The 64,967-nt window shown below is 34.3% G+C and overlaps 1 protein-coding gene and 1 long non-coding RNA gene across 2 annotated transcripts; both read left to right on the plus strand.

Moving 5' to 3' along the window:
* Positions 1 to 5,512: 5,512 nt before the first annotated feature.
* On the plus strand, positions 5,513 to 6,239 carry LOC115449610. Its single transcript, XR_003939179.2, has 2 exons — positions 5,513 to 5,675; positions 6,037 to 6,239. It is a non-coding gene; the product is annotated as an uncharacterized LOC115449610 (long non-coding RNA).
* Positions 6,240 to 22,292: 16,053 nt separating this feature from the next.
* Positions 22,293 to 57,768, plus strand: LOC115449620 (basic proline-rich protein). The gene is made up of 4 exons (XM_030177482.2): positions 22,293 to 22,396; positions 54,200 to 54,735; positions 55,035 to 55,277; positions 55,598 to 57,768. The coding sequence occupies exons 1-4, from the start codon at positions 22,394 to 22,396 to the stop codon at positions 57,105 to 57,107; spliced, it is 2,292 nt and encodes a 763-aa protein (XP_030033342.2). The 5' UTR covers positions 22,293 to 22,393; the 3' UTR covers positions 57,108 to 57,768.
* Positions 57,769 to 64,967: the final 7,199 nt, after the last annotated feature.

Here is a 64,967-nt window from a genome sequence, read left to right on the forward strand (position 1 = left end):
TTAGTTAGGACGTTTATTTCTTCATTACTATATTAACATTTTATTTGACAAGCTGCGTTTGTATTTTAATAAATTATTGGTAATTCTAATAATAAATCATCCCAAATAATACTTAAGTTTTTTTTATTTTATTTATTGCAAATATCAAGTGGCTGCATCATCGCAATTTTTATATTTTAAAATAGAATATATTTGATATCCGCCCTGATAGCGACTGTCGTACACAAGGTCTAAAAACCCACCATAGTGGCACGCGTATGTGTGTATTGTTCCGGGATCACCCTGTGTATACTGAATATCCGGTTCCTACAGGCCGGCATAATTGTGTGGACTGTCGAGAGGTAATCATCTCTCGTTCGACCCCACGCGACTACCGTACACAAGGTGTTAACCTACCATATTGATACGTGTTGGTGTGTCGAGTTCCGGGATCAGTCTGTGTATATCCGTTTCCAACAGGCCGGCATAATTGTGTCGACTGCCGAGGGGTAATCATCTCTCGTTCGACCCCACTTCACTTACCATTGGGTGTAGCGGGGTCACTTTGCCGGGCTCATAAAAAAAGTAGGTAATAAGTATCTCAAGTCATAACCAGCTATTATTATAATTAACCAGCATTAAAGACGTCAGGATAATTATCGAAGTCATTGTTTTCAGAGCGTTAAAGGCGACTTTACCTGGTCAACAAATTTAGTGTCAATAATAAAAAACCTGAAAATTAAATCGACTCCGAAAAGACACTGAATAACACAAATTGAAGCTGGTGCACGAGACAAAGTTTTCTTATGGAAATTTGAATTTTCGCTTTCAAAATTAGTTCTCAGTGATGGCATATAGATAGAGAAGCAACTGATAATATTTATAACTGGGATTCTAAGACTAAAATTAGGTGGTATATAACATTCAATTTTCTTACTAAATGTATACAGAGATATAAATACACAACATCACGCCTTTTTTCCTTATAGATATGTTATATAAATATATATATATATCTATAAATGTTGTGATATCTGTGCATGTATAAAGCCTTGACACAAATGTTTCAGGAATCTAATTCCATCACCCTTGTAAAAATTGTTCGGAATTCAAATAAATAAGGTAAACAAAAACAATACCTAAACTCAATGATGTAACATTGGCTATGTGTTCACACGTGTATACAAAGTGAATTAAATGTCAACCATTTTGTGTGTTTGTGCTAATCTATATAAATAAAAATTGGTTGCCACATGTCTGTAAGGGCATCGCTTGGGAACGACTTGTCCCGCTTGACTGATTCCTTTTTGTTGTGTTACTAATTATCAGGACAAGGTTTGTATTAAAGAATAATTATGAAAAATCAATGGGAAAAGTGGGCAATATCGGTCATGTTTTTCTATGAAAATATCTCTTCATATAGGCTTATCTCCAAAAACATCCGATTTCAATGAAATTTTTTGTAAGAGTTTAGTTTATTCCAGTATGAGTCACAGAATAATTTTGGACTTGGTAGGTAGCGTTGCTGTCGAAACCTAAAAGATGAAAGGTAGTTTAAGTAAAATTCGGTCCACGTAGAACGTGGTTTGGGCAACTTCTGCTAAGCCCACAAGGTTTAAATATACAATTGAATGACGAAATGAGCAAATTGGTCATCTCATAAACCGAAGCATTACCATCAGAAACTATTCAAGTATGACAATTTGGTCGTCATTCAGAAATGTTTGTTAAACCTCATTATGGTCAGAACATATTTTAAACACCGCAATTTTTTATCGAACTGGCACATTCCTATACATTAAAAAATATGATGTTCCCTACATAGACGATTCGAAAATTAAAATAAATTGTTTTCTCTTGAACTCGGATGACGATTGCGCGACTGAGTAATCGTACTCAGCGTTCGGTTTGCAGTTATACTCGTCATCCAGCACGATTACGTAAAAACAATTTGAATAAATTAAAAACATAAATATTTGTCTCATATAGGATTTGAACACGCGACCTCGGATTCCAAACGTTAATTACACGGACAGAATGCCGATTGTAAAAATGATGAACGGTTCAGATGACATGTTGTTCGGAGGCAATAAACAGAAGTACATAAATCATTAAACATTTGTATAATACAATGCTACCTGTGTTTAAACAGTTACTATTTCAACTCGATTGCGGCATATTGGTGACGTGTGACATGATTTCTTTGAGCCATTATTTAATACTACATATCGTTTAGTGCTTCAATACTTCATTTTTTTTAATCAGGCGTGGTAAAGTAACACCTCTCACCTGATGGTAAGTGAAGTAGGGTCCAATAGAATGCCCACTGACAAGAGATGATTACCCCTCGACAGTCGACATAATTATGCCGGCCTGTTGGAACCGGATATACACAGGCCAGTTCCATATAAACATATATTTACATTTTGTGAAAACTGTATTGTACTTCGTTGAAGGTATCTATAAACATCAAATAATCCTGCGTATTCGAAACTAAATTATTTTCGTACGAATGATAAATATATTAAGCAAATAAAATGTTTTTAAAGAGAGCAAAATCTACTTTATTAATTTTGTAATGCCGTTTCGTAGAGACAACGTCACCAAATTCTTTCAAACAAGACATTTTAAACAAGCATTAACGTAGCTGAGCGCCATAAAGTATATTTTGAAAATTTTATTTTTGAAGGTGTCAATGTTCTTCGGTCGGTGAATTACCATTAATTTTTCTTTACTTATATATAAAGCATTGGCGAAGCGTCTATACAACCCGATTCCTACCGGCTTCCCTTTTAGGTTTATTTTCGTCTGTCTTAGTTTTTGTTTTCTGTTAAAATGGCAGCGATGTGTTAAATAAATCTTGCTTTTTTGCATCGGGTTACCTTTTGAAATATGTCACCCTGCGCCACTGATATAAAGTGATATTGCATCGAGTAGGACACTTGGTAGAAAACAACGCTTAAAGTAAAGTCGTATGGCCTCGTGTACTGTTTGTCTAAAATCTAGACATGCTTGATGACATGTAGTTGTGTTATTACAACTATTTTTAACTATTATAAGTACTTTGGTTTTCTTGTGTTTTATTTGTCGTTCTTTATCATTTATATATTAATGTGGGAGACTATTAGCCAATATCTATACTAATATTTTAAAGCTGACGAGTTGGTTTGTTTCTTTAATCGTGCTAATCTCGGGAACTACTATACCGACTTTGATTTTTTCCAGTAATAGGAAGCTAAATTACCCCTGAGTGCTATATGTAGGGTACTTTTTATTCCGGAATTCAATTCAATTCAATTTATTGCACTTCACAATTATTAAAATATAGGAAAGATATTTATACTGGAAAAGGTTTTTTTACGCGGGCGGAACCGCAGGCAAGACCAGTATTATAATAAAGTAATTTTTACATCAAATATTATTAAATTGTAATATATTTTTTTTACATTTTAATTTCTGACACAGCCAAATTTAACATACTATGTCTTGCAGTTACCAAACATTAATACCAGCATTTTAAGACGTAAACACAATATTTATCACGGAAAAAAATTCACGCAGGCGGAGCGGTGGTCAATATTAATTGAAAAAATATAGTGAACAAAAGCCTCATAAAGACTTCCCGGCCGACCTGTCGGAAGCAATCTAGTCTTCCTACAACATTTATGACAATAATTATAATTATAATCGAGATTATTATAAATAATTTTTCAATATTATGTACACTTTTCACGATATCTCAAGAATCCGTACTTATAATAAATACTATATAACAATAGGATATTTTCCATGACGCAACAAACGCTGGGGTCTTACTCTCTATGACAGTGTAAACCAGGGTCTCTCGACCTTTTTTAGGCCATGCACTACCTTAACATTTCAAAATTTTTTAAATCCTCCATACATAATTTTTAACCTTTAAGAATTGTTTTGTTCCTTTAAGAAAAATAAATGATAAGTTTTAGGAAGAAATCACTAAGAAATTGTTATCAAAACATCGTAGGTAAATTTCAAAACATATAATGAAAAACGGAAAATTCTGTTTCAATTACCCCTTTTAACTATCAAATTGCCCCCCTGTGGGGCGTGGGCCCCACGTTGAGAAACACTGGTGTAAACTTAACAGGGCTGTGTTATGATATCTTTGTGAAATTAGCGTGGAATGATATTCTGTATGTCAATTTCTATTGTCTTAAACGCGACGTGATGCGTTATGTGTTTGTACGCGCTGTCAAAATAGCGTGCATAGAGAATAAGGCCCTGGGCCCTTATTCTGCATGATAGTGTAAACGCGTAACGCGGCTGTGTCATGTTATCTTCGAGAAATGTGCGTGGAATAGTATTCTGTAAGCCAAATTTCTATAGTCCTAAACATGATGCGTTGTGTTACGTGCTTGTTACACACTGTCAAAATAACGTGCGGGTAAGAGAATAAGGCCCCTGGAATATCGTCGGTAAGTAATTTGCACCAGCACGCGGCCCTGTCACCTATTGTCATCTTGATATTTACACCAACAGCTTTTGTGGGATTGTATTTTGTTTTGTATTTAATATTACCTACAGTTGAAGAGTCTGTTTATTTTTCCTATGCTAATTTCCGTATGTAGATACGATTATGATTCTTAGAAACGGACCGAGAAATAACAAAGCGATAGGAGCCAGCAACTATCAATTATAAAATAGATATTGAAATACAACTATTTATAGGATTTTATCACAATTTTGATATTATAATTTTCTCCCGAAGTTTCGAAGAATTTGCACTCTTCATGGTTACTGGGGACTGAGTCTTGGTCGTCCTTAAAGTCAAACTCGCAATATCTACTATTCTAAAATACTACTACTACTACTACTTACTCAAAATTTAAAAAGTTTTTAGCTGTAGACAGTCCGATATACGCGGAATGAGCTCACAGTGCCACAAATACATAAAATAATACAAAAAACCGCTTCAGCATCGGTAAAATAGTTTTATGCCAATGTCTAACATTTGCTTAAACATAAGAAATCATATAAAATAGATTTTGTTCCACTCGAACACAATTAATTCGCGATTTACCTAATCCTGATTATATCGAACCATTCTTAATTTCAATATGCGACTTAAGTAGTGTTGCCAAACTACAACAATGTTTCAATGAATCACAATATTATGTTGCATTATAAATTCCATAAACATCTGACCATCATACGTTGAATAAGATTATCTGATTTACCTTGCAAAGGCGAAAGAATAACATATATTATGTGCCGTACAGTTTATATCAACATTGTAATGCGTACATTATTTATAAAAAGATATCGTGAGAATAAAGTTGTAAATTGTCAATCTTTTAACTCTTGGTCTCTCGTGGCTCGCCGGCGAGCCAAGACAGCTACATGACATTTGCGTGTGTCACGGGATTATAACCTTATATACTACATAATAAGGTTATTTTTCCGTCACACGCGTAGCTGTTTGACAAGTCATGACGGGTTAATGGAAAACCGCATGATATATTTTGACATGTTTTTAATCTATATAATAAAAGAGGTTATTCATTCATGTTGACATTGCGTTGATAAATGAAACTACAGACTCGTATTTACCTCTGCTAAAATTGTACACAAAACCATCCTTTTATAGCTAATATTTTCACCAAAAATTCCTGTTATAGTTTATTCATTTTGTAGTTTAGTGCGAATATGGCGTGTAGGTGAGTACATTTCTGACTGAAAGTGTAATGTTGCAGCTACGTCACATTTTATCAGAATAGTATTCATTAGGGAGTGTAAAATTATAATTACATTTTATTGATATTTATTTTGTTCGAATATAACACTTTTTTAACATCTATGTTGCTGGTAACTAATATTGCAAAGTATTATTTCTAAGAAGATAAGTATACAATATTTTAAAGTGAAAAAATGTGTAATGAATAACAAAAATTCGTAATAATATTTCGTAAAAACCATTTACTACACTTATTTTGAGAAATTCTCACACATTTCTCGTCGTGACACCTAAGTCTCCTCCCTTCAGGTCAATCAATACTCTGTCTGAGATTTCTTTTACAGGTTTTACCCGGGCCTGGAACCTCCAAATAGAATCAACCCCAGACACAAGGCTCAGACTGACATCAACGTCTCCTTAGCCAAAGCTAAATGGTTTCTGTAGGGGGGACGAATTACCCTGTGAGACACAATTTTCATATGTTGAATATTATAAAGCCTATTTCGAAAAACTAAAAATTAAATGGTTTCTGTAACATTTTTGGAAACGTGTGTTATAATTTCCGTCAACCCCACATACGTATCTCAAGATTCGAATTTCAAGAATGAAACGGAATGTCATTATTCTCCATATGGTTGCTAGAGCTGGTGCATGATTATAAACGAGATATCCAACATATTCTCAAAACCACTTATTATTTTGTAATTTGTTTTATTTTAAAATAAGTATATAGTTACACATGTTCACTTACATTATCACTATTTTAAACCATATTATCTATAAAACGGCTGATTTAAAAATCTGATATCGACATAAAATAATTTGATCTATTTACGTTTCATAATAAAAATCATATTAAAAGAACATATTTTTACAACAGAAGGCAGGTTGGAACCTAATTAACTTGTCGACGACGCCTACGCATGACCTATACATGACAATATGATTGTATTGTTCAAAGGATACCAAATTAGTCCATGTATATCGACATTGAGAAGCTCCTCCAAACAAAACAGCGCGCTAGCCATATGTTTTCAAGCAATGTATTCAAAATTTATAAAAAATTTGCCTGCGGCTCCGACTGCGTGAAAAAGTTCTTCCAGGATAAAAGTAGTCCATAGCACTCAGAAGTAATATAGCTTCATATTAGGGAAAAAATATAAATTGGTTTTAGTTATTCCTGAGTTTTTTTAAACAAATAAACTCTTTAGTTCTATATATATTAGAATACGGATAGAAGAAAAATGAAACATAATATTTCAGCAATTTGTTATCTTTACTTTGATCCGTTTATTTTTTATAATGTAGACATTGTTTCATTCATTTCATAATGGTAATGATACTAAAATTGTTGACACCGTGCATCGCTTCCGAAAGTACACATTGTTTTAATTTTCAATCAACACTATTAGACAATTTAATGAGACATTTTGGTAATTCAAAATTTAAATAAAGAATAAAAAAAAATAATTAAGTAAATTATTCGTAATTTTTTGCATATTATTCTAGCCGTACCTCGTGCGTCGTTTTTGAATGGAATAAATGCTCTGGGAGATGCCTTAAGTTAATTGAAAATATTATGTTATTAGTTATTATTGAGCTTTATAGCTGTAAAATACTCTGTGCATAATATCGAAGCGATCGAAGACATCTAGCGCCTATTTAGCATATAGAATGAAAAAGGATATTGTCATTTCATAATAGACTTTATTTAAATAACGACAAAGAATGCCAATAAAATGTTAATATAGTGCACTCTTTCGAAACACATTGTGGTCGTTTTAAAAGGCGAATAGTTTGCAATCTCTTGTTTTTTTCCTCTGGACAAGATTCTTTATAATTCTAAACTGATCTTAATAACATTGCTTCAGAGACGAGGAAAACTAATTTCGTATTGTAACTTTAAGGATTTGTTGCACGAAGCAGTATTTATGATTTATTAATAATCTGAGATTTTCGTCTAGGCAACTAGGGTATTAATAATGTTTTTTTTTTATGTGAGCAGAGAACATAACTCGCAGAATTGATGACCGATGGGGCACGAAAATGGAGTGGTAGAAAGGTACGAGGTAGAAAATCGCTTCCAATACGTCGATCTGGAAATCTTTAGGGGAGGCCTATGTTCAGCAGTGGAAATCCTGCGGCTGATGATACTATATTTGAATAACGAGAATATTATTTAAATATAGAGAGCATGATATCAACTCTACCCAAACTATAAACTTAGTAATTCATGGTACCGCATCGTCATGAGACATTATTTGTTATGATAGAACATGTGGCTACCTATAAGTACAAATACGCATGGACGTTCAACGCTGTACTTGCTAGTACGTGGTCTCCAGTCATGGACTTTTATGCTACATCTGTCAAAAATAAATAAAAGTATTATGGTAGTACAAACAAGTACCTACAGTGATAAATAGTCATATTATAATTTATGGGTAAGATTCAGTAGGCGCAGAAGATGAAATTTATATTACATCTGTCAAAAATAAAATTAAAGTATTATGGTGGTACAGACAAGTACAGCTATATAATATAGTCATAAAAGTAAGATTAAGTAGACAAAGAAGATGAGCTTTTGTAGCCAAAAAAAATCATATAGAAAATGTACCTTAGAGTACAAGTATAGCGATAAATAGTGAAGATTCAGTAGGCGAAAAAGACGATTTCAAAAAACTTAACTATTTATTTCCTTTTATATACACAGTCAGGCATAAAAGTAGCCCAACAAATTCAAAATTTTAAATCGCCCTTCAATTTATATCTTATTAACAATCGTTTTTTCTTCACTTAACACATAAACTTCAAACTCATGTCTCAAGATGGCGAGCGCATTGGAATATCAAACAATACTTTGCAATTCAAGGTGTTGGATGGTGTTTCTACTGTTTATGGGCAGTCGTATTTTTTATCATCAGGTGAACGACAAGCTCGTCTCGTCATTGAAAGCACTAAAAAAAATTAAGGTTTGGAAGCGTTTTAATTTTTTTAAATGCGTTCAACTACTTTTGTCGCTGACTGTACATACATAACTCAGATACACTTGTTTCTATATATAACCTTGAACCTTCTTACGCCCATAATATATCGGATGTTATAATTGATATAAACGTGCACCTTATAAGGCGTGCTATTAAAACATCTCGTATGCGTTGCGCCACATAAATTATTTAACACTAAATAAACAAATAATTATGGATTCCATAATTGATTACTTCCAAATAAATCGATGAAGCTGTGAATAAAAAATAGTTTTATAAGGTGCGAATTTTTTGTATAGAATTAAAGGAATGGGCGTTTCGATATTGTACAGTTTCTTTATATGTTTAATTGGATATCTCGTGTTGGACTTCGTCATGTTTAAGCATTGTCGTATATTCTATAGAGATGAACGACCATATAAACTATTTGTTTAACATCTGAACTAAAATGGCAACCAAAACGTCACTGTTATAACCTATTTATTCAATTTAACCACAAATAATTTTACTTATTTGACTAATATTTTTTATTCACATCCACGTTTACTTAGACTCGAGTTCTTATATTACGAGCGTCACTCGTACATAACCACACGCTGTCAGTGTTGAAATCGTACTAAAGTCAGGTGTACGGATTGCAGTACAGTTGAGTCGAACACAATAAGTGTACAGAAAGCCAGGCGCAGTACGTAGTACATATATGTTTAAGACTGGTAATTGGTCACAGGTGATGTGAAAGGTGCTATAGTTAAACCGAAGTGTTCAAACATAATAATTCTTGAAACCGAAACACAGTGGTTTGGTATGAATGGTAATGAAAGAATAAACGTGTTCTAGTATGTCAAAGTCAAAATATCGGATGTTTTTATTTTTTGAGTTGTGGCGCCTATGTTGTATCTATAGGAAGTTTACTTCATATAGAACACCGAGGATGAAAATAAAGCCAAATAGTTCTTAAAAAGGGTGTTGCGCCGACCTTGGATTGAAACATGATAAGGATAGGAGTATGATACGACATTTGTGATCAAGCAAGATATTTATTTGCATGTCTCGCATTCTCAAGCAACAATAAAATAAACACTATAGGCATTTCAAATAAAATGTGCTTTAAATCATAATGTTTAAAAAATAAGACTTATTATTGTATAAATCATTATAGTTCCAAATGCTGGCTGTTCCGTCTCATCATTTCCTGACTCTCCAAGGTGTTCATAATAACATTAATGCCTTCCCATAATGTATTCCGTACAATTGTATTGATGCGCCCGAAATATCGCCTTTTAATTATACAATCAACATTTAAACACCGGACGGCCATGATAGACAGGTTATAGGATGGCATTTAGTGTTAACGATAAAATGTTGGCAGATATTGGACGGAACCTAGTTTGTATACCAGGAAATGTTTGATCAAATATTTGATCATAGATCCGGATGACGATGTTTGAAGATGCTGGTTTTGCCTAGATTAAGTCGTTGAGGTTTGGTTTTTATGTGTATATGTTAACGATTTGAATAGCGAACACCAAATACACAGTAATCTGTGAAGGATTTGTGATAAAATAAACAGTAGTTAATTACATAATGCAGCTACGTTTTTTACCGTAAATAAGATTTTACAAACATAACAAGGTCAGCAAATCTATACTAATATATAAAGCTGAAGAGTTTGTTTGTTTGAACGCGCTAATCTCAGAAACTACCAAACTGGTTTTAAATTATTTCACTAATATGAAGTAACATTACTCCTGACTTTTACGCGCTATTTTTATCTTTTATATACTGAAAAAAATTGGAATTGAATAATCGGACGTAGCTACGATCTGAATCGTGTCGAAATCGTTACGTGGGAATAAAATACGCCTTGACAAGCTGTGTGGGCGATTGCTTTAGAAATGTAAAAATTTTAGAGTACTATGTACATCATAGTTTTAAGTGTAAAATATTTATCCGTAGCCTTTAATATTGACCTACAGTCATGGAGTATGTGCCAATACCTCGTTTTAAGTGTTAATAAGTTACATTAAGCGTTGACTATTGCAGGTATGTAACTTGATTGCACTAGAGTTCTGGTGGTAGAATATATTTTATATCCGCCCGGATAGCAACCACTGTACAGAAGCTGTTAATATTCGCCATAGTGGCCCACGTAAGTGTGTCGTGGTCCGGGATCAGCCTGCGTGTATACAGTTTTGACACGCCGGCATAATTGTGTCGACTGTCGAGGGGTAATCATTCTTTGTCAGTCAACATTCTATTGGACTCCACTTCACTTGCCATCAGGTGCAGTGGGGTCACTTGATTAAGGATAATTTAAAAAAAAAACAGTCACTTTATCTCCATTTTAGTGTTTTAAAAAGTTTTAAATAACATCAAAGAAGAATTTAAAGCTAAATACAATGGAAGGTTTTGCAAGTGTCAGTGCCAAAATTAAAACTCGAGCAATATACCAGCGAAGAGACAGATCGATTGGTCGCACTGCGCATACATTTTTGTGCATTTAACTTGCAATTACGGAGTGACTTTTCCGCATGTGAATATCATATGGCTAATATTTTAATCAAATGCAATATTAACATAATATAAATATTTCGGTCACGTAACAATAGTCCAAATATTCAATTTTACTTTAAATGCATATCAAATACAAAGCATTCTATTGGACCCCACTCCACTTACCATTAGGTGCAGAAGTCACTTAGCAGTGACCTTATAAAAAAGTCTGAAGAGGAAAGTCTTCCTTTCAATTTGAATCTAATGTATTTTTTTAAACAGTAATTTGCAACTTCAACAACTTAGTATTGAGAATTATATAATATAAAGCAAGCTTCGTAAGAGTACGTATAGCATCTCCCCGAGTTGATTTTGAGTATGGTATCCCAAGTATAGAAGTATAAATAACAATTAAGCTACTACTAAAACGATTATTCAATAGATTCTACGAAATATTAATTTGCCTACAACGTAAAAACCTGTAAAGCCATCTACTTTTTCAAACATAAAAAAATATGTTGAAGCAGATACATCCGGTTTATGTTATTAATCTTCTGGCGGTTCATTATCATTGATTTAATTAATAAATTTGCAATTATATAGCCTACGTGTATTTTCATAAGATTTATTAGAAATATAGACATGTGCCTGATGGCATTTTACCCCTTAGAAAAACAAATTTTCCAAAATTCTCTTTTGACCTTACGAAAAGAATTAACATGTGGTTTCATGTTCTATATAGTGATTTAAAATCTAAATTAAGTTCTATTATAGATAAAGGGTTTGTGGCACGGCACGGAAGATTTCTTTAAGAATAGATTATTATTTCTAAGAACAGTAAATACTTCAATGTCACGGACGAATCGCGGGATGTAACCGGTCCAGAATTCATGACTCCACATAATCAGCACGAGCAGTCTTCAAATATCACGCTGTTTGTTTGATTGATGACGCTCCAAACGATTGCATAAAACGTTTATTTTATGCATAAATATTTGTTAGATTATGAATATTGTGAAACCATAGTGGGTCCTTGACGCGTGCCGGAGACTAATGTATCAATGAGAAATTCGGTGAATGTCAGACGTGCTAAATCGTAATGATCACTGTATAAATATTGAGAGTCGGTTGTTCTGCGGGCGGATTGCGAATTTTGATGGACCGGATGGGGTTGAGGATGTATGGAGTTGTGGAGCAAGCAAGTGCAGTTGTCTTCTAGTGTGTCTAAATCTGATGTAATAGTTTACACATTTTTATGCACTATGATTTTGTCTATGCTTCTGTCTATATTGTATCCTATAGTTTATGTTACTTTATTTGTAAGAAAACATTTTAGTTAGTTCGTTTAATTATCAAAGTATAGTCAATCAATCTTATTTTATTATATATTAATTTTTTTTTATATTATGTTACTAAAACCAAATAAAATATTGCTTTCTTTCTTTCAATAGTTTATGAACGTTCTCTAAATGCACGCGTGCAAATTTGTACACTGGGCTATGCTTATTTAACTTGTATAAGCTAATTTTTATGTATCGACACATTAAAATCAATCTTATGATAGGGACATAACGACCAAATTAAATACATGGAGTGCGCACAGCGCGCGAGCTACATGTGAGGCATCATATAAAATGCGCTTGAGCGGCGCAAAAGTCCTCCCTAATCGGAGATGTCTTGTCCTCACCCAGTGGCTGTCCTGAGGTGAGGTTCGTAACCCGTAAGTAGATTACCCTGATCACTTAAGCATAGTTACTTAATTTTTCAAGGTTTGCGAGCGCCTCAACCGCTCTCCCAAAAGATAGGTGTGTTTGTATAAGCCGACCCTTGTCAGGCTAACAAACGTATGTCAAAAAACCACGAGCCATGCATTCGCGACGTATTCGCATTATTTGAATCCACACTAAAATTGTTACTACAATATTCCCACGCTGAATACACCAACAACGCTCTGTTGCATTTCTCTACTGGCGCTAAAGAAATATTTTTAAATATTTAGATTCTTTTCACGATGCAAATGTATGCATATTGTGTTAGAAAGATATCCCAAATATCCAAAATCTCACAATGAACATCGAATTACATATTCAGCAGCAGGAAAAAGCTACAAAGAGAATGGAACCTCTTCTACCCCAGGTACATGTCGTGATGTTATATTTACATGCATTTATTTGTTTTATTTATTTCGTGTGTACGTGTGAATATAATTGTCCCCATGAAGCGCACAAAGGACAAGTGAAAGGACGATCTGTGCAACGATTTCATGAAAATTATGATCGAACGCAAAAACAGTGTAACCTTTTCCAAATCACACGTTATTACTGGGCTTTATGACGACTTTGATTTATTCCGTTTGGGGATGGATTGCAAAATGTTGCAAATCGCTACATTAGTATAAATATTTTATTGTATTTCCAACTTCAATTTCAAAATGTTCGTGTGGAATTCTGAGAGTGTAAACAGTTTAGCTCGATTATAAAGTATGTGACCACAGATGTTTTTATGGACAATCAAACACAGTAAGACATATCGAAGTCACTGTTTAAATGAGTACAGTTCAGTACTAAGTTGCTTTATGGGACAAATTTTATTGTTGTCTATAAAATATATAGCGCAAAAAGAGCGCAATCATTAAGCATTAAAATATGCAATTCTCTTGGCAACAAGGATGCTGAAGCAGTAACCGGATTTCATCAAATTTATATTTGAATTTAACATTTTTTAATGCATTAGTTTTGCGGTTTGGATGTTAAACATTACGATTTTCTGATTTAATCGCAGTCGTGACGATCTCAACCGGATCTTTCAAAGATATTAGCTATTAAAGGAAATTAAGAGGAGATTCATAGCGGCGATAGCCTAGTTGGATGTGGAACGGACTGCCGTGACGGATGTCCGCAGGTTCGAATCCCAAGGGCACGTACCTCTGACTTTACAAAAGGATGTGTGTATTCTTTGTGAATTATCGTTTACTTTAACGGTGAAGGAAAACATCGTGAGGAAACCTGCATACCTGAGAAATTCTCTATAGGAATTTTATGGGTGTGTGAAGTTTACTAATCAGCACTGGGCTAGCCTGGTGGACTAAGTAGTAGAGGAGGCCCTCGGCCAGCAGTGGGAGAGTATATAATATAGGGCTGATATCATTATAAGAGGAGATTCTAAAAATAATACGAAAATCAAAATTTGCTATGAAAGAGACGCAGGAAGACTCCTAAAATATAAATATTACATTAAAGTATGTAAGGTTATTCGAGGTTCGATTCTTGTCGTAATTATATATAAAATATATGACCTTATATTTTACCCGAATTTTAGCACCTAGGTAATTTTGGCTGTCCTAAAGGTTTGAAGTATGAAGGCGAAATGGATCATGCTTAAAGGTTAGGTTCATACGCAATAGCCGATATGATAGGTCACACAATTAGCTAGAATAACTACATAGTCCGACCAAATTTATAGTGTAACTACACGTTGGGCGACTACGAATTTTTTGCCTAACTTCCTCCTCCTCGATTAAAAATACATACTCTATTATCGTTTATACGATCATTGCACTTTAATATATCCCTTTCGCAACTATACCTTTATGTTGCTAACCTGAAATCACCTTTGAGTTCAATATTGTCCATCTTATTACCAGTATTTAAATTTAAATACTCTTACAATTCCTCTAAAGGCTAATCGAAGTTTAAGTAAAACACAAACACTTGGACAATGCGTCCATATATGTTAATCTAGGATTAAGGATCCTTGATTGTTGATAAAATTGTGACGTCATATTTGTTTAGTGGTGATGAATGTTGTCATCGGGTAATGGATTAATCAAAACACTTCAGTTCAAAAGCATATTCATACGTGCGGCCTTTGCGACCCCATCCGAGATGTCAAATTGTAACAGATGCCCCCGTGATTAATGAGTACATACACTTTGAACTTAGCTCCTTTAACCTGTTCGTTTATTGTATTATCTGTGGTGTGATGATAGATTTGAATGACTACAAAATTGTATTGAAGGACATAATGCTTTTGTTTGATGTTAGTGATCGTCTCGTAGATGAAGGATGTTTAGGTATTTGGAATTACAAAACGACTGCAATGAAAAAAGATTTTGTGTCGTCGGGTTTATTATATAGATTTTTGTTGACGGCATCTGAGAAAATATTGTTGGGTACTTTAAAATATTAGAACAAAATAAGTAAAGTGGAAATAAAACTAGTATAAAGTATCAACTATATCTAAATAACGGGATAATTTTGGCTATCAAGCCGAAGAACAAGTTCTTGAAACTCCAACACTGCATAAAACCGTACTTCCATCGGCGCTGTCGAGGACCTCGCCGTCCTTTCCGTCTTCCTAACACTTCTAATAGCCCGCAATAAATACGGCAATGAATAGATAGTTTTCAACATCGTCCCCTAATCGCTGAAGTCCCCATCCTCTCCCAGTAACCGTCCTGAGCCGGGTTTCGTGACCGGTTAGTGGGTTAGACTCAGCATGGTCACTTTATCAAAAGGTTGCGAGCGCCTAAAGTACTTCCTTAAAAGACCAGTGCGGCCAGAAAAGCCGACTTGTATAGAAACAAGTAAAAAAAGTAAGGAACATCCTTAAGTTGATAAAACCAGAGTTCACAATGGGGCAAGGTAATTTACTTAGACAGTCGATATATGGTAGTACCGTACTATCTTTTATGCGGTCACTATGTAAGTCCTGGATCTCGCAATCTGCATTGCCTGTTACATTAGTTTTATTTTTGGCTTAATTAAAATAGTCGCTGTTTTATAATAACACGAAATTATAGTTTCTAAAACAGATAATCCTGTGTAAACTTCATAATTATCTAGTTGCAATCGATTAATTGGGATGTTTATAGACATTCATTACATGTGTTATTGGAATCGTCCACGCTTAGGTAGATCTTTCGCCAATATATAACATCACTGCTCTTAAAATTAGTGTCATATCTTAGTTCTTAAGTTACGTGTATCGTCTTATTAATGTTTTTCCGAGTTTAATCAATCACTCTGTTGTCACTTCCTTCGTGCGTCTAATATAATATTAAAAATGTTTGTTGACAAGACTCTATTAACGTTGTGGCAAATAGATGTCAGTTTAAATTAAAATACACTAGTTTTCCTGCAGTTTGGTCCTTGATAGATCTGTAATGGAATAAAAGTCTCTCAGTGCCCTTTTATATGGTCAAAAGTAACTTATACATTAATGCTGGACCTGGTGTGTTTATGTTCCAGCATCATCCACATTAGTTTCAGCGGTTCTAGATTTTACACATTTATATATTGATTTTTATGTTTACGCGAATGGTAATTATTAAAATATTTTTTTCAGATTTTATGACGGTCTTTTCATTATAATTTTCTCGCGAAGTTTCGAAGACTTTACAGCGTTCATGGTCAGTCAGTCAGTTCAGTCCCTCCCTTGGCTTATTTTATTAGTAGGGGCATTTGGTAATATTATTGTCTGATGTTTTTGATTTCAGTGTTAACATTTTTTTTTACTTTCTTGTGTTATGTTTCGATGATCACCAAACTTCCTTTTTGCTTCCCAGCACGGGTCATTAGATACCCAATGAGCCGTCGACAATATTTTATGTGGTTTTTACGGCACTATTTATTACACTAATTGACTTACCCATTACATAAGCCTCAGTTTAGTTATTAATTTTTCAGTATATCGTACTCCCGTTATCCTTATGTTTTTAAATACATATTGTCGTTTATTCGTGACGGAGATCATTCATAACCTGCAATTCTCTTCCTGAATTAAAATTATAAATAAAAATTATATTCATTATAAAAATATGCCACAATTTCATAATATGAGGTTACTTACGCATGCCCTCACGAATTCCGTTTTATTTAGATTTCATTCAAAATTCAAATGCCTATGTGTTTGAACTTTGTTACGCCACAAGCTTGTTAGGCACGCCGTGTTTTGTCACGTTAGGTCATATTGCTAGAAATTTTGTATAATTATACAATAAACATTCACTATTACATATTTTCCCCTTTTCAGGGATAGACAGAAGTATCGCTACACCCCTATTTCGCCAACTATACTAGGTTAGAATAGGTGGGGGGTACACGTGTTGAGAAGTGAATACACTAGATGCGCCTCTATCCACCCCCTTAAAGAGGTGACTAGTGTTACTTTTACGGGTATGGGAAAGTGACTTCATTCGATTTTTATGGTAAGCAAAGTGGGTTTCAGATAGAATCTCGACTGGCGAGAGATGATTACCCCTTACCAATCAACACAGTTATACAATCTATTTGAACTGGATATATACAGGCTGATCCTGGAACCAGAGGAAGCTGGTTCCAGGATCAGCCTGTATATAAACCTGCGGTATACTGGAACTGTTTGCCCAAGCACATAGTTAATTGGCGTCGTGTGTTGTCAGCCCGTGCATTCGGTGTGGAGACCGAGCTAACAAGAATTGCCTCGGGAGGAAAGTGACATATTTACATTGGCTTCTTTGGCGGGCTGTAGTAGTGCACGATGGTCGCTATTTAGATAAATACAAAATATATACCACAAGTAATCGCTCTATGTACTTTAAAGAACGTGTCGTGAATATGCACAGAATGCAGTAATCTATAGCGTTTCAACTTATGTCGTTTAATGAATATTAATAAACATTTTTATTACAATAAACATAAAAATAAACGACTTGAACGACTTTATATTATTCTAACTAATTCAATGTATTGAAGATGTTTGTTTCGTAACGGAAAATGTTACAGAAATATATGTTAAAATTAGGACAAGTCCAAGGTTTGTGTGTTTTCTTACGTTATAAAATAAACATTTTTAATTTTACACTGGAGTGTCGCATATTTTTATTGTATTATTAAAATATTTTTATTGTATTATTCCAATAAAAATGAATACACGATATCAGGGCGGTGTTAAGAATGTTTGGGAATAGTGTCACTTCAGCATTTCAAAATTAAAACTTGAACCGTCTTATTACAAAAAGCGAAATAAACCTTAGATTAAACCTGTACTAACAAAACCAGGCTTATCTGGGAAACCACGGTTTAAATTTGTTCGTATTACAAAACTCATAAAAACCGTAGACTTCTTAGTACCGCCATTTGAACCATGGCCTATATATAAACCACAAATAATTACAAACAACATTCGTTCAATACGACATCATTCAATCGCAACGTTCAATATACTCAAAAAAGAAAACCTTTTCATACAATGTTAATCATTAAATAAAATTTAGGAGTATAAAAAATATTCAGACTTGGTTATTTTGCTCCAAGATCAATAATAGTTGTAACTTCGATTGCAATTTTGTTTAGGTTTCAAGTTTTGACTAATGTTGTATTAGCTGGTAATACATCAAAATGCGTGTTACGAAACGTAAGCTTCCCGCACATTATATGAAACCTTAACATTAAAAGAAAACTATTGCGGTGACTATTGCAAATACCTTTGAAATTTATTATCAGTGTCTTATTGTATAGAACAATTGACTCTTTGTATTATAGTGATGGATCAACGAAAGAAAAAAAGATCTGAAAATTGGAGTACTGAGTCGAGTCTATTGAGTAGGCGTGGCGTTTCCAGTAGCTCAACGGCTTCAATATCCTCAATATCGACGGAATCTACCACGTTAATATCCATTTTCGATAAAAAAATAACACGAGACAACGAAACAGACGCCAATTTAAGAGATAATCTGCCAAATGATTTGAAATTTGATTTGACATTTACGATTTAGACCATCGTCAAACTAGGGGCCGCCGAGGTTTAGGATTAGACCATCAAATAGTCCATGGTTTATCGTTAAACCACTTTTTGTAATACCATTTTTATATAAACCGTAATTTGCATAGGTTTAAACCAGAGTTTTTAGTTAAACCTCGTTTTGTAATAAGGCGGGAAGTGTTTTCTTTACGTAAATCACATACTTGGTAATTTCTAAATTAGCTTCTAAATAAATGAAAAAAAATCAGTGATGATTTATATTTACGTAGATAATTAAAAACATATATAAATATTCCTTTTTATTTCTCACGCCCTGGTACAATGATAATATTGTTACTATAAATAAAATATTACATGATGACATTCTGGTTTGTCATCAGAAATTACGAAACATATCCAATTAATGAAACTTGTTTTTCAAAGTTAATTGACTATAATTAAAGCTTAGTATGTTGATATATGTATATGGGATCCGTGACGGTACAAGTACGACTACAGCGCTGAGGTGCTGGGTTCGAAAGACGGTTTGGACCAAAAAATATGAGTGAGGTTTTCCATCTTAAAATATTAGTTGCAGCTCGGAGTCTGGAAGTTGCCGGTCTGATACCCTTATGTCTTGGAAAGCACGTAAAGCCGTTGGTCGTGCGCCTGATCGCTCTACAGTCATATAGGGTTGCCATCTCATGGGACTATGAGGGTGAAGGAAAAGTGATTGCACCTATCTATTGCGCACACTTTTACACTATAACATGTCCTGCGTACCTGGCTGATCTTCGTTGAGACTGGCCGCCGCGCCGTGGCGGACATTTGGCTAGGAGGGTTTCATGAGAGCAGTACCAACAATAATAATAGTATAGATAAATCGTTTGTGTTAGTCTTTTTATTATACTGCTCTTAATTATATTGAATACAATGCATTACATAACTACTCATATACTAGATACACACACTATACAGTACACGATTTTTAAGTGCAATATTTCCAGCTAACAACCACCAATACATTTCTGCACCAATATCCATACCTTTACATCGGGACGTTCCAATTCAAAATGTAATTAATGCTATTTTTTTTGTTTACATATTTGATTTAAACAACGACTACTTATAGATTTGGATGATATAATTAAAAAGATAGGATAAAGCTTAGATTAATAAATGAGTTACTTTGTAGCCAGTGTAAGTGGACAGTGAACCTTTCCCAAAAAGCATCAAGTGCGTAGAGTCGCTACCAAGATCTAGTTCTTATAATACATTTGGATCATATAATTAAATAGATAGGACAAGGCTTAGATTAACAAGTGGGTTACTTTTTATCCAGTGTAAGTGGATAGTGGAACTTTCCGAAAAAGTACCAAGTGCGTACAACCACAACCAAGTTCTAGTCCTTACCAAACAAAGTCCCGTGTCTGTGTTAACGCGATAAACTTAAAAAATACTGAACGGAATACCATGAAATTTGGTATGGAGATAGTTAAAATCAGTGAAGATTTAATTTTGGTATAGATAATAAAAAATATAATATGTATTCCTTTTTATTTCTCACGCACTGGTACGACGAAGTTACTATAATATAAATAATAAAGAGTTGACATGATGCCATTCTGGTGTATGATCAGAAATTACTAAACGACAAACACATGGATTCCTTTTTATCCCGTTAAATGTGTAGCGGGACTTAATTCCGGAAAAACTTTTTCACGCGGGCACATTGGCGAGCAAAAGATAATACTTCATTAAAATCGATAATAGATCTACTTGCTATTAGTCCTAAAGAGAAGAGAATTTAGAAGATATTAAGGAATTGATTAATGAAATATACGTGTTACCTATAATAAAAAATAATATCAGCCCTGTATTATATACTTGCCCACTGCTGAGCACGGGCCTCTTCTACTACTGAGAGGGATTAGGCCTTAGTCCACCACGCTGGCCTAGTGCGGATTGGTAGACTTCACACACCTTCGAAATTCCTATAGAGAACTTCTCAGATGTGCAGGTTTCCTCACGATGTTTTCCTTCACCGTTAAAGCGAACGATAAATTCACAAAGAATATACACATGATTTTTAGAAAAGTCAGAGGTGTGTGCCCTTGGGATTTGAACCTGCGGACATACGTCTCGGCAGTCCGTTCCACTACCAACTAGGCTATCGCCGCTTACGTGTTACCTACTAGATCAATATTTTCTTTACTTCTTACTTAAAGTTATTTCAAAATAATATTTACCGCCAACCGTTACTGAGGTGTTAAATAATAATTATAATACACATAAAAGGAATATTACTAACTAGGCCGCGGTGTCAAATTCGAGGTGAATCCATATTAAAATGTGTTCTAAAGACATAAAATTCTATTTTATATGTAAATATTATTGTTGAATAATAAGTATTATGTAAAACTTAATTTGATTAAAGGCTACTATAAAATAAAGCCGGCACTTATTTCGTCCAAATTGAATTCAAGTAGCTGCCTCGATACACCTTGTAAATAGTATAAAAATAGAGTATATAAAAATATGTTTTATATAACAAAAGGTCGCAATTTTTATTAAATGATATATCTCTTTCCGTGTTTTGACATGCATTTATTGTCACATCATAATTAATTTTAAATTCATATTATGAAAACACATTAAATTATATTGTTGAATATAAGATGCGCTAAATTTAACAATAAGTAGTTGTTAGTCGCGTCCTTTTTTTGTTGTGAATGACGAGACGAGCTTGCCGTTCGCCTGATGGTGAGCGATACGATCGCCCATAAACAGTAGAAACACCATCCAACACCTTGAATAACAAAGTATTGTTTAGTATTCCACTGCGCTCGCCATCCTGATACATGAGATGTTAAGTTTTATTATGTCCACTAGTTACACTGGCTACAATTTCCTTCAAACCGGAACACAACAGTGACTACACACTGGTGCTTGGCGGCAGAAATACACTACGGTGGTACCTACCCAAGCGGACTCTAACATATGAGAGATTACACACCACCAGTGCCATTTATAATACCTGGCCTTACTTTACGATACTTAACGAAACTCCCTTTATTTTGAAAGTTATGTTTTATTTATATTTTAAAAACAACAATGCATATAAAAATATTAAAAAAATCACCCTCCGATGGCAAGTCTCAAGACCCAAGCCATCAGTGGTTAGGGATTCGAAGTGAGGCATCTCCTCATCATGCATGCCTTGACCAGTAATAACTGGTCCAAGGTAAGTTTTACTTTGACATTCCTGCCCTAATAATCTACGCTAAGAATCAAACCCGGCGCCTAACATTGTCAACTATTCAATGTCGGAAAGCTTTCAGGATTACAAAGCGCCGTGTCAACGTTATGTATGAAGCTATATATTGAATGTGGGATGCGCACGCGCAGTCATAAAGTGGAGGCTCGCGCGTCAGGTGCGCGCCAGTGTTGTGAACTACGGAACATTATGTGTATGTGTTAGTCTTCGATCGTTGGAATCATGGTGAGTGACATTTAAATATAGAACCAATTTTGTTGTTTTTTTTTTTTATTATCTAGACTAAAAAAGGTTTGTTCATTAAAAAGTATGTAGTTTGAAGAGCTACTTGATTATGCAATATAGTTTGCCTTTAAAAAATAGTTAATGCTATTGTTTTAGATATACACATTATATGACACCCTATGGATTTTTAATTAATCGCAACAGGGTTATTAATAAGTAACTAGATTTCTAATAAATCAACTATAATAATTTGTGATATTTTGTAGTGGAAAAACATCATATTTACATAGATAATATCTAAATATATTTTAGCGCATATTTTCCTAACACGTAGTTATAACAACCTGATATTTTAAAATAATATCATCTTTATTAATAATAATTAAGCAAATTTTATTTGCAAAACGTCTAATATTTAACTGCTTTTAAGCAAATGTCATATAAATATTAAAAGGTTTACAGATTGGCAAAGTAGCATATTAATATTCTTTATTCACAAAACAGATGAAACCGTCGTAAATAAATTAAAAAAACAATGTCTTCGAATAGCATTGTCGATGATATAAAATACGTTTCGTTGGGTATTTTACGATAATGCAATGTGTTTACTAAGGGTATTGCACAATGAGACCGATGTACAGAGGTTATTGCGGGTTATATGTTTGAATCGACACAATTTATCGTAAAATTATTTTTTTAAAAAATATACTTCACTATATTTTGCTCGCCGCTTCGCCTGCGTGAAGGAGTTTTCCGGGAAAAGCCCCGCTGTATATTTTCCGGAATAGTAGCCTTTAACCTTCCCAGAGTCTTAAACTATCTTCACACCAAATTTCATAAAAATCTGTTTAGTAGATTTTAACAAAATCGATAATATAGACAGAAAAACTGACTTTGTTTTATAATATGTATACATTTAAAAACCATTATTCGGTAAAACAGTAATTATGAGGAAGATCAGTCATAAATAATCCTTTAATACGCGCAGGCAAATTTAATAATATTAACCTTGTGCTATGATATCAAGATGTACAAGTTGTTTTTCCATAAAACCTGAACTATACTTATTTTTGAAGCACAGAATTCGATTCGATTTAAACAAATGACTTAAAAAAAAAACATAAAATATTTATCCAAAATGGCCAGTATTACGTTTACTTAAGGAATGTTTGACTTAAGAACCATTAGTAGAGCTCTTTTTTATATAAAAATGATATGGGTAATTATAATTATTTCATAAGACTATCATTTGTCAAAAAATATTTATGCGTTAATTTAACTGATCAAGAATTTGAAATCCGGTTTATTTATTGTTTTAAAATAATAAACCATGGAGGTTGTAAGCAATTTATTCTTTTAGTTGGAGACAAATGTCACATACAAACATGCCCTCCGCAATAGAGACTAGTGAAGTAATTTGAAAAAATAAATATCTATGAAATAAATTTGGAGGTATAATTCTTTCGAATAAAATATTTCCTAATCGGTTCATAAATGACCGAGTTCTGATGTAACAAACATTAAAGAAAAATACACGTTGAAATGATAATCTCCTTTTTTTAAGTTAGTCAAATGAATGTAAATTCAAAAAAATACAATTAAATCAATAAACAAAAAGTCATCACCATAATTCCTTATTCGTGCATAAAATGTTTTAAATTTCGAACACCGCTTTAAATTTCGAAAAACCAAAGCTGTTCATTTAAGACCTCTTTGTAATGATGCACATGTGATTTTTATCGTGAATATAGTAAAACATCGTACTGGAGGACATTGCGCAATGAAGGCCGCTGCGTAAAGGTCACAGCGAAACCGCTGTTTTGACCGGTGTTAATGGCATATACTCCTTTATTTTTGCCAACGTATTGACTTTGCCATAAAATACAAATGTCGTTAGTACTAATGTCACAACCTCAAAGGCATTTCGTGTATTTGTAATATTTTTATGATTCTAATTATTAAGTATGCAAGGAAAAGCCATTTTATTGAGAACTCCGTATATTTTGAACATCTATATCTTTAATTTGTTTTAAGAACAAAACACAAAAAAGTTTATAATATAAGAAACACAAACTTCTTAGTAAATAAATATCATAATATTATTATTTTATCCGAAAATTTATACAAGACGAAATCTGCAAGTCTGGTATTTTAAATAAAAAAACTAAATTTCATACCAAGTAGATAATTTTTATGCATATCATTTTCCTCAATAAATAGGAGGCAATAAGAAACTGATTATCCGACTAATTGAATGTACCGATAATAAAAATTTCATTAACATTTGCCCCCTATTTCCTCCGCATTCGCCCACACTAAATCACAACTCGTTCAGGCCAACATCATCCGTAAATGAAGTCCATAAATAACAATTTAATTAACGTAGCTCGTAATTTGTTTGCGGCCTATTCGATTTTAGTAGTCTATGATTTATAATATTATTGTTGTAAATGTTATTATTAATGCTAGTCATCAGCACGTCATTTCTGTTTCTCATAGAATCTAACAACGTTATTTTAATGTAAAATATATACTACCATTTGTAAAACCGATTTTAAAATATTGAAGTTTTTATTCTCAAATAATTTTCGTCTTAAAGATAAGGAAAAATGTACAGAAGGAGACTCAAAATGTTTATGATTACGATGGATAGTTAATATACTGTTTTTATGCTAACCGCTTAATTAAACTCTTTAATATCTATAATTAAATAATTTGGCTTTTAATTGTACCTGTTTTTCGAGTCATAATTAATTGAAATCGTGATTCTTGCCAACGGCAATTTGTAAAGTGCTACATAATAACCCTACATATAACTTATAAGTTGCATCGATTAAACCACTTTGGATATTCTTCTATAAGTTGTATAACGTCGTTTTAATTAATTAGAAATGACGAAGATGACCTGATAAAGGTCACAGTATTGCTTGATTGATGAATTTGAAAATCTTTGGGAGAGGTCCATCAGTGGACATACTTTCTGTTAGTACTATACTAATGATGATGAGATGATGATAATTTAGTTTTATTTAAATCTGTCACATTATCCCGACTTGTGATTTCAAAAGTTTAAAATGGAGATATCACAAAAAAAAACATATGGCAGTCAAGTAAATTTCTAGTTAAATGCAATGGAAGATTTTGCAACTTTCAGTACCAAAACTAAAACTTGAGCAATAACCAGCAAACAAACAGATCGATTGGTCGCACTGCGCGTACATTTTTGTGCATTTAACTTGCAATTACGGTGTGACTTTTCCGCATGTGAATATCATGTGGCTAATATTTTAATCAAATACAATATTAACATAATATAAGTATTTCGGTCACGTAAAAATAGTTTAAGTATTCATTATTATAATTACTTAAAAATAACTACTAAAACCAACAATATATCCAGCACGCAATAGATTATCCAACTCCTAATTGAGGGGAGCCAGATCATCCTGACCTGTCCCTTACTAAGAATGTCAGATATCTGACATCCGAAAGTTCAATGTGGTCGACCCCTATCGGCTCTTCCATCCACATTCGCCTTACAAATCCTTTTTGTCAGTCTCTTATCATCCGTCCTCTCCAAATACTCAAACCACCTTAGCATACCCTTAAGCAAGGCAGTTGGTAATTGTGCTTTTTAATTGTTAAACGCGACTTTTTGTCCTCCCATTTATGCTAGTACAATAAAGATGTCAATAACGGAAATAATCTGAAATATACATTAGTAGAGCATTAGCAAGGTTGTAGAGGCATTCTATGAACGTCATTGTAAAGTTACAAAATTAGTTCGTCTTTCCACATATTTTAATGTATGCATATTTTTATGAATAGGTCTTAGTGTTCATGAATTTCTTAATTTTCTTGTATTGTCTTCTAAGTAATATGCAAAATAGTTAACAGTTTAAAGTTTGTATTTCACCACGCGAGCCGATTTCGCAAGCTTTTAACAGCTTTTAATTACTAGTAATTAAATTTACTGTAAAATGCCTCACTAGCTTGATAATGCTGATTTTGTGCATACAATGAATAATATTTTTATTATTTCCACAAGTCAGTTGATTATGAAATAGTAATTAATATTTTCTTAAAACATAGAGCTTAAGGTGTTATTTTTCTTCATATTATAAAATTGTCATGACTGTCAAAAGACGCTATCGTAATATATTATGTACGGACACTGCGACAGCCATATAAGTATCTACACAAAATCAAAATTACAAACCGCCTATACTCCTTTTTTTTTTTTTTTTTTTAACGTAGGTAAATCATCAGATGACTATCTCCCGCCTTGGGATGGGCGGGAGGGCGTGTCAGACTTCTACTAACTAAAAATCTACGGTGTTCCCATCCTTTGCCTATGTGCCTAGGTCCAAGATCCGATGGCATTGAAACCTAGGCAGGCAACCGCCTATACTCCTTAAGTCATATTAAAAATAATCTTAGTGTTAAGTAAAGTAAATCCCATTTATTTTATTTTTGCGAAGACACAAAAAAAATGGTAAGGACACAAAAGTGTATGGGCGGTTTGAAGTTTTATATTTGTTCAGCTATATATGGCTGACTGTACCAAGTACATACACAAAAAATCCAAAGCGCGACGAAATAACAAGAATATAGGTTTCGCGACTTTCTTATTGCAGTATAATGAGGAGATGAACATCCCATCGCCTGATGATAAGCGATACGTCCACTCATAAAAAATAACAACACCAAACAGAACTTTGAATTAGAAAGTAGTAATTGGTACTCTACTGCGCTCGTTACTCTCAGACATAAGATGTTAAGCCTCATAATACCCAGTAATTACATTGACTACAATTTCCTTCAAACCAGATTACAATAGTTCATGCCTACTGCTCCTTGGCAGTAGATATTGACATTGTGGTAGTACTAACAACCCCTCACATACAAAAGACTTAGCAGTAAGACTCCTTTTTAGCAAAAATAAAATATTTTGATGCCTTAACAACTGGCAGCGTTTGCGCAGCGCCTTACAAACAATTCATGTGTTAATCAACTGACGACAAGATTAACAAACAGCACCAGTTTTTATCGACACTCAAATTCTAACATTTAAATATTGATCACTTGAATGCTACTTCGTACAAAATCTTGAACTTTGACATACACTTGATTTGAATTAAATAATCAAATATTAATGTTAGATGGCAACATTTGGAAAAACTAAACCTTGAGTTAATGAGACATAGTAAACTTATAGAATACTGCATTGAATGTCGTAAGTTATCGTTTTATTAGGAATACGTTTGATAGGACTGCCTTGGTAGCGTATTTGTATTGCATGTGCGGTACGACAGCGCTCTGAAGTCCTGGGTTCGAATCCCTGCTCGGGCAAAGTGATATTTGGGTTTTTCTGCCCAGTATCAGCCCGGACTATGGAATTTGTGCCCGATATGTCGATAGGCTCGCCCCCTATCACATCATGGGACGGAAAATACTTGGCGAAAAGTGGGTGCTCTGGTTGCGGCTCTGCATACCCCTTGGGGGATAAATACGTGATGTTGTGTGTGTATACGTTTGATAGGGCTTACTCATGCGAGATTATTAAGCCTCTCTAGGCAAGTATATTACATATTCGATTGGACTTTCTTACTTTTAGGTGTAAAGGTAATCGAATGTAAGCTCATTATGTAGATGTAGGTAAAATCTTGTATTCGAGGTATCGGGTAACATAAGTTTGAATATAATAAAATGTCGACAAAAAAAAAACAGCTGTTTATGCCCCGATTGATCAGTTCTTCTTGGACTTATTAATATACACCATTCATGATGAGCATACCGCCAAAATAATTCATTTCTATAAATGATTTTTTGGTCTCGGGTAGTGTATGATTTGATATAGTTTATAATATAATAATTTAATGATTTCTTATGTTTACAAGAGTGTTAGACATTGAAATAGAACTATTTACGGATTATACCGTGGTTGTTTATAGCATTATTTTTAATAATAACTTAATATTATGTAGGCAGTCGAAACTACTATAATCAGAATCGAATAAGAACGAGTTGATTTTAAACGAATCTCGGACTACAATGGTATCTTGTTTGTATGCAAATGATGTAAGCTTCTCCGTCTAGAATTATACAATCTATTTTAGTCCACGATACAAGTATGAACTTCGAATTTAATCGATTATTTTAAAACTAAAACTAAAACTGTAAAGAAATATTTATATAGAATCGATATAGAAAAATGTTATAGCTTCATTATAATAAATTATATTCATAATATAACACCATGTATTTATTTTAATGCTAAAAAAATTTAATCCAAATGTGATCACTTGCCGTAGAATTTCATATTTATTATCTTAATCGAATTATAATTCTTTACATAAGTCGATGTATAAGAGGAAAATATTCCTTATATAAGTTGAATTTATGAACAACTTATAGGATTACCTTTAAAGAACTTTGTATGAATTTCGTTAAAAATGACTCTATATACAAAAAGTAAAAAGCTTATGTTCTTTAAAACTATTGACAACATCCACTTTATGGTAGGCAGATAATTGGCTGTATCCTCTTGAATCTCTTCACATTGCATTTTTTTACGGTAGTAATTAAGCATCAAGCAATTCATTGGATAAAAATATCTTTACCGACCGTACCGGTTGCGTAGTTGTATTATGATACGACTGCAGTGAGGTCTCGGGTTCGATCCCGAGTGGAGCAGTGGTATTGGGATTTTCTACTCAGTATGGGAGTCCGGAATGTGCGACGGTATCAAGAAAGGTGACATGATACCGATCATGGAACGGAATACACATGGCGGAAAGTTGCGGCACTTGTTGGGCCTCTGCCTACCCCTTCGGCGATAAAAGACGTGAATGTGTGCATCTGTACCGGGTTTTATTAAAACCTAGACATTAATTTACTCGTAAAAAGCAACATAACCATATAATTTCATTAAATAAATATATAAATCCAAATTAGAATATACCTGTATCGTATACAAAATATTCCAGCATTAACTAAACACATCTTTGTTCTTGTAACCTACTCACTTACGTGCTTATTATCGGTTCACAGTGAAACAGGTGGTTGCGCGAACGCAACGATCGTTTTGTCAAAACGTATAAAAAATCCATAAACAATAGCAGGGAAGAATGCCGTAAAATACCGAACTGGCTGCTGTTTTGTTAAGACGTGTGGTGTCGGGCTCAGGAGACAGCGATTTGCCTGAAAACAGTTTGAGTGAGCCATATTAATTGATATTATTTGCTTTAATAATTCTATTTGTCACTTTAAATTTGAAATTATCTAATCTCTACCGTTAAAAATATAAAGATGAATTAATAAAACGAAAACTTATCATCATTTCTGTTACATTTTTAAACTATTAATACATATATTATCACAAATAAATATAAACATTTAGAGAAAAAGCAATTACAAATTTAATAAAAACTTTGTGTGTGAGATGTTTAAATTTTTACACAAAAAATATTTAAACATCTCACACACTTCAGTCTTATAGCTTAGCCCATACGCATCCGACAGTCAAATGTGTACGTCTGGGATGCACAATGCAAGATGTAACGGCAGATAGCGCCATACTCTCGGCTTTGTTTTGCTACATGAAGCACTACTATCTACTCGACAATTGTTTGCAATTATTTAGGAATTCTTCTCGCGACCATTGTTAGTGTTTTAAGAAGTGTTCAGTAATTCTGAAATTACTCAATCATGACTAAATTAATATTTCAAACAATTTTGACAAATATTTTATGAGCCACATATAACAAAACATAGGTTAATATATAGAGCTGGTTTGACATTGATATCATAATTCTGCATTTTGTTCTTGCTTAAGTTTAATACTTGAATATATTCTAAATAAGTCTGCATTTTTTTTCTTGTTTAACACTAGAAGTCTTCAAAGTTTTTATTATATTTGAACATGCTACATCCTTTAACTAAGAAATAGTTCTGCAATCTTTGTTTAGAAACTAAATATATTCCTCAACGTTTACTTTGGGCTTTAGAAAGCTCTAGTACTAATGAATTAGATTCACTGAATGCTGCATTTGATTTTAGAACTCTTTCAGAGTAATTGAATGAAACTTAGTCTTAGTTACGATGGATATGAATGTATTGGAAGCGAGACGGGAACGGATCTGTGTACGTATTATGAAAGTGATTGGCAGCTTCTTAACAAAGGCTAAGTATTATGTAACACGTTTCAGCACTCACATATTCTGTTATTACGCATTTGTTAGCGTAAATTATTTTAATGTTAATTGTACGCTTAAGCTTCTTAGGAAATGATAACAAATAATCTATATATATAAAAATGAATCCCTATTTCCCTTGGTCACGCCATCACGCGTGAACGGCTGGACCGATTTCACATTTTTTTTTGTTGTGTTTGTTATTGTCAGAAGAAGGTTCTTATGAAAGAGAAAAAAATCTAAAACTTTCGCGGAAAATTAGAAACTTTAAAAAAACTTAACGAAAATATTAATTTTATGTTTTAAATAACTGTCAGCGCTTGACAGAATGCGTGCTGCAAATTCATAGTTAAGACGGGACAACGTCTGTCGAGTCAACTAGTAGCTTATAACATCAACCCTGGATTATATGCTTCCACTGCTGAGCATGGGCATCCTCTACTACTGAAAGGGATTGGGATTTAGTCCACCACGCGGAAAAAATAAATAGCTGGACTATGATAAATCAGTCACTTCACTATAAGCTTTAGTAATGGTCATCTATTTATTTCACATTACAGCAAAAACATCATATTTTTTTTCTTGATCGTTATTACAATCAGCTAGTTTACTTTTTAATTTTATTTATTATGTTTGTTTGAATTTAGTTTGTAATACAACATTCTCACAGTGGAAGGGTAGTAGTAGTTGTTATCGTATAAAAAAAAATATGGATGACTAACTTTTGCCTATGGCTCCGCTTGCGTGAAATTTTTCCTGGGATATATATTTTCTCTGGATAAAAACTACCCTAATATAGTACTCAAGAGTAGTACAGCTTCTTATTAATGCAATAAAATCAAAATCGGTTCAGTAGTTGCTGAGATTAGCGCGATCAAACAAACTCTTCAGCTTTACAATATTAGTATAGATAAAGCCGACTTTTCCAGATAATGATTGAGTGAAGTAATTGTTCCCAATCGTAAATGGCAATCAATGGCTAAGTTATTCTGATGCTTTGTAGGTCTGTAGCCATGACATTATGGTGATCTCTAGTTATGTGGAATTAACGGTATATAGTTAATACAATAGTTGGTTTTGTCGTTTTCCAATTACCTTATTTACTGCAAAAATAATGAGTTTACAATTGCTTTGTAAACGTTGTTATTTTTATTTTTAATAAAATGGTTATTGTATTGCCTTAATTTATTTCAAAGAATCACCATTACTGCATAACATATTTTTTCATAACTCTATTTAAAGTTAAATTTTTTGGTGTAATAGATTAATTAAGTAATTATACTATTCAATATTTTAACTATAATGCCTTACTTCCAGTAGTATCCAGTTAAATTTTATCAATTCTTTAATTTATTTAAAAAAAAAAGTTCTCGCTTATATGATTTTTAATAAATTATAATTTGTTACTAATTACTACGACGTCTTTTAGTAATAATTTGATTGCGTCCAAACTTAAAGTTTTTAAACAAAATTAATTATGCTGCCAATGTTAAACCTTCATTTCATAAACATCTTTATTCATTATAGAATTGCGTAGCTTGATATCTGAGTGTCGCAAACATCGATTCCAATGAAAGTACGAAAGACTGCCGAGCATTGTATGGGGCTAGATCGTCTTTCAATTAAAAAGTAATTTCAAGATTACAGTAAAGACATTGCGTAATCTTTTTTTTTCTAGCACTTCGTTCATATACTTATAAGCTAAGAAGTGGTTGTTGTTAGGAATATTCCAAAAAACCTGTTTTAAAAAAAAACGACATTATAAATATGGATATATGTATTATATACAGACAATTAAAAAGAAATGAATTTTAAATAAAATCCACAAACATTGTTTAAAAACAAACGCAGAAAAAAATATGAAAATCCGGTTTAGATAAAATAAATATATTTTTTTAATCATGATAATTACGCTAAAATTTAAAATCTAATGCTCAATTTTAAATGAATTGTTTGAATTTCACCGAAAAGAATAATTTTCAAAATAATATTTTTTTCTCAACAGCTTAATATTTGCTTTAAACTCTTATATGCAATAAATGTTTTCTTACTTTAATCCGTAAGGATCGCCGTTTCTTTATGATATATAAATATAATAAAAAATACTCTTATAACGCTCTTATAATTTGTTTAAAACGATTATGCGATGACCTTGAAAAGATTTTAAAGATGCATATAATAAAGTATTTTTATAGCAATGTTTAGTTGAAGTATTCTTTAATTATGTACACGAATTATCTTAAACAGCCTGATTTCATACTTATTGATGTTTCTACGTATTACGAGTAGCAAAAGAAGCATGTTATTAATAGACCTATGATCAGATTGTTAATAAGGCTCATAATCGCACATACAAAAATAAGATAATATGGAGGACATAATTTATTTTATCCTGCACTATAAAATTATTATTTTACTCCTTAATATCATAAATGTGAAAGTTGGTGGAAATGTTTGGATGTTTGTTAGAAGTAAATGTAGAAACAGCTGAACCAATTTGGAGGAAACTTGGCACACAGATAGACTTTGTCGTGATTTAACTCATAAGCGGTTTTTTTATCTTTGTAATTTGTTGTAATTGGAAATAAATTAATTTTTAATCAGATTTTTTAATTGATAGTGCTGCTGTCTTTATCTCGGTAATATGCTCTAATGGGAAGTTATACAATTTTAGATAAGATTTTTTAAATTGATGGCGCTGGTGTCCTATAGAAGGGTCCTATATCCTGTAGTGATTTGGGTACTTTTGCAGCAGAAAAAGATTTTCACAATGAAGCCGCAAGCCTAACACCTAGCAACTTATAATTTTCACGCAAATGAAGTTGCCAGCAAACACCTAGTTACTTAATAATATCAGCCCTGTATTATATACTTACCCACTGCTGAGCACGGGCTTCCTCTACTACTGAGAGGGATTAGGCCTTAGTCCACCACGCTGGCCTAGTGCGGATTGGTAGACTTCACACACCTTCGAAATTCCTATAGAGAACTTCTCAGATGTGCAGGTTTCTTCACGATGTTTTCCTTCACCATTAAAGCGAACGATAAATTCACAAAGAATAGATACATGATTTTTTAGAAAAGTCAGAGGTGTGTGCCCTTGGGATTTGAACCTGCGGACATTCGTCTCGGTAGTCCATTCCACACCCAACTAGGCTATCGCCGGCTCTTAGTTAGTATAAACTTTTAAAACTTGACTGACTAAACTTCATGAACTTTTAACCTTCGACAATTTATTACAAGTCTATCAATCATACTTGTCTTACCGTCATATTTTTAAGCAAGCGTACATAGCGGAAAATGTCTTTTCAACAGCCCATGCCTACTAGCACTTATTATGTGATTATATTGTGCACACTTATATGAGTAAGTAATCAGGCAAAATTTACGATTAATTTTATTTATTTACTCATAGTTGCAATTTAATATTACATCAGTTCACGACGGCCACTGCATTAGGCTCCAGGCCCGTATGGTAGTAGACCAAATAAGAATTAATAATACATACATTTTCACTCCAACAAGTATAGATAATTGAGTACGGTTACAAGTTTTTATTTAAGTCATTGTTGCGTATAGCTGTTAAGGACTGTCCTAGTTGGTGAAGTTATTGGACCAACCGTCGTTTTCATCTTAATATGATGTCTTTATATTCGAATAATGTATAATTCATATAAGGTGCAGCATCCACGTAATATTACCAAAATACATAAATCGCTCTATATGCCATTTTTATGATGATAAATTTACTAGATTACAGTTCAGAATCAAGTTTGATATATTTAAACTCGTGTTGGTATTTTCTGATCAGCGGATGTTATAATGTTGCCATTTGTTTGTATTTTATGTGTTGTGTTTTAATTCGTTTATTTTTTTGTAGTTTTTGTTTTCATGACTACCACTCTTTGATCTTACAAAAATCTGTATATTTGAGTGTTTAGGATGTCAAACGTATCAATCGGAACTATCTTCATGAATCCATAGAGTCTTCTCTAAACTACAAAATTTCGTTGTAATGACATATTAGCCTCTCACCGACTGTAAATTGCTGTCGTCCATACAAAAAAACGTGACGTATAGCCAAAAATATACGCGTGAATTTTTGAACCTTTACACAATTATATCCAAAAAAGCTAAAAACAGAGTACAAATTAAACAGTTACAAGATTTTAAAAATAGTCTGGTTGGCCTCTCTATATATTCTGTGATCTTAGATAAACACGGAAACAAACAAAACACACTTCTATTAATAACCATTTAAGGTGGCATTTTGTTTGTTTATTTTCGCTGTATGTCAATCAACGTAAGCGCATTAGACCCAAAATGTTAATTGAATTAAATGAACCTTGACTTCTGAACTTAGTACGGAAGTGATTGTTCTCATTAACTCTAAATTTATGAAATTATTGTTGAATGACATTTTTATTAACACCTGTCACTAAATTCGTTGTAGGTATATGTTTTGGATAAAGTATCTAGTGTATGTGCGTATTTGAATATTCCAGAAATAAACTTGAGCTAAAACATTGTAAAGTATATTTCGATCAAAGTATTCGATATTCAAATCAACGGAGCAGGCTTTCTTTTGTTTATTATATCAAAATATCTTTAATATTTTTATACTGGCATAATAATTTTAATATTAATTTTGAATTTGGAATGTTATTTATATAGTTATAATAGGAAGGATAAACTAAACAAAATAAAATGATCAACATATCATATTACGCAAACAATCGCCAGAATGACTATAATGGCTGATCGGAAAGACTCGTCGGTACCTACACTATTATGAGTTATTTTTACTAATAATTATAAGATGGGTAGGGCCAGTCGAAATATTCTGTTTTAGTTACCATACCAGTTTTAAATACCTTATGCTAGGACATTCAAAATTGTAGACTCGATCTGTTTATAACACGGATGTAACAGCTGCATTTTAATTGCCACCGAGGGATACATTCAAAACGGGTTGAATAGAATTGCCTTAATAGGTATGAGATCATCTGTATTCTAAAAATATGGCTAGACGTTGATCCAATCTTATTTAAATGACTATATTAAAAAAGGGTATTTTTGTTTATTTTCATGTCTATAGTATGAATATAATAAGAGCTCAATTTATCATTTTTAAAATCTTATTAAATATATACGTACTAAAATGTAAGAGACGAAACCACGCAATAAAGAAATCTTTTCCCTTTAAAACTTAATCTCTGAGACAGAAATAAGTGTAACATCTTTTATTATAAATATTATATAATACCTGAAGTTATATTATAATAGAAACCCATATCATAAAGAAGTTCATTACAATCTACCCACGTACTGTCAGGCCGTGAACATGACGTAAGTATGTTTTGACTATAAATAACGTGAAGCGTGTGCAGCGTGGGTGATTGAATTTTCATTATTATAATCTATATATTATATATAAATGAATCTCTATTTCCCTTGGTCACGCCATCACGTGTGAACGGCTGGACCGATTTCACTATTTTTTGTTGTTGTTGTGTTTGTTATTGTCAGGAGAAGGATCTTATGAAAGAAAAAATTAATGAAGTTGTGCGGAACGTTAGAAAATTTAAGACAAGTTAATTTTAGCGATTGACAGAGTGCGCGCTGCAAATTCATAGTTAAGACGGGACAACGTCTGTCGGGTCAACTAGTTTTGAATAAAAATCGAAACCTAGGGCCAGGCCATTTAGGCGAACTAAGGCCTAAGCTATCTGAGTAGTAGAGGAGGCCCGTGCCCAGCAGTGGGTTATTTCAAAATACCAATTTTTGTACCATCCGTCCAGGCCAATGTGGCGGAGTGAGGCCTAAACTAATTCAATGGTAGATGAGGCTCACACCAGTAGTGTTTTTTTAATAGAGATCTGATATTATAAAATATTGTTCATATTAATATTGTTATTTAGTTCTATATTTACGTGAATTGTAGAATAGAAGATCTTTACAATTGTGTAAAAAACTATAAGCCTTTATTACCACCACTATAAATAAACTTGGACCTTGTTAATAATACTTAGTGGCGCCTTATTGTGTAAGCATGTTGCTGGTGAGGAAGAAACTCTGTCAATGTTTTTTTCCAAACTTGATTTATTTAAGTAAAATTTTCTTTTTTATATTTTTATTGCATGCTACGAAGTAATTATTATTGTATACTTGATGTTAGTGTAAAGTGCTCTTAAAGCTGTTTCTAAACTAATAACTAACCGTAATGACGTATTAATCTGGCTCGGTCAAGAATGTAGAGAAAATTCTGATATCTTACCAATTCAAAGATCTTCAGAGTGAACAATCTTAATTTTTAAAATAACCACATATTGATTTCACGAATAGAAATTATACAAAATTTACATACTTGTTAACAAAAAACAAAACAGAAACGAAACTATAATAACGTTTTGAAAAAACAAAAATGAAATGCAAATTGCAAAATTGTATATCAAAGCAATTAAAGACTATTAAACTATTTTCCGCTGCGGTTGAAAAATATGTGTACCTACTACGTGAGAATATTACAAGATGTTAAGAATATAAATGTATTCCAGTAAGTTACTTATGTACATAAATACATATTATACGCAATTAAAAATCTATAAAACACACAAGTATTTCCGCAACAAAGAACAGGCGCGGTCATTATTGGAGTCTTGTATTTTAATAAAATATTGAGTATTTGTAAATTTAAAAAAAATATGATGATTATTGTAGATGGAGTAGGGATTTTAGAGCGAAATTAGAGACGCAAATGATTTAAAGGCGTATTGAAATGTACGGCAAGGTGACTGCCTCGATGGCGTAGTTGTATTGCATGTCCGGTACAACAGCGCTCTGAGGTCCTGGGTCCGAATCCCGGGTCGGGCAAAGTGATATTTGGGTTTTTCTGCTCAGTATCAGCCCGGAGTCTGGAATTTGTGGCCGATATGGTGATAGGCTCGCCCCCTATCACATCATGGGACGGAACATACTTGGCGAAAAGTGGGTGCCCTAGTTGCGCCTCTGCATACCCCTTCGGGGATAAAATGCGTAATGTTATGTACGGCAAGGTGACATACTGCACCAGCTCTTACGTGGAGTGGGGTCCAATAGAATGTCCAGTCGACACACGAGAGACGATTACCCCTCAGCATTGGACATCATTACGCCGGCCTGTTGCAACCGGATATATACAAGCTGATCCCAGAACACGACACACTTACGTGGACCATTATGACGGGTTTTAACATCTAGTGTACGGTGGTCGCTATCCAAGCGGTCAAAAATATATCCCACCACCAGCAAAACAACGCCATTTTCTAACAATAATAAAATAACGGTATTGAACAAGTTGCTTCAAAAACTATTCGAACCTTAGATAAAAGAAATAATTTAAATTTTAACAAAGATATCGAGTCAAAAATTATGCCCATAATAAGTTCGATATAATTTCTCGTATGTCCACATAAGATTTTATCATCCTCGCGGCATCGGCAACGGGGTCAAGTTCGAATGGTCTTTATATTATCTGTGTTACTCCACAAGAACATATTTTCTCTAGCATTACTAATACATTGCACCGATTGATAAAATCGTGTGAATTTTATTATTATCTCATACTAGCATTTGACTGTGGCTCAGCTTGCGTGAAAAAGTTTATCCGAGACAAATATCTTCGTGGGATAAGAAGTAGCCCAAAGAATTCAGAAGTTATAGTGAAAAACAAAACATAAATCGATTTAGTAGTATTTGAGATTAGCGTGTTCAAACAAACCAAATCTTTAGCTTTACATTAGTATAGATTATTATCTAACAATTGGCCACTATTTTTATCCCGCAGGAATTTTTATTCGCTGTAGATGGAACATCCTCTCGGTATAGATTTCTCTCTCAGATATATTTGTATATTGGGCGTGCTATTAATTACCATCACGTGGTAAAGCCTCACCTGTTTAAGTCTTTCTCACCACTACTTTATTTAGTTTCTTTAAACTTGGATCATAATCTGAATCAGTCAAGAATATAGTAAGCAGTCTGATATCCTAACAGTTCCAAGATATTTACGATTACATCACCCCTTTAATACGTTGCGTGCGACATCAGGTCTGAAACATGTTGTGCATGTCTTGCTAACAGTGCGACAAAGAAAAGTAGGTATAGATTTATGACCAGGCGTGAAACATCTTGTGCCGCAGGAATGGGAAGTATAGAAAAAGCCGTGTCGTTTCAAAAGTGTTAAATAAAAATATTTTCCCTTTACAAATAGAAATATAAAAAATATGAAAAAAATACTATTAGAATTAATGTTATGTATCTTGACTAAGACCACGTCGCGAATTTCAGTTTGAAGGAATTGAAGGAATTATGCAAATAGATTCACAAAACTCAGAGAAATCTATATACATTAAAAAAGAAAGTGAAGTGAGAATCTCCTTCTTTGGAAGTCGGTTAAAAATAACCGGAGACTTAATCCCACTATTAGCAATGACATTTTAAATTACCAGTATTAATTTTCATTTACGAAAAATATTATGTAAACCATCGTCTCATCGATTTACCCAAATGTCAAAGGCCGACGGGGTCATTTTTATATGAAACTGATTTCAACCGACACGCACTTGTACCTTCTACTGATGGCCAATTGCAGAATGTATAAATAATTTCATTATAATAATAATATCAGCCCTGTATTATTTACTGTCAAACTGCTAGGCACGGGTTGCTCCTACTACTGAGATGGATTAGGCCTTAGTCCACCACGGTGACCTAGTGTGGTTTGATTGATAGACTTCACACACTCTCATAATTCCTATCGATAACTTCTCAGATAGGTTTCCCACCATGTTCTCCTTTATCGTCAAACTAAGCGATAATTCACAAAGAATACACACATCATTTTAGAAAAATCAAATGTGCATGCCCTTCTGATTTGAACCTGCGGACATTCGTCTCGGCAGTCCGTTCCACCAGGCTATCGCCGCTTCTATTATTTCATTGGTAACATTATATTAAGATCTAAGGAATATCTGAGATAAAGTCTGACCTCTTCAAAGTAGGTATTATCTCAGTATTACTGCGGTTAAAGCATTAGAGCGAATAATTTGATAAAATCTATGGAACGTTACATGTTGCGAATAAATAAGGGCTATTACAGTATTCTACTATACAATTCTTTTAGCTGCAATTATAGGCGTAGCTAAGGAAGGCCACGGGTGGGAGGCGGCCATTTGAGAAACCTCTCTGCATTTGCAGGTTCCTTGGAAAAAGTCTTGCTTTTACAGGGACCTAGCGTGGTGCAAGCCTTTCGTTGAATTCGATTAGTTTTTTTTGTTCCCTCAGCTGCCCCCTCCAGTTTTCTATAATTTTCTCTAGAAGAGCAACTACAGATTTCCGTAACTACGCCAATGGCTACAATTTGCACGAACTTTGAGAGCCTATGTCCAGCAGTAGACTACAACAGGCTGATGATGATGGTCTATAATATTTATAATCAATTAATAACACGATTTAACTATCATAGTGTGCGCTCTACCTAAAGTTGGTTAATAAAGTTTATTCTTAATGCAAAAGTACACTTCAAGTCGAAAACGGAGGTCATGCTTCGAGATGTGCTCAAGCCCAGCCTAAATTGACATTAATGACTCAACTGAAAGTCAAGTGTTACAAACAGACAAGTAATCAATGATTTATTTAAAAATTGCGTTATGAAGTGATTCAATTAAAACTTCAACATCGATGAAACTACTAACCAGATAAAGCTTCGAAGAAAAAAATTGTCTATGAATAAAAAATTAAATTATTTCTTTTCGTGTTATACAGGTTGTAATTTCGCAAAACCATAATAACTATTACAGAGTATTCTTGGTTATTTAATGTATACTCAGTGTAAGTTATTATAATTATATAATTTATTAAGACATCACAAAATATTATTATCATATACCTAGATCAAACAAAAATTTTGTCTATGCATAAAATATTAAAATTATTTTTTTCATGTTATATTAACGTTGTGATTTCGCAAAACCATAATATCTATTACACAGTGTACTTGGTTACTTAATGTATATTCAGTGAACATTATTATAATTATATAATTTATTAAGATAGCACACAATACTTTTATATTTATCGGCAATAAATAAATGAGTAATATACAAGCGTTTTTAATCATTACAAAATTTTAGCATAAACTTTACCCAAAACGTCTAGACAATAAAAACGTAAATCATAGTTTTTGTGTTAGATATCTACAAGGAAATGAACTGATTCTTTGTTAACATTATAATTCTATATGTGTATGTGCAAAAAACAACGCTTTGTTTTAACATTTTGATCAATGTCGTATGCAAATGATTATGTTATTGGTTTTTTAGAAGAGCAGATCAACTTCGGTGATTTTCCCTTTAGGCATTCCGTAGTAGTACTATGTAGATTTAAATATTATAAGATAGTTTATACAATATTAAAGACCAAAGATATCAAATTAATTAATCTTATGAATATAGTCTTAAGAACCTTATATCCAATTAGAGATCCTAAGCAAATGTAAGATAAGACGACCAAATATGGAAGTCCCACTGACAAATTATGCTCCTGAATAAATGATCATCAAATGAGTATTATCTACATTAGCTATCTAATGTTAATTAGAGGTTAATATTTAAGTTTGATTATTGAGATATAGGCTCTAAAGGTTTCTTTAGAGTATTTTATTTACTGTTCATCGTACAGTAAACTGGCCCATGGACTTGTACGACTTTCTGCGACATTGAAATGAATTTAATTATACATAGTATTTATATTTTCTTTTTTTTTTTATACGGGCACTGCAAAGTAATTTCGCTGCACCAGATGGTAAGTGGAGTGGGGTTTAATAGAATGTCGACTGACGAGAGATGATTACCCCTCGGCAGTCGACATAATTATGCCGGCCTGTTGGAACCGAATACACAGGCTGATCTCGAAACGCGACACACGTAGGCCACTATGGCGGTTCTTACACCTTGTGTACAGTTGCTGCTATCTAGGTGGATATTAAATATATCCTACCACAGGCAATATATGATTTATTTACTTATACATCCATCCCATTTGCCATTAGACTCAAATCAAGGCATCTGTTGTTGTGACCGTTTCAATGTGAATGTCTACTAAACGAGAAACATAACACACACGCACCACACACTGACTGAATATTAGTCAACAAGAATGAATTAATAGTTTAATGTTGTTTTAATTGCTTGGCAAACGTGTCACAATAATGCAGCCCGAAGTATGATGTTTAGTAATATTTGCATTCTCGTACACTTTGACCGTAGCGATAGAAATCTTTGAAATTATTATACTATCATCATCTTCATCAGACGCAGTATGTCTACTGCTCAATATGGGCCCCCCCAATGATTTCCAGATATTTATACTAGATAATAATTCGTAATATTTTTGAATTATTAAACCATCTTTCGCTATCAGCTTCCTCTTCGGGAAGATCGTTTCCTGGAATATGATTCTCTCCAAATCCATAAAGCTGTTTCTGTGTTTTCTTCTAACATTATAATTTAAAACATCTTCACAATCTTTTCATTTATATGTAAAATTGATAAGAACTCGAGATAACTTTATTATAATTATCTCGCATCGTTTTCGTATTGACGAAATCCGAAGAATCTCAAATACTTACATTCAGTAGATTCTTTTATTAAGCCGTATAAAATTCTATCACCATCGATTGTATAATACTTATATCAAGAAACTTGTGACATTATAAAATGAACTTTTTGTATATTCCATAAGATAAATATTAAGTGAGCGTGAAGACTCGCCGATACGGTGTAAGCATCCGTCGTGCCTTTCAAATTTAAGGTCAAAGGTCATTTGTAACATGTTACGCCTGTTCGCGAATTAGGCTCCTGACAATCTCCACAATGTACTGACATAATCAATTATGAGTGGCTTAAGATCGATAGTTTCCTTGAGGAGTTAAGGGTGAAACCTTATTCATCATCATCATCATCAGCCGCAGGATGTCCATTGATGAACATGAGCCTCCCTCAAAGATTTCCAGACCTATTGGAAGCGGCCCGCATCCAGCGACCTCCTGTGACTTTTATGAGGTTATCTGTCCACCTCGTGGGTGGACGTCCGATGCTGCGCTTGCCAGTTCGTGGCCTCCACTCCAGAACCTTCTTGCCCCATCGGCCTTATTCAGGGAACAATTAATAAAATTTGATGTATAAACAAATATATTGGTGTAATTGAAATTGTCTGAACGAAAGAAAGGAAGAATACTTTGTTCAATTTTTAATTTTGATTCCATAGATATGGAATAATCATTATTAATTAATCCCTCTTAGCCAAATTGCGGCCGCGGCGCGGCGGCCAATCTCAACGTAGAACAGCCAGGTACGCAAAATATATTATAGTGCACAAGTGTGTGCGCAATACACAGGTGCACTCTCTGTTCCTTCACTCTCATAATCCGGTGAGACGGGAATCCGACATAACCGGAAGATGATCAGGCGCACAACTACGCCACAAACTCAAAATTAAAAAAATATTCTTGTATTACATTCCGTACACATTGAACGAGAATCAAATTATATGTTGGCGTTTATTCCCCTGATGCTTATGCGATGTAAAATATAAGCTAACCCGGATCTCTTGTATCCGGACAGATATCGGAGCGAGGACGTAGATGCCTAAAGCGACTGGTCATCGAAATGCCAAGGCCTTGGAAAAATTGTTATGAACTTTGATTTATTTTATGATTTGTATGTTGTTACACCGCATTTCCGCTCATTTAAACTCATTATAGAATAACTGCTGAGAAATCGGCAATATATAGAATATTTCTTCAAACGAATTGAGCATAACATATAAATTGGAATGTTTTATTTATGATGTATTCTAACTTAATAGGTTATATCAATTATAATAATACAAGAATATTCAGTTACATAGCTTATAGATATCATAATAATAAAATATATTTGAAACACGTTTTTGAGCAAGAGTGGGATGGTGTCACAGAAAAATGACGCCGGCGCCGCGCCGATCGGCGTAATTTCCAAAATCTAATAGATATTAAACGTGAATAATTTGTATGCTGGTGTCTTAAAGTATTGACACCCACGATAAAACTAAATATAGTGTGGGTTTCAAATTGAACATAAAAAACATTTTTGAAAATGAAATCGATTGTTTGTAGATATCAAAAGATTTAAATACCATTCTATCGAAGACAATAGTAGTGATTATGTAAAACGTCACCTAGGCGTTATAGGAAAATCATTCACTAGAGAAAGTGCGGCAGTAAGGCTTAACCATCTCTATGCTAAGGCATAGATCAAATATCAGTATTATGTGTACGTGAATATTTATATATTTATTCATAATTGGATATTAATCTATCTATAACATTTTAACCCAGGGTTTAGCAAATATACAACTGCTACACCAGTTTCACCACCAACTTAGCCAAGCTTATATTCGTCCCAGGATAATAAAGCCGAGGCTTTTTTGTTTTTAATGATGAGACGAACTTATCGTTCGCATGATGGTAAGCGATACAACCGCTCCTGAAATAGTAGAAACACCATCCAACACCTTGAATTACAAAGTATTGTTTGGTATTCCACTACACTCGCCATCCTGAGACATGAGATGTTAAGTGTCATTATGTCCAGTAGTTACACTGGTTATTACTTTATCGAGCACAATTTTAGTCATTATAATAATTAGTGACCGAAATTCAATCACATTTATTCATCCGGCCCCGCAATTTCAACTAAATACACTAAAAGAATACTAATTTTAAACTTCCAATAAAATGCAATTTTTATGTGAAACGTGGTCTTCGTTTATGATTTTGTTATGTATGAATAGACATTTCCTCTTTGCTTCACGGCACATTGATTCAGTAAGATCGAGTGAAAAATTTTACACCAGAGTGGAAAGAAAGTGGTTGAATGCGTAATTTTGATCGAATAACACATTTTCTGGTTGATTCGCAAATATTTCGGTCTATGTGTGTGTCTTAAATACAAGAATGAAGATAATTTATACATAGTACTTAAATTAAATATATATAAGGTCTTAAATCAAATAGACGCGAAACCGTCGCGATTCACATCACAGAAGCCGCGCATGCTTGTTAAGGCCTCACTAAAACAGAAAAGTAAGCCAATTGCACGTTTGTAATACATTCTTTAGAATATGAAAGCGTTTAATCCTTTAACGAATAAACATACTTGTCATGACACATTGTTCAAACAAACATGATTAACTTCGAAAACAAACGTGACATCCCATGTCAACTAAAACCCTGTGAGATGTAGTGACGTCACGCGTGCCATATTCGGTCCGACGTCCGGCACCGGTCAGTGGGTTGCGAAACGATTACGCTACAAGGATAAGTAAAGATGTTCTCGATATTATGCGAGTTTATGGCGTCATTGTATTTTTAATTTTCGAGGCTCGTTGAGACGGCAGAAATAACGATGAAGGATTTTGTATGATAGTATATTGAATAAAAATAAATATTTTGATGATTTATGATTACGTCGAAGTTTTTGATGATCCTTACATTGATTTATTTACAAATCATAGCACTTACATAATATCGGTTATTACAACTGAGTGAGGATGCGCACTAAGTTTAGAACTTGTATCGCGTATCTTTTACAAACCAGTAACAATAATTAAATTTGTCATACAACTATACTTTATACCAACGCTTTGTGCAGTTTTTGTTGATCCCCGTAACAGTTGTTTAAGAAATGTTTCTGGGAATGCGAGCATGTTAAAAATCTATTACGTTTAATATCGATAGATGTAAAAAAAATTATCGATTAAATGATTATTTGCATTAAAAAAATATTTGGTGTTGGGTACCAAGATTAAAATTATCAAAACAGCTTCCAATAGACATAAAAACTGGTTAGACATAAAAAGGTTTTAAGCTTCTGATAAGTACTTTATTGCCCAATATTATCTTTAAAAATTCCTCTCGCGGCGTTTTGTATTGATTAATGTCATTATTACGCAGAGAATCATTACATGTTTCGAAATAATAACCTCACAGTACTCGTAAACATTTTTCTGGAATCTTTGGCTCCGTATTTGAAATTAGAATTCGTCTTCGTAACCAAGTAAAAGTAACGTTTGTGTACTAAAAACATTCTTATAGACACCAGTATTCGTATATGTTAATAAATAAACTATTATTAAATATTTGTGTCACTAAAATAGATTCATATAATTTCTTGTTCCATAACCGGATATGTACTTGTCATTCGAATACCGTTTATTTAAATATTCAAAATTTAAAATTATACGTTGTAAAATTTTACATGAGTCGTGTGACAACCGTCATTGCAAACACACCTATAAAATTGGGTATTTTCGGGCGGTATCTAACTATATTGTAGTTATGGATTTCATATTTAGATTACTAATAAAAGCTAAAAAAAAAATACAGAAATTACGCTAAAATCCAGAATTTACACGACAAATTAAAAATATGTAATGTTTTCATTCGCTAATAGTTAAAATGATTACGAGACATTTAAATAAATCATCTATTGTGTGCTGAAATAATTTATATCCATTTGAGGTCAAGACGACTTTTCGTAATTTTGTACAAACAATTAGCAAAGTTTTAGTGATAATAAGCGGCTGTTTGTGTTTTAATATTTATGTTTTATTCAAATGTCAATCGTGATTTAGTTGAGGGATTCGTGTGTTTCTATTGTTAGCAACTTTAGTGTCAATCTGCATTTGGCCTTTACCGGATCTTCATTAAAACATTTCATACTCGTCCTTCAGAGAAAACTATAATGTTGACTATAAAATGGTCTCTGGTAACACGACTAATTGTATTTTTATCATTTAGGTAAATTATATAACATGTCCTCATTGATAAGGTTCCGTTGAAATCGATTTTTCTGGAAAATAACATCCAAAACAGTGTTCTTAGATGTTATTATTAATTATATTTGTGCGGTAAACTATTCATACTTAACTGAGCCAGGGTCAAAGAAATTTTTGCATAATTTACCAGGTCGTATGATGCAACCGGCCGCTGAGCCAAATCCATTGGTCTCGCTTCTCGCCCAGTGTTAAGTTTAACACGAAACGCGTGTTTTCACAACACATGTTTCGGTTATTTCAATCCTCATTTTATGTTTTCCTGTTGAAATGTTGCGACGTTTTTGATGACGATTACAATGACGGCTGTCTTTATACCGTTTTATTAATAATATCTCTTGAGATGGTTATTCAGTATTTTGTCCTAGAGGAAGCGCATAGAACTTTGTTATGATTTAAATATTTTGCAATACAATATTTTATTTGTTTTAAATCATAATATATTTTAGCTGTAAACTCAAACATGCCTCTTAACTCTAAACGGCTAATTATTTGTAGTTGTGACGTATCTTGTTTATTGCAAATATGTTTTTAACATAATTCTTTTGTTAGTCACTAATAACAAAAGACTCATCATAAGAGATGCTAACGTTATTATGTATTTGTGCATGTCCTTATGCCTTGCATTAGAATCGTAATTGCGTCTATCAAATCTTTTCACGTATTCACTTCGCAGATAATTATGCTGCTCTTGAAGCAACTATCATGATCTGAGATAGCATCATAAATAAATACTATTTATAATAGTCTGCCTACTTGGTGTAGTTGTTGTGATTTTAGTACGACTGTGTTGCGGGCTTGGATTTAGTGCTCGTTCAGGCAAATTGATATTGGGTTTTTCTGCTAAGTATCAACCCGTATTTGAAAAATAATCGCGATAGTTTAGTTAAGAGTGAAAAGGACCACCGAAACGTATGTGCGCAGGTCCAAAATCTTAGAACACGTGCCTCTGATTTTTCTAAAAGTTATGTGAGTATTTTATGTAAATTATAGCTTGCTTAAAGATAAAGGAAAATGGATTTTTTTATATTTACGCGAATGTTAGCTAGGCCAGCGGAGTGATCTAATCCCTTTCAGTAGTAGAAGACGCCCGTAGGTCAGCGGTGTGGACTAAGGCCTAATCCCTCTCAATAGTAGAAGAGTCCCGTGCACATAAGTATATCAGTATATAATACAGGGATGATGTTGTTTATTAGCCTGAAATCTAGAATGCTCTACCATAAATGGATATTGGCTCAACTTCTACATAGAAACCAACAACTGGTGAAGAGTGGGTGTGCTGACACCTCTGTCTACACTTGAATAAGAAAATAGTACATATTAATATCACACTAAACTGTTCGTTATTGGTTAAAAAGTCAAGTTTTCGTTATTTCCTAATCATGTTCAAACATAACCTGTCGTATTTGTGTTGAAACATTGGGGTCAGGTTCGTTTAGTAAAGCAAACAGCGATATTTACCTTTTAAGCTACCTAAGACCTTCGACTAAATGTATTAGTTTGGACATTACGTTATCGGTAATGATTTTGGCCGCGATGATTTGGAATGACTATCTCATGATTTTTAAATGCGGATGTTAATCTTCAAACGTTAATGTTCCGTGAGGTTTTTTTTATTCCCTAACTCTAAGAACACTTTCTAATACTGTAGATCGAAATCCTTTCGTGAGATATTTCTGTGTTGAGGTAATCGCGTATGTCATTAAGATTCTTATCCCGCATTGGCTAGCCTTATCATAATATATCGTTAGCTTTCCTCGCAGTTTCTTCCGCACGAAATATTTTTTTCGAAACAAAATTTTCGCTGTATATTTTTTTTTGGATGAGTAGCCTATGTCCTTCCCATGTGGTCAAAGTATCTCTATACCAAATTTCATTATAATCCGTTCAATTTTGAGTTTATTGCGTTAAGACAGACAACGGCTGACGCGAATAGGTCTTTTTTTTGTAATATATCGATAATCGATAATTGGATATCGGATAATCGATAATTTTCAAAACTGATTAAGCCGTTTTTGAGTTTTCCATCGACTATTCATGATCATCCGTCGTTGTCAATCTAAATAATCGCGAATCCGTTAAATACATATCTGAATAATTAAGTTTCAACTAGCATTTAAAAAATTGCGACACAATGGTTTTTATGAAAAAATATGTATATAAAAAATATAACATAATATATTGTAAAATGACTTTGTTTTATAGAAGCGCTCGAAATCTAAGTCGTAAAGAATGGTCCAGACACAGTTATAAATGAATGTACTTAACTTTTGACCTCGTTTCAAATGTTATGATAAAAAGTAAAATGAATAGTGGTAATAAACGGTTCATAATGACAAGTTTGATTTTACAAAACGACGAAGCGACAATACCTCCTGTTTTTTACCAGAAATAGACTCTATTCATAAATGCTTTTTCGCATTATTAAACATTATTTATGAGAAGATCGGCACTTCACAGTCCCAAATAGTCGAATGTAAAGGATTTAACACATTAGAATAAATTGATCAAACAAAACAATAGGAAAATAAAAACTATCGATCCAGTTCCATATTTAAAAAACTTTAATGAGAATTTAACGGTCGTTGAGACCTTGGTAGAGTTTTATATCTTCCTTAATGTCATGCTATATCGTTTATATTTTGACATTAAATAATTGTCAAACAAAATTGGTTTCATATATAACATAAATTTTCTGTTCATATCTATAATTGGTAGGTATTACCTACTTCAGCGCAGCATCGGACGTAAACCCACATGGTGGACAGATGACTTATAAAAGTCTCAGGGGGTCGCTAGATGCAGGCCACTTCCAATAGGTCGATCTGGAAATCTTTGAGGGAGGTCCATGGTCAGCAGTGGACATCCTGCGGCTGATGATGATGCTTAGCTTAACTACTATAATATTTTAAAATAATTCGAAGGTAAAAATCAATTAAGGTAAATTAACCATATTTGGTCAATACTAATCTAAAAGCTTACAAAGATAAAATTAAATGGTTATTTCTTTTTTTAGCTGACTTCAAAAAAGTAGGAGGTTCTCAATCCGACTGTATTTTCAATGACCGTATTGGATCAAATAAAGTTTGCAACAAGCCTAAAGTACCTTAAAAGGTACAATTTCAAGAAATGCTTCATGACGTCGCACATACCTTGAATTTGGATTTATCAGTTACTATTTATTCTATAATTTCATCGCATTTTAAGTTATTATCGCCAATAGCTACTAAAGTTATAATTTTCCATTTAATATATATTATAATTTAACCTGTAATTTATAACATGAGCGAGCTAATACTCTGCGTGCCTTCGTTGATGATATTGGGCTCACCTGACGCCATATTCTTATTTCTGAATTCCTTAATACGGCTAATATAGTAATTTGGACTTTGAACGACATTCCTATCATAGCTATAATATAGATCGTATATCATTGATGTCACTTTATGTTTCGTATACAAGAACTTGAATTATAGTGCTATAGTTTTAATTTTAATGTTAAAAACAAATGTTTATGCACGAATGAACATTTAAAGCAAATAACATTGTCATTTGAAATCATTAATAACAATTAACAATACAAAGGATGTACACGCCGACATAGCGACCGACGCACAATCAACAGCCGCCCACGCATATGCAAATTATGTTTTATGTCTTGGGAATTCACAACACTGGTAGTTATACGAAAATTTCAAATATTCATAGTCAGATTTTGACCCGGACTCATATAGAATGTTTTGAAACGTTATGGAATTTCCATTATATTGTTTAAACAGTTCAACTGTCTGATGGTGATTGTTTTTCCACATCTATGCAACCAATTTTTTGCAACTAAATTTACGTACTACGTTTTAAACTATTTTTGGAAATCGTTAATTCATAATAATGAGAGTTACTTCTTTTTATAAATTCACAGCAAAGTGACCCCTCTGAACCTGATGGTCAGTGGAGTGGGCTCCAATAGAATATTGACTGCAGAGAGGTGATTATCCCTCGGCAGTCGACACAATTATGCCGGCCTGTTGGAACCGGATTTACACTTTAATGAGCTTAATAATTTATATAATTAAACTTCTTTATCTAATTACCTCCTTTTAAAACTTGTTTTTATTTTTATTTGTTAATATTTTTTTATTTTATTCCGATTTCAAAGATATAAATAGCTTTAAACATTAGTCATTAATTAAAACCACGTATAATAAATTATAAATTCAAAGCACGTGTTGTATTTTTTTTTTACTTTACGACAAGTCATATACTACAAACTGCCAAATCGTTGACTAAAATAACTTTTTGTTAGGTCCGCAAGATTGTGCTTATCTTACTTCAAACGTGCTGTTTATAAGTTAGCATCGCTTCATAATCGGCAATAAATTAACACTTTTTTAAAATGTTGTTATTTTATGCCTTAATACCTGTGTATTACGGCATAAACTGCTATCAGTAATTTTATTAATTAGTTTAGGTGAAAAAAAAAATTGTTTTCATTTCACAATAGACCCGTATCTTGTGGTTATTAATATTAATTTACTCGAATTTGTGACCGCTTGTGGTCCTAAATTAAATTTGAAATGAGTCATGTAATAATGCTATGGTACAAGTTATTAATTGCAGAGTTTATCTCCGTTTAACAATGGAGAGATGGCTACACAAAATTGGGCATAGCCTTTAGAACTGGACATATTTGTATAAGTAGAATTTTCCACGGAATAAAATATTAGTCAAAAAGCTTTTGTACTCAAATCTAAAGGCGTTAGTTAAACTGATATTTTTTATGTACGAAAATCAAAAATATCTTTCTATTCTTCACTTATACAATTTATTTTATATAAAAATTCAGATTTTAAGATTCTAGCCTTTTTTGCGCTTAAGTCAGGTCAATTATAGTATATGGGGCCGTTGTCTCTACATAGTACGCTCGTGTTCTTCCGAGTCCCGACGCGATTCTATTGATATTTATAATTGACAGCGAATAAATGGCGTCTAAATCGCTTCACCAGAATTTTACACACGTTTACACGTAACATAATACTGCTTCATGGTTCATAATATTATTATAATAGCCTATTCTTAGTAAAAAAATAGAAGTAGTCACATAGAAACATTATATTCAGCTTGAAATATAATTCCGCGTTCTTCTACAATTCAAAGCACACAACAAGAGGGCCACATTCCAAGCGATGACCGGAACGCCTTGAGCCACTTGAGCTTCTTCTTCGAAATATATTTCACGTTTGACGTACAAAACGAATGTAAATTAGTATGGTTTATGTTAATTAACTAATGTCATAAAGCGAGGATGTTTTTATGAGCTGTAGGAAAAATTTATTGACTCAAAGTGTATATATTTTGGAACGATAAAGATCCGCTAGTAATGATACGATTCCATTAGATATCTCATCACTTTTGACCACCTAATTATAGCGAATTAAGCTAACTAAAGATATTACTATTTGCTCAGTTATAATGCTATCATAAAATTTAAGTCCAGCGATAAATTCGCCCCCTATCACATCATGGGAAAGAACACACATGGCGAAAAGTGAGGTCTGGTTACTCCTCTGCCTAGCCTTTCAGGGCTAAAGGCGTGATGTTTGCTTGTTTTTTAAGTCCGTTTCCAATCTAATGTTCGTGACAGCCATCGCACAGTCTAGACTGGAGCATGAAATTTTGTGCATTAGTCTAAGTTAGGTTCGTTTCAGCAATCGGTTTCGAACAGGCATAATTGTGTCAACTGGCAAGAGATGAAGAGCTTTCGTCAGTCAACACTCTATGGACCTCATTTCATTTGCTGCAAAAAATAAGTGGTCACATCAGACTCATATCTAGTAAAAGTAAATCTTTAATGTCAATTTTGTCTCATGACTTTTTCATTGCACCCAAATGTATTATGCTGACCTTACTTGCAAAACCCAGGTCAAACATCTCGTTAAGTTCTAATGAACTTCACCTGATATTTATAAAGTAAACCTAATAGTTTAGCTATGCAATAACTCGTAAGGCAAAATGAAGGAGCAATATTTTTCTACATTGTGAAACTATTTCGTATTGGTTGCTAACATTTATTAAAATATCAAACATTGGCTTGGTCGTGCCTCGATTCTTAATCTGCTATTCGGATTAATGAAGTTAACCTTAATTTTATTATTGTATTATTTTTTCTATAGTAATGTCAGCATTATTTATTTATTTTAAATATACAACATTATTTTTGTATACTACAAACCATAAATTAGTTTGTCGAGAATCGGTAACACAATAGCACAAATTTTTAACATAATATGTTATATTTTATCCCAAAAACGGTTCTGTATTAAAAAACACTCTATACAATGCTGTACCGAAGAAGGGATAAACCAACTAGTGTGAATAAAATGCTAGTATTCCCCGTTTTTGATATTGGCCTTGACCTAATAAAATTTTATATTTTCATAAATACTAAAAATGTTTCAAAATTGCTCAATCGTTTTTATCATAAATATGTAAGATGGCTGTTGCTTAAGCATTTCGTAATAGTCAAACCATACACAAATTCGCAAATAAAGAATCCCAACTCAAATTTGTGACAGAAAAATGATATATCTAAAAACGATATTATACATATTATATAAAAAAACGATGTAAAAGTTACTACTTTTTTGAATACACAGTGTAGTAAAATTGTATTGCACCTCGGTACCTATCCCGGTAGAATGTATTAAAACATTTTGTTGCAACTACATTCAGCAATATAAAAAATGTATTTGTATTTGATACAATGGTGACGAGTAATATAAGAAATAAATCAATTTAGTAATTATTACCAGTAGCATCAATATTATTGTTTTTAGACGTGCACGGTACAGTGATCCTACTACATTTGATAAGTGGGTCCAATAGAATGTCGATTGACGGGAGATGATTAACTGGTATACACAGACTGATCCCGGAAAGCGACACACTTACGGGGTACGGTAGTCGCTCTCCAGACCGATATAGACTATAGCCTACCACCAGTATATCTATATATATAAAAATGAATCTCTATTTCCCTTGGTCACGCCATCATGCGTGAACGGCTTGACCGATTTCACAATTTTTTTTTTGTTGTGTTTGTTATTGTCAGGAGAAGGTTCCTATAAAAGAAAAAAAAACCAAAACCATAACTTAACGACAAAATTAATTTTACATTAATATTGTCGTTAAGTTTTGGTCAGTGGTTTGAAATAACTGTCAGCGATCGGCAGATTGCGCGCGTGCATACATAGTTAAGACAGGACAACGTCTGTCGGGTCAGCTAGTATGTAATATAATTTGTATTAAATTGTTAGATTACCTTTCGAGTTCTTTATTTAATATTATTGTTAATATCCCATTAAATATTAGAGTTTTAGTGAACTAAGGATTTGATCTTCTATAAATTTATTTGAAACTATTGCACTTACATGCTAACCGCAATACAGTTACATATTTTATGGATCTGTTGCGACTAAACACAATATGAATATTCAATTAAAACATTGTGAAATATACTTTAATTTTCATTTTTATCGACACATTATTCCTTCATTCTCAGATTAGTCATATTACAAATAAAATATAAATGATTACCTATGTTCGTGATTATATAGTTATAAGTACCATGTTTGATAAATTAGAGATGCGTTGTAACAATTTCGCTTGTGCTAATAAAACTTTTCTTTTCTTACAGAGGCTGTCACTGCACATCGCAGTGGTCCTCCTGTCGGTGTACCACACCTGCAGGGCCGACAGAGAAGTGAGGGCAATCCTCTCGGACTCTAGTCAAAATTATGCCGTCCTTGGAGCCCCCATAAGCGCGGACCTCAACGAGGACGGGTACTTCTACCCGAAACCGGATATACCGTTCCCGCCGCCTCCACCGCCGTCGCGGCCAACGCCGCCTCCCCCTCCGCCGCCGACACGGCCACCGCCGCCACCGCCACCGCCACCAACCCGGCCACCGCCGCCACCGCCACCAACCCGGCCACCGCCACCACCGCCTCCGCCACCAACCCGGCCACCGCCGCCACCGCCACCACCGCCAACAAGGCCGCCAGCACCACCTCAGACAACTGGCTACGTATACGAAACCCCAAAGATACCGTTTGAGCTACCGACTAGGCCGCCACCGCCACCGCCGTCGCCGAGACCGACACTCCCTCCCACTCCACCTCCGACACGACCACCACCTTCGTCTCTACCGCCGATATACATACCTTCAACTAGGTAGGAAAATAAGCTTTATCCTCAAACACTTTAGCCATAATAATAATAAAATTGCTGAAATATTTATAATATTACAATTCAACATTGTTATGAATCTTGGCTTACCTATCATAAAATGCGAATAGCGATATCTTAGCTCCTAGTTATAACCTACGGTGGTTGAATTATTTTAAGCCACGAACTTGTGTCATGACTAGTTAATAATGCACTTGTGAAGTATGTCAAAATAAGAAATTGTGAATTTATTAAATTATGTGAAACTATAAAAACACTAAACGAATTAAATGTATCAATTGCAGAAGACCAGTCCCGCCGCCGGTATCCACGCTGCCACCTCGGCCACCAACGTTTATCACACAACAGCCTTCCACCATAGGCTATGTGTACACAACGCCTAGAGTACCGTTCCCTCCATCGACAACGAGGGTACCTCCACCACCGCCACCGCCGCCGCCAACGCGACTGCCACCACCACCTCCACCGCCACCAACGCGACCCCCACCACCACCGCCGCCACCACCGACATTCCGTCCCGTTACAAGGTAAATAAAGGTTCAATAAGTAATTTTCAATATATTTTTTTATCACTGAAGACTTTAATAGAATGAGTGAGGTTAACTTAGACAATATTTTATAAATTTAAGGAAGATATTGTAACTTTGACTTTGCGGATGACCAACACCTCAGTCCCCCCCGTGACCACGAAGGCTGCAAAGTCTTCGAAACGCCGCGCCGGAAGAAAATTAAAATATTAAACCCGTGATAAAATTCGAAAAATAGTTTTATTTTAATGTTGTATAATACTTTTAAATTAATGTAAGGACTGATCTGATCAATGTAATAAATTTTGAATATTTTCCAGGCCACCACCAACGCGCCCTCCGCCACCACCAACCCCTGCGCCGACCAGACCACCCACATATAGCACAATTATAGACAACTTTAGAACAACTGGCTACACGTACCCTACTCCCAACATTCCATTCACACTCCCTACTCGGCCGCCTCCATCGCCTTCTACTACGAGAGCTCCGCCTCCGCCACCGCCGCCGCCAAGTACTCCTAAGCCGTTCCCACCAGTTACCTATCTACCTCCGACTAAAGCAACTCCCGCACCTTTCCCCTCATCTACGTACTTCCCATCTACTAGAATACCATCTCCCTCTACCTCTAGACCATTTATAACATACCAGCCAACAACAAGACGTCCGCCATCACCAACGCCGCCACCGACTTACCTCCCTCCAACCACCAGAAGGCCACCATCGCCTTTGCCATCTCCATCTACTCCTAGACCTTTTGTGACATACCAACCAACAACAAGACGTCCGCCTTCTCCAACACCGCCACCGACTTACCTCCCCCCTACTACGAGAAGGCCATCATCGCCTTTCCCTTCTCCATTCCCATCGCCTTCTACTCCTAGACCAATTGTGACGTATCAACCAACGACAAGGCGGCCGTCACCTACTCCTCCATCAACTTACCTGCCCCCAACTACAAGAAGGCCGTCGCCACCTCCGACTCCACCGCCAACCTATCTTCCCCCTACTAGGCCACCACCCCCACCTTCAACTACAAGAGCGCCACCACCACCCCCGCCAACCAGGCCACCTACACCGCCACCGACTCGCCCTCCTCCTCCACCAACTTTCTCCACTATAATCCCTGCAGAAAGGACCACTGGCTACGATTATCCTAAGCCTAAGGTGCCTTTCCCTTTCCCAACCACGCAGAAAGTCTATACGATTCCACCCACAACACCAAAGCCCCAGACAGCTCCTCCTACTTACTTACCGCCAGTAAGTACGCAGAGGACGCCACCACCTTCTTCTTACTTCCCCTTTATACCGTCTTCCACTCCAGCACCGACCAGGCGTCCCATATACGTAGCGCCTCAAACTACTCGGCAGCCCGTCTTCAGTCAGACTCAGCCGCCGATCGTCATCGCACCGAAGCCGACGACAGCCCGACCTTACTCTCCACCGGCGTACATCCCCCCTGTGACAACGCCGAGACCGATCTACGTACCGTCTGTTACCACCCCTAGGCCAGTTTACACGATCCAACCTTCGCAGCCTACAGTCTATATTACGACGAGGCAGCCATACACACCGGCGCCTTCTCTACCAACATTCTTAATCCCTCAGACGACTAAGCGACCAGTGTACATTCCTCCTCAAACGACGGAAAGGCCGTATTCTCCCCAGCCCTCTCAACCGCCAGTATATACCGTGTCGACCACTAAACGCCCTTATATTTACGTGCCTCAAGTGCCATCCAAGACCCCAGCTCCGTACACAACACGACCGCCCTTCGTTAAAGACGAAGGTTACTTCTACGATAAACCAGCTGTTCCATTTGTATTTTAATTCTAGCTTAAATGTCGGTTGCGCCAACTTTTCGTGTCACCTGTAGAAATGCATTTATATATTTTTTATTTTATTTGATAAATAGGAATTTATTATAAAGGCATTACCTATGTATTTTAAAATGTATTTATATAAACACAGCATTACAAGTAAACGCATACATAATATTTATAATATTATTTTTAACTATTAATCATGATTATTAATTTATTTTTGTATCACATTTGTTCAAATGTGATACAAAACATTGAGTCATTATTTATTATTAAAAGTGTTCACTTTTAATAATAAATAATGACTCAATGTTTATAATAAAATGATATTTATTGTAATCGTTTAATTAATAAACTATTTCTTAATTCAAAATTGGTTGCAACCGAAAGTATAAACGGTATATATTCTAGTTGCCATAAAATTGTGATACCAAACTATTGTACTAAACGTATAACAGGGTTTTACAATGTACTACGTTTGGAATGTACTTACTTATATAAGCGTTCCACCATTTTGTGGTTACCGATGCACTAGTGTTAATTATTTTAGAGAAACTTAACTTTAATACTCAAAAAACGCAAGACGTGGAATCAACACTGCCTTTGACTAATGTTACGGTATAAGAATGTAAAATATTTTTATAAAAATAAAAAAAATATATTAAACATAAACGTGTTTATATTTTTGATTATTTTCCCAGATTGCTAATTATGTCGAGCACGTCCCGAAGTTGCAAAAAAATGCAAATCAAATTAAAATAAATTTATTAATTAAATTACAATTAAAACTTATGTGGCTAATGGTCGATGTATGAACCAGAAGTGGCGGCGGTCCGTTGGGCCACCGCGGAGGTGCTTGCAGTTGATGACACGAGGCGGTGCGTCGGCGACTCGTGGCTGGTGCACGTTGTGCTGTATCGGCGTTCTTGTCGGTTGCTAACACGATGTTGCAATAATTGAAGTTAGGGCGCGTCTGCAACCCCTATGGGTTACCAATATGTAACATGCTTGTAAACAATAAAAAACTGATAACTTTACACTAGTTATTACGTACTTATTATACTACATATAGACAGTCCTGGATTTGTAAATATGCCGTATATGCCGCGGCCTATGGATGGCAGCTTCTTGGGGGCGGCAGATTGCAGAGGACGCTCACTCGATTTAATTATACATTCGTTTATTTAACTTTAGTGCCTTTCATAATAGAAACAAATGGAAAATTATTAAGTATTTTAGAAACCTACATGCAAACATACATATACTTAGTCTGGCCATAAATACTGTTACACTTAATTATAAAAAAATATTACATTTGAATTTCGAATCTGTCATTTTTATACGATTGTTCATTGTGTTTTCTCATTTTGGCGCCAATACATTGTAAAATATTTTGCGATATTAAAATGGTGTGGGGTGATAAAGAGAACCGAATCGCTGTGATAGCATTACACAAAGTAGGTATGGAGCCAAATGCAATTTTTAAAACTCTCCATACACTTGGTATTAGTAAAATGTTTGTGTACCGGGCTATTAATAGGTACAATGAGACCTCCTCTGTTTGTGACAGAAAAAGATCTGGCCGTCCACGTAGTGTTCGTACGAAAAAGGTGGTCAAAGCAGTAAGGGAAAGAATTCGAAGAAATCCTGTCCGAAAGCAAAAGATTTTATCTCGGGAAATGAAGATAGCACCTAGAACCATGTCGCGTATTTTAAAAGATGACTTAGGACTTGCAGCCTATAAGAGACGCACTGGCCATTTCTTAACTGATAATTTAAAGAAGAATAGGGTGGTAAAATCGAAACAACTACTGAAGCGGTACGCAAAGGGAGGTCACAGAAAAATTTTGTTTACGGATAAGAAAATTTTTACAATTGAGCAACATTTTAACAAACAAAATGACCGTATTTATGCTCAAAGCTCTAAGGAAGCTTCCCAATTAGTCGACAGAGTGCAACGTGGACATTATCCGACTTCAGTGATGGTTTGGTGGGGTGTTAGCTATGAAGGAGTGACTGAGCCATATTTTTGTGAAAAAGGTATCAAAACATCGGCACAAGTGTATCAAGATACCATTCTTGAGAAGGTAGTTAAGCCCCTTAACATCACCATGTTCAATAACCAAGTATGGTCCTTCCAGCAAGACTCGGCGCCGGGTCATAAAGCTCGGTCCACGCAGTCTTGGTTGGAATCGAACGTTTCGGACTTCATCAGAGCTGAAGACTGGCCGTCGTCTAGTCCCGATCTTAATCCGCTGGATTATGATTTGTGGTCAGTTTTAGAGAGTACAGCTTGCTCTAAACGCCATGATAATTTGAGTCCCTAAAACAATCTATACGATTGGCAGTGAAGAATTTTCCCATGGAAAGAGTGCGTGCTTCTATTGATAACTGGCCTCATCTTTTAAAGGACTGTATTGCAGCCAATGGAGACCACTTCGAATAAGCTTTTTATATTTTTAATTGTTTTATATTTATGTATTAAACTGACACACTGTAAAAGTAATAAATGTTATTTGCAGTTAACAATTTTCTTTTTTCTTTATTACAATATTTATGGCAAGACTAGGTATACATACGTAAACCTACCTACATGGGGCGGCGGAAATAAAGTAGCCTACAGTCATAAAAAATATAAATTCGGCACTACATATAGCCTTATGGCACTACCAACATAGACTTTGCCTCATAAAATGACAAAAACAGCGTTGGCAGTGATTTTAAGTTGGTGTTCAATATTGTTGTGAAGTTAAGTTCACGAAGATTAAATGCCTGAGACATGTTTAAGATATAGTATTCATCTCAGAACCAACATAATTCTATCGATAAATCTTTTACAATGAAAAATTTCAATAATCCTGGAAGGTTTATAAAGGGGAACCATTCCTGTCTTCTCTAATTTCACCATATTTTTTTTTATCTCATTTTTGCAACGTGAGTAGAAATTTAAAAACCAGAAAAGTTCGTTTATTTGCTTGAACGCGCTAATCTTAGGAATACTAAACCGATTTAGATTTTTTTTCACTAATAGCTACATTACTCCTGACCCTAAGTGCTATAAGCTACTATTTCTCTCGGATATTTATCTCAGAAAAACTTTTTTGGCAGGCGGAGCCGCAGAAAAAAGCTAGGTCATAATATAAATCTATACATTGGCGTTCTAAACTTGTCACGAGCGTGACTGTAACTATTGCTATCAAAGGGTGACAGAATAATTTGTAGCGGGCGGATGACATAATTATAACCTCAGAGGGTCAAAATTATACCTGTTTTACAATGTTCAAATAAATTTTTATCCGTCAATTAATGTACAAGCCAGTTAATGTACTCTTTTGTTTACTATTTTTACGAGAGCTTGACTTTTGTATTTAATAATAATAAATAATAATATCAGCCCTGTATTATATACTTGCCCACTGCTGAGCACGGGCCTCCTCTACTACTGAGAGGGATTAGGCCTTAGTCCACCACGCTGGCCTAGTGCGGATTGGTAGACTTCACACACCTTCGAAATTCCTATAGAGAACTTCTCAGATGTGCAGGTTTCCTCACGATGTTTTCCTTCACCGTTAAAGCGAACGATAAATTCACAAAGAATACACATATGATTTTTTAGAAGAAGAACTTTTGTATTTGCCGCTCTATATTCAACGATTTGCTCTAACTCATACATTGTGAAACAGGGCTTTACTGTTTTTTTTTAATTTTAATCTCGTAATTAATAACAATAAATACATATGTATGTTGAAAATTACAACAAATAACATAACTTCCGTGACATCACGCGAAGAAAAAGCAATTTTGCTAAACGGCCACCACATTTCCCGCTAATGGCATCTTAAATACCCAAGGTATTGTTTTATGTATTTTCTCATACATTTCTTTCGTCCGCATGTTTTTATGTGTTTCCTGACAATTGTAACGACGTTCTGTTTTTTAGGTCTTGAAATAAATATATTTGCAGTGCGCTGGAGCGTGGATTACAACATTTTTAGTTATTTGTTCCGTGGTTACAACTGACAATGAAAGTAGAAGTTTTGCAGGACGTGTTGATTAAAATTGCCGGTATAAATCATCATCGTCACAGGCGAACACCTTTAACAGCTATCAGTCTTACTTATAAACTTGTTTTAGCGTTAAGAGGTGATTAAGAATTGATTAAATAGCTGTCAAAAACATTACCGGATTCCTAGTTTAAACCTTATTAAGTGTTGTAAATATGGTATATGTTCTTAGTAATTAAATAAAGTTAGTAAAAAGATGTTATTGACATGAGTGTTTATTTCGGACTAAAAAGAAGTAACTATGGCAAACAAAAATACAATTAGTTCTAAAAATAGAACATATGAAAAATAATAAGTCACGACGAAGGTTACAATCTCCAACAGCCGCCCTTAATCGCAGTTGTGACAGAAACAAAACAAATAAAATAATTAAGTTTCTAAACCTAAGTTAACTACACATCGTTTGTGTGCTAGAGGTCCGAGGGCCTTCGTTAGTACATCAGCAGGCATATCGTTACTTTTTATATATTCTAACTTAACAATATTATTAGATACCTTTTCCCTAATAAAGTGAAACCTAGTATCTATATGCTTCGTCCTGCTGTGGTGTACAGGATTTCGAACAAGATTAATGGCACTTTGGCTGTCAGAAGCTAAGTTAACTGAACAAAGTATACCTGTTATCTCGTATATAAACCGACGTAAGTAACACGCTTCCTTCGTGGCAGACGCTAATGCCATATATTCTGACTCGGCCGAACTTAACGCAACAGTAGGTTGCTTCTTGGATTCCCATGATACTGGACCTCCACTTAACTTGTAAACATAACCGGTATATGACCTTCTGTCGATTGGACAGTTTGCCCAGTCTGCGTCACAAAAACCCTTTAAAGGTTCTCTATTCTTCCTGTAAACCAATGAATAGTTTAGGGTACCTTTTAGGTATTGCAGAATCCTTTTAGCAGCATTCCAGTGTTCTTTAGTAAAACACGTATTAAATTGACTTAAATAGCTCGTGGCGTAAGCGATGTCTGGTCGTGTGTTTACCGCTAGATACATGAGGCATCCTATTAAGTTTTGATAAGGATAAGACTCACCGACTTGACCATCCATTCTTTTTCCATATTCTTTTTAATTAATGGAGTATCCACGGCCTTACAATCCTTCATATTAATTTTTTCTAATATAGAAAGAATATAATTTCGCTGGTTCAACCTTATACTCTCGGAATCACTTTCAACTTGTAGTCCCAAATAACATTTCAATATTCCGAGATCTTTTAATGAAAAATATTTCGACAAATCATTCTTGACAGTGTCAAATGTCAAATCAGAATTAAAGAAGACTATTATGTCATCAACAAAGATTCCTAATATTACAAGTTCTTTACCAAAAGTTTAGTATACACACAAGGTTCGGAAGGAGTTCCTATGAAACCTATTTTAGAAAGCGTTTCATTTAACTTTTATTCCAAGCTCGCGGTGCCTGTTTAAGACCGTAAAGAGATTTCTTCAATAAACAAACTTTTGTTTTCTTTTACCCTTTTGAATAAAACCAAGAGGTTGCTCCATGAAAACTTCTTCTTCTAAATCTCCGTTAAGGAAAGCTGTATCGACATCTAAGTGCTTCATTCTCAACTTCATATCTGCAGCTATCGCAAACAACGTGCGGAGGGAAGAATGACGAATCACTGGTGCGAACGTCTCCTTGTAGTCTACACTTTCAACTTGATGAAAACCTTTGACGACGAGTCTCGCTTTATACTTGGTAATATTACCATAAGCATCCCTTTTAATTTTAAGCATCCCTTTAAATCCATTTACATGGTATAACCTTTTTGTTAGGTCTATCTACTAAATTCCATGTATGGAGTTTCCTTAAGGAACTATACTCATCAACCATAGCATGTTGCCACTTATGAGCATCATCGGCATGAGTAGCTTCGTAATATGTCGTAGGTTCATTAGAATCTACCATTGACGTATTGTAAGCTTTATAAAAATTTGTTGCTTTTCTATCTCTGGAAGGGTATCTGCGCTCAGGGTGCGATTCCTGTTCCAAATTCGCTGTCACTTCTTCCACACTAGGCAGCCTTAAGTCACTGAGAGACTCTCGCTCTTCCAGAGTCACTGACTCTTTTGCACTTTCTAGATTTACTGGTAAAGTTGCTTCAGCCGCCGGGCTGATATTCTCATCACAGTCATAGAATTGACAGTCATGATCAAACTCAGACTCAATCTCTTTTTGCTCATCAAATAACAATATAGATTCTGACTGTGCGACAGATTGCTTCTGCTTTAGCGCTGTAAAGCAATTTTCAAAAAAGGTTGCATCTCTGGATATAATAACTTTTCGTGGGTTAGCAGGATCCCTAAAAATATAAGTGCCTGGATTTTCAGAATAACCGACGAAAATTGCTTCCTGTGCCTTGACATCTAATTTCTTCCTGTGACACGAAGGTATATGGACTAGAGCTCTACAACCAAATACTTTTAGATGGCTAAGATCACCTTTTCGTCCATACCATTTGTCATAAGGAATTTGTCCACCTAAGGCTCGATGAGGAGACCTATTCTTAAGGTAAATGGCAACTTGGAATGCATCTTCCCAGAATGCTTTCGGTAGTGAACTTTCAGCTAGCAACGTTCTTGCCTTTTCTGTAACCGAACGATGGGTGCGTTCCGCTACTCCAACTTGCTGAGGACTATAAGGCGTCGTTGTTTGATGTTCTATACCTTTTGAAGCAAGATAATCAACAAACTCTTTATTCACGAACTCCTTACCTCCATCAGTCCTAATTGCTTTAATTGTTTTATCTAACTGATTTTCAACAAAACATTGAAACACACAAAATATATCTTTGACTTCTGTTTTAGAAGAAATAAAATAAGCAAACACTTTTCGCGTATAATCGTCTACTATTGTCAACATATATCTATTTCCTTGAAAAGAAGTTGTAGACACCGGTCCCATCAAATCCATATGGATCAGTTCCAAAGGGGAAGTAGCCCTATTAAACGCTAACCTTTTGAAAGGTTTTCTTGCTTGTTTACCTTCCACGCAAGCGATACAACTAGTTTTATCTACTCCTGTATACTTTATACCTACCTTGTGATTTTTCAGTTGGTTCATGCCTATACGACACAAATGTCCTAACCTCTTATGCCATATTTGATAACTATCCTGACAACCAGAGTGCACATCTTGTGTCAAAAAATTATCCGCCACATTCTCGGAAACATTTACAGTACCATCTAAAACGTACAGTCCACCACAGGGCGAGGCATGAGCAACAGATTCACCTGTAAAATTAAAAGTATCAGATTTATAAAAGTTACATCCATTTTTATCAAAAACACAAATAAAACCCTTTTCAACAGTTTTATATACAGATAACAAACTAGCTTTCAAATCTGGTATATAAGCAACATCACTAATGTTGTTGACCACGTTCTCGGGCGTGTTTATTGAAATATTTCCAATTCCGCAGCACTTAATCTGTTCTCCATTTGCGACAGTAACAGTACCTTGATTCTGTATCGAGATATTCTGAAACCAGTCCCGTCTAGAAGTCATGTGTCTAGTACAACCTGAATCTACATAAATTATGTCCTTTCTTGGGTTTCCAGAAGTATTAAGACTTGTAAATATCGTATCATTGGTATTTACCGCATTGCCTTTCTCCTTCTTGTTTCTCTGTGGACAGTCTGGTCTCTTATGTCCAGGTGTCTTGCACTCATAACAAACTATATTCTTCTTCATTGACTTAGGCTTCTTCTTCGCATGAAAAACAGAGTCTAATGACGTAGCCACATCTTTGGACATTTCATTAAGCAGTTTTGTTTTCACCAACTCTGTAGTCA

Source organism: Manduca sexta, chromosome 26 (assembly GCF_014839805.1).
Source record: "Manduca sexta isolate Smith_Timp_Sample1 chromosome 26, JHU_Msex_v1.0, whole genome shotgun sequence".
NCBI lineage: Eukaryota > Metazoa > Arthropoda > Insecta > Lepidoptera > Sphingidae > Manduca > Manduca sexta.

Bases quoted from the DNA above. Each gene is read 5' to 3' on its own strand.
- LOC115449620 (XM_030177482.2), top strand. The intron at 54,736-55,034 runs GTAGGAAAATAA...TATCAATTGCAG, and splicing joins ATATACATACCTTCAACTAG to AAGACCAGTCCCGCCGCCGG. The intron at 55,278-55,597 runs GTAAATAAAGGT...AATATTTTCCAG, and splicing joins ACATTCCGTCCCGTTACAAG to GCCACCACCAACGCGCCCTC.